The sequence below is a fragment of the Pseudorca crassidens genome, chromosome X (assembly GCF_039906515.1).
Source record: "Pseudorca crassidens isolate mPseCra1 chromosome X, mPseCra1.hap1, whole genome shotgun sequence".
In the NCBI taxonomy this organism is placed as follows: domain Eukaryota; kingdom Metazoa; phylum Chordata; class Mammalia; order Artiodactyla; family Delphinidae; genus Pseudorca; species Pseudorca crassidens.
The window spans coordinates 125,742,501-125,814,589 of record NC_090317.1 but is presented as its reverse complement, the minus strand read 5'-3'; the positions used below and the strand labels follow the sequence as shown (position 1 = coordinate 125,814,589).

At 42.3% G+C, this 72,089-nt stretch overlaps 1 protein-coding gene across 4 annotated transcripts; it reads left to right on the top strand.

Moving 5' to 3' along the window:
- Positions 1 to 53,051: 53,051 nt before the first annotated feature.
- MSL3 (MSL complex subunit 3) lies at positions 53,052 to 70,682 on the top strand. Of its 4 annotated transcripts, XM_067724373.1 has the most exons (14): positions 53,053 to 53,220; positions 54,447 to 54,529; positions 54,932 to 55,027; positions 55,362 to 55,462; positions 56,260 to 56,345; positions 56,890 to 57,012; positions 57,820 to 57,980; positions 58,754 to 58,912; positions 60,435 to 60,697; positions 61,365 to 61,474; positions 65,289 to 65,388; positions 65,748 to 65,832; positions 68,414 to 68,514; positions 68,700 to 70,682. In XM_067724373.1, exons 1-13 carry the CDS (start codon positions 53,119 to 53,121, stop codon positions 68,511 to 68,513), a joined length of 1,569 nt encoding a protein of 522 aa, XP_067580474.1. In that variant the 5' UTR covers positions 53,053 to 53,118; the 3' UTR covers position 68,514; positions 68,700 to 70,682. The 4 variants fall into 4 exon arrangements, with proteins under 4 accessions (XP_067580475.1, XP_067580474.1, XP_067580473.1 ...); XM_067724372.1 differs by having other exon boundaries at positions 68,414 to 70,682; XM_067724374.1 differs by lacking the exon at positions 54,932 to 55,027 and having other exon boundaries at positions 53,052 to 53,220; positions 68,414 to 70,682.
- Positions 70,683 to 72,089: the final 1,407 nt, after the last annotated feature.

The following is a 72,089-nucleotide window of genomic DNA, read 5'->3' as shown; positions in this document are numbered from 1 at the left end:
CCTCTAGATTTTTTGGTGTGTGAGAACAAATCTTGATAAGACATTCTTAGCTGTTGTATTACATGCAGCTGAATGCAGTCCTAACACCATACTTGTCAACTTTCCTGCTAAGAGTTTGCCCCTCAAAGTGTGGTCCATAAACCAGCAGCCTCAGTGTCACCTAGGATTTGTAAGAAATTCAGCATCTCAGGCCCACCTCAGACTCTCTGAATCAGAATCTGCATTTTAACAAGATCCCCAAGTGATTTGTATGCATACTAAAGTTTGAAAATCACAGTTCTAAGACATTATGGAAACAGGGAGAGAAAAAGATACCCTGTATACACATATAGAATAATAGTAATTTTTCCAAACAAGGAATTATAGGGGGAATGGGGGGAATGGGAGGATTAGTTTCAAACATTTGTCTGTATATCATCTTCTAAGTGCAAGGCATTCATTCATTTATTCATTCATCCACTCATTTATATTCACACATACACACACGTACACACATATATTATACGTACTGCAGTTTATATTCATTATATTATTTAAACTTCAGATACGGTAATCATTTAGTCAGTGATCCAAATGGAAGAGGAAATGAGGCTTAAAAAAGTGAAATGGGGCTTCCCTGGTGGCACAGTGGTTGAGAATCCGCCTGCCAACGCAGGGGACATGGGTTCGAGCCCTAGTCCGGGAAGATCCCACCTGCCGCGGAGCAACTAAGCCCGTGTGCCACAACTACTGAAGCCCGCACGCCTAGAGCCCGCGCACTGCAACGAAGAGTAGCTCCGGCTCACCGCAACTAGAGAAAGCCTGCGCACAGCAACAAAGACCCAACTCACCCATAAATTAATTAATTAATTAATTATTTTTTAAAAAGTGAAATGATCTCCAGAGCCATCCAGACAGAGCTGTCTTATGAACCTAAGTCTTCCAGACTTCAAAGTCTACCTCCTTCTGCTATAGTACACTGACTTACTGGCTACAAGTTGAAAGGAGGTGGAAAATGAATAAAATTTTGAAGGAAAGGAAGATGTGCTTTAATGGTTAGGGACCAATAGAATGAACTGCTGGAATCTGCATCTTCAAGCAGAATTTAGGAGATTAGGGAGATCAAAGACTCCTGGAGGAAAAGAAAACAAGATGGGGAAATATGGGGAGAAGGGAGTTTACATTGTGAATGGCAGTTTACAGGCAAGGGTAAAACAGCAACCAACATTATGAAATTGACTTGCTTTAGAAATCCGCAGCCAGAATTCTAAACTCACGCAGTTGTTTTCTGGCACAATGTCCAGGAGATCGTTTCTTATCTGAAACACTCATTTATGTTCATATTCATAGGCAGTTTTGCTGACTATGCTGTTGGCTTAGCATTGCACATCTGGTCGCAGGGCAGGGGGCTCATCTGGGCAAATCTGAACTGCCTAAAATGGTGTTGATTCACATAACCTGTGCAAACACAGACTGAAATCAACAAGCATTAGGAATATTTATTTTTCCTTAAGAATGATAATGTTCAGTGGAAATGACCATAAGGGAACATGGACAGTAACTGACACTGTATGGATCAAGGGAAGGCCCCTTTTCCAAAGAGCGCTGGCCCCTTCAGCAACATCAACGTTAACCAAAACCCAAAAAGAAACTTCCTGTTGACCGAATTTGGGAAGGTGACAATTTGCCTTGAACTCACTATTCTTCTTGGATCAAAATCTCTATCATGGGCTTCCCTGGTGGCGCAGTGGTTGGGAGTCCGCCTGCTGGTGCGGGGACACGGGTTCGTGCCCCGGTCCGAGAAGATCCCACATGCCGCGGAGCGGCTGGGCCCGTGAGCCATGGCCGCTGAGCCTGCGCATCCGGAGCCTGTGCTCCGCAACGGGAGAGGCCACAACAGTGAGAGGCCCACGTACCGCAAAAAAAAAAAATCTCTATCATTAGAGATCTTCTTAATTAACTTAGAAAACAAAGTTGAAGAATAGTCCCCAGAAAAGCTCCACTCAGTAAATGTTTTATAAAACTCAGAAGAGGAGAGGAGGCCAGCAAACTCCTCTTTCCCACTGGTGTTTGCATGTTTATCAAGCCAAGATAAACGGAACTTCCTAAGACATTATTTTGATAGTGCTATTTCCCTGCTTTAAAAAATATATATAATCCAAATGTGTCCCCAGCCCTCAGTCATCATCTTTCTCATCATCCTGCTTCATTATTTTCACCAAGATTTTCGTAGCTAAAATGATCTTGTTAATTTCCTTTCTGGTTTATCTTCTATCTTCCCCTTCTACGACGAAGGCTCCGGGGCAGTAAGCGTGAGGAGCATCTTAGTCATTGCTTCATGATCAGCTCCTTGGGACTATGCCCGGCACTCCATAAACACTTGGTAAATGAATAAACGGTGTCCAGCATAGAGAAAATAAACTGCAAACTCGTCCCTATTTTCAAACTCAAGACCTTTCATGGGCTGACTCCAATTTCAGTTCCCCAGGCTTGCTATTTCCCTCCTTTCACGTTTGACCCCAGCCACACTTGCTCTGTCATTGGCCCCCAAACAGAAGGACTTCCTCCTCACCAAGGTTTCTTACTGAGTATCCCCATGCCTGCTGACCTGCTCACCCAAATTCTGTCCATGGCCTATTGCTGTCTTTCCTTCTTTGTGAAGCCACCCAAAACTACTCCCACCCATACACACCTTCACACCTTGCTCTTCTCTGAACCCCGCACGGTATCTGTTCACTCAGTGTACTGAGCAATCATATATATTCTGCCTGCATTCTCCTTCTCCTCTTATATTGGTACACTTTGTATTATCCATTTAATATGTTAATATGTTATATAAATGTTCATGTGTTTCTATTTTGTTTTATTACATATATACTAAGCAACCATACTTTCTTCACTTTGCTTCTCAAACAGAAAGTTGCACAGGGCTTTTCACAAAACAGACTTTTAGAAAACATATAAATTGAATAATAGATTGAGTTAACTAATGAACATTTAGAAGGTACAGTTGTAAGGGTCTGAGGAAGAAGTTCCTTGTGATATGGGGAATGTTACAAAAGCCATAAAAGAGGAACTTTTGACTGGTGTTACTCTATAGACCAGGGAAAGAAAATAAATTTCCTTTCAAAGGCCACACTGAGAAACAATTCTCAAAAACAACTTGTCATGCCATTTTGCTAAAAGTAGAAAAATCAATTGCATTTAAAAATCAAGCTAGAAAAAATTAAATTAAATTAAAAAAATAAAAATAAAAAAAATAAAAATCAACCTAGATTTTAAATGAGATTATTCTGGTGACTATCAGAAATATTTTAAAAGTCATACATGCCATGCTTGGCCCCCAAGACTTGCCAATGTGTACTACATGGAAAACAACTAACAGACACTCAATTAAATTGTACAAGATCCATTTATGATCATCTCACCCGCTAGCTCATTGGAAATGTATTTTATTATAGATAATAGTTACTCAAAAACCCATATTAGCATGATCAAATCATTCATGCTACTTAACAAATATCTGAATGGATTGCTCCTTCCAGCACATCATCTAATTTATTGATTGCTCCCCACATTTCATTATTTTCTATACAATAGGATATAATTTCTAAATGTATAAATGATATAAAGTCAGTTCTTTTTATCAAGATGAATAGGAAAAGAATCTCATATGCTGACTTACAATCTCTTGGCTTTTTTTCAAAGGTTGACATCTATATCTCAGCTTTGCTACAATGTATGAATGCATGCAAAACTGTTCACTTGGTTTTGAAAATTGTGGATTTTTTAAATCTAGGATTCCTTCGAATAAGACTTCAAAATTAAATATACTATCAGAAAAGGCTTTTGATTGTTTCCTATTAAATGTGAAAGTAAAAAACTATCTCCTTTTGCATGATTTGAACTTTAAGCTGATGTTGAATATTTCTACTTTGCTGCAATCTATGAAAACATGTTGCCTGTGTTTTCAACTTTTGACAGAAACCAAGTATAACTCTGAATAAAACTTCAAAAAATAAATTTTCTATCACAAAATGCTTTTAGTTGTTTTACTATTAAATGTATGGAAAGAAGGTAATTTATCCCACCAGAGCTATTCCATATAATTAATAAATTTTCCATACAATTCTGTACAATTAATGAAGCCAATACTGACAGTCATAAATAGTTTACTCAAAAGCATGTCTCTATTCACTGATGGTGTTAAAATAGTTTCTGTCCAAGGAGATTTGGTCTCTCCCTCTTTGTTTTCCTCCCCCCCCCGTTTTGTAGTGCATAATACATGCTCAATGTGGAAAATTTATAAAATAACCAAAATAAAGAAGAAACATCTCAAAAAAGACAATATTTTAGTGTATTTCATTCATTATAACATTTTTTTCTCCCCACTATTTTTGTCCATGCATTCATTTATCAAAAAAGCATAGCTCTTAATTGGGATCATACTTTTATAGCTGAAATTTTTCTTGAACATTATATCACACACATTTTCTCAAAGGGATAAATATTCCTCAAAAGGATAAAGTATTCTGAACTTGTTCATGCTGGAGTAATATTATGCTTAATTGTTTTTATGGGATTTTTTCCTAAAAGCATTAGCACCATGGAACTAAGCTTCTTTGATGATTTATTCAGTGTTTCTATGATTTTTAAGTTAAGCTCTAAATTTATTGTAAAAAAAAGTCTTGAATTTTCTATTTCGTAGATTCTCACCTCTATTTTCTACATGAAAAGCAAAGCTTACAGTTTCCCTGGTGGTGCAGTGGTTAAGAATCCGCCTGCCATTGCAAGGGACACGGGTTCGAGCCCTGGTCCGGGAAGATCCCACATGCCGCGGAGCAGCTAAGCCCGTGCGCCACAACTACTGAGCCTGCGCTCTAGAGCCCGCCAGCCACAACTACTGAGCCCACGTGCCACAACTACTGAAGCCCGTGTGCCTAGAGCCCGTGCTCCACAACAAGAGAAGCCACCACAACGAGAAGCCTGCGCACCGCCACGAAGAATAGCCCCTGCTCGCCACAGCTAGGGAGAGCCTGTGCGCAGCAATGAAGACACAATGCAGCCAAAAATAAAATAAATAAATTTTTAAAAAAAGATTTGAGCACTTCACTATACATAAATGATATCTCCATGAAAAAAATTTTTTAAAAAAAGCAAAGCTTAGATCTGGGAATTTGTAAATCACTCCTGCTTATGTAAAGTGGTTATCACAGTACTTGGCACATGGTCAGATTTCACGGAAAGTTAGTCAGTGTTATTCTCAGAATTCTCGAGATTATTCTATTTGAAACTTCAGCTTTGAAAATGAAGCAAATGCCATAAAAGGAGGACCTAAATATGAATTATTTTTACATGCGTTACTCTAGGTCAGGGTTTCTCAACCTCAGCATGACTGAAATTTGGAACTGGGTAACTCTCTGCTGGCGGATTGGCCTGTACATTGCAGCATGTTTAGCAACATGCCTGGTTTCTACCTACTAAATGTCAGTGGCCCTCCTCCCACAGCTGTCACAACCACATCTGTCCCTGGACACTGTCAACCTCCCCTGGGGAAGGCGGTGCGAAATCACCCCAGGTAGAGAAATTCTGCTCCAGGTAATCTGTCTGAACCAAAAAATATATACGTATATATTCCTTTATAAAGACCTTCTGTCATCACCAAGCCTTTGGGCATGAGTATTTTATTCTAAAATCTCCATACAGGGGCAAGATTGCCTTCTCTCTTGAGAAGTCTCTTAAGCTTCCTCATGTTCTTGAGATACTAAAACGCAGATGGTGCCAGAACTAGTCACCAGAGATGTCTGAGCCAATAGGATTGAACAAAGGGGCATGTAACAGAGATATCTGAAAGGCTGAACGGCTGTGCATTTGGAAGTTAAAACATCCTTCCATTCGCATCCAAAAACCAGGACAGAGCCACGTGATGCTGGAATGATGAATGAGAAGAAAACACCCATGAAGAACACATGCCTCCTCCATCTCCGTCATCGTCTCCTTATTTATTCAGTATAATGACTGTGAGTTACTTCACTATTAACAGCAGTATAACAGTAATCAAAAATTAGTTTTAAATTTAAATTACTTAAATAACGAACATATCTGGAATACATACAGACTTTTTACTTTGGGGGAAACTAATTATATCCGCAGTGACTATTTCTAAAGGTTATGTTCTGAGGTACTAGGTGTTAGAACTTCATCATATCTTTTGGGGGGACACGTCTCAACCCACAGCAATTACTAAGTCTTTTCTTTCTTCAAACTGCTTTGAGTTAAAGACGTTTATTCATTATGGCAGGATACTAGCTATCCACCAACAATTGTGCTCCCTTTACATCATGAGGTGTGACCACTGCAAGGCAGCTGCCCCATCTGGCACTATGTTTTCTGGCTGCCCTTGCTTCACATGTGACTATGCCATGAGTTCTCACCAATGATATGTGGATCGAACTGAGTTTGTCAGTTCAAAGTAGGTTTTCCTTTCACTACATTCTCATGGAAGTTGACATTCTGGTAAATGTACCTTTAAATTCCAAAATGATTTTAAGCTAATAATGGAAGGAAAGCAGTATATGTGTTATCCCAACTTTGGACAAGTTATAGGGATAGATACTATATACTATAGAAATAAAGACGCAGGAATTATTAACCAAGAAGTGAGCAGTGAAGTAACGCAAACCTCTCTATTCCCTATGCTCTTGAAAGAAATGATGTGAAAAGAAAGATCAAGGAGACAAGAAAAATATTGGATTTTTTTCCTTTTAAAATAGAATTTTATTCTTTATTTTAATGGCCATTTGTTGAGTACCTATATCAGTTCCTCACAGTGGTTCTAACATAGAAAATCTAGGATCCTGCAAACAAAAATCATTTTGAAATGTCTCAGACCAGGTGGTTAAAGGGTTTGCCCTTGTTTTGGAAGCTGCTTTGAATATTAGATTTGGAAAAGAAAGAAGGCACTTTGGTGGACCAATATATGTGCAGTATACAGATTTGTGCGTTTACCCTTCACTTTATAACAAGAGGTTACATAGATTTTGGAATGGATGTATTGTTTTAAATCAATAAAGTGAGAGAACAGAGAGAGAAAAGACCCATTAGAGTATCACAAGTGAAAAAAAAACCTACCAGGAAGTTTTGTTCCTGCATCCCTCATCTTAAAGAGTTAAAGGAACTTCAAGATTCAGGCTGCTAGCTCAGCCTCGCCCACCCCTACCTAGGCCAGTCTTAACTTAGTCTGCCATCACATGGGCCTAGGACGGCTCTTGCTGACTCTTCACGCAGAGGTCCTCAGTCTCTCTAGCATCTCCCCAAGTTACGCTCCATCCACAGTTCCCCTCTGAGAGTCCTGCCTGAGGACCATTCCATTTGGATGGGGCCTTGACAATCCTTTCAGTCCCTCTCCCTGGGCACTGAAACTTGAGAGGAATCTTTCCCTACTCCTGCCCCCAAAGTTGGCCCCAAGCTCCTTGTTCCCCATTGGATCTTATAACCTGGATAATCATCCATCCTTCTAGTCAGGCATAAAAACAAGAAATCTCCCAAAATCACCCTTTAAATCTGTGGTCCTCAGACAACCCACATCAGAATCAAATATAGCACTGGTAAAAAACGCAGGGTCTTCAAATTGCTGAGGCAGACTTTCTAACAGTGTGGCTTGGGGGTAAAAATACCTTTTAGCAAGTATTCTAGATGATTCTTCGTACATTATAGTTTGTGACCACTGCCTTAGATCAAACATAGATTACTTACTCCTGGGGTGCTCCCACCTCCCCAAAAGCTAAGACTTGGACCTAAGCCTGTTTCCCCACAGAGGCTATACTGAGTTTGGCATGATTTAGCTCATATCTAGATTCAGGCTGTTCACAAAGTGTTATTTATAAGTAGTACATAAGGTATCTTATAAGTAAATGCAGATGAACCTTTGAAGCATCATTGGAGTCGCCATCTGGTGGTCACAGTAAGGAATGGCACGTTTTCCTGAGGAAATGATAGTTGTAAAAGTGGGAGGGTTTTAAGTATTTCCTTGGTATCTTAAGGTATTGGCAATCACAGTCTTTCTTTTTTATCTTGTGTGCTCTGAGTTTTTCTTTACATAAGCAGAGAATTTTGATACATCTGTGGAGTGTACTTTCACTTTCAAACAGGGATGATCTAGCCCGGCAAACGTTTTCTATAAAGGGCCAGATAATAAATATTTTAGGTTTTGTGGGCCATGTGGTCTCTGTTGCAATTACTCAACTCTGCCATTGTAGGTTGAGCGCAGCCACAGACAATATGTACACAAATGGGCATAGTGTGTTCCAATAAATCTTTGTTTGTGGAAACCGAAATTTGAATTTCATGTCATTTTCACGTCATAAAATATTATGCATTTTTCAACCATTTTAAAATGCCACAACCATTCTTAGCTCATGCAACTTGCAAAAACAGACAGCAGGGAGAATTTGGCCCATGGGTCATAGTTTGCCAGCTCCCAGTCTAGCCTACAAACCACTTTCATAGTCTTTGTTCAGGATGATGATGAAGGATACCTACTGCCCATACTTGCCCTGGGTGTTTCTTGTTCATGTCTCCACATACTAAAGAAATGCAGGGCTGTGAGACTAACGTTCCATCTGGACCAGAAATTTTGCACCCTGTAGAGCCCTGACAAAGACAGCCACGAAAGGCAAATAACAGGCTGATTAAAGGACCCCTATAGAAGATCATTTCTTCTAAAAATGAGCTCACAGATAAAACTTACGAAGCATGTGAGGAAATCAAATTCCATGAGAAATAGCAAGGATAGATAATAGATAAATCTGATCTGATGATTAAAATAAAAGATTCAGTAAATAAGTTGAACAGTAGGCTGGGCACAGCTGAACAGACAACTGTGAATTACAAGCGAGAGCTAACGAGCAGATCAGAGAGCAGAAGGATAAAGATGTGCAAATTTCTCAATGGGAGCCAAGAAACCAGACAGATGAAACGGTGAGCTCCAAAGTACCATTAATAGGAGTTACAGCTGGAAAGATGGAGAGAAGGTGAGAGAGGCGATAATGGAAGGGATAATGGCCGAGATTTTTCCAGGAAATATTCTTGCAGCCATGTGTGAATTTAACTTCAGTCTATTTGGGGGTTTGAAAACATGGGCTTTGGAACCAGAAAGATTTTGGTTTGACAGTGATTCCATATTTGAAACCTGAGGTCGTGGGCAAATAGCTTAAGCCTTTTTCTCATCTGTCAATCTACCTTCCACGGGAAGATAAGGTAGGAGGGACTTATCAGAGGGCCTGGCTCTTGTTAGCCATCACTATGACTGTAACTGGGAAGCACATGAAAGATCTCAGCTAGGGTGGAGAATTGGTTTAGGAACTAAGGGGGCACCTTGGACTTTTCCACTTCAGTTCTTGAAGTGCTGTTCTTCTCCTCTACAATGTTCCTGCATAAATCATTTTTATTTGTCTTCATTTTTCTCTCTCTCTCTCTCCTTTCGGTGGGGGTGTTTTGTTTGCTTTTTATTTTCCCTGCCATCTCACACTGAGTTCCCATCATGGCCAGGTTCCCGCGTGAGAACTGTCTCTGTATCATAATTGAGGTATTCATTTGGATCCTCCAATGCCAGTTGCATATCTGGCATTTCATATGTACAGAGTTCTTTCCTTTGTTACCCTCTGGTCTTGAAGTTAGAACCTCCTGGGACCTTTAAGAAATAAGAAGTCCATGTCACTTAGCCATCCCTAGGACAGCAATTAAAAATAAAAATAGATTTCTTTGAACACCAAGTGGTTTCTCACTCTTAAGTGACTTTCCTATTTTATCTTCTTTTTATGGTGCTTGGGGTAATACTACTCTATCTTGTTCTCACAGATTTCAGCAGGAAAGGATGCCTGGTTCACATGGAGGAACTGGCTGCCCTCACTGTGTCATGGTCCCTAGATTAGCACCTCTACTTTGATCCTTCATGTTCACTGCCACCCCACCCCAAGGTCCTCTATAAATCAAGATTATTGTTTTGCAAAAAAAAATCAACTAAGATTTTGTAGACTGATAATTAGGGAAAAAATCTGTGCCATAACAGTCCAATTCTAGCTGATAATGGTGACATCAGTTTGGCTGAAACTGACACCAGGAAAAACCTTTGTTCATTACTGAGAATCAAACCAGCAATTAATGGCTTTGGTAGGCTTGGGCCACAATCCTCCTTGACTTCACTTCTTTGGCACTTCACTGCATATGGAACTGAAGCTGGAGAAATCCTGAAAAGCATACCTTCTTGGTTCCTTGCTTTGCAAACCAGCCAGTAGAGGCCCAGAGAGAGAAACTGAGCGTCGCCTCCCACCTCTTCCCCTCTGCACTTTGGCTGCTTTTCCTCTGCTCTTGTCTTCTTCTCTGAAGACAGCATATTTAGATCTTTCATTAGTTACGAGTATAAATTGTCAGTATTTAACAAAACAGTGATTTAGTCTCACCTCCCCACTTTGACAGCTGTGGACTCTGGGGTCCGCTGAAATGAGGTGGATCCTTACAGCTAGTGCATTAGCTTCCTATGGCTGCTGTTACAAATTACTGCAAACTCAGTGGCTTGAAACAACACAAATTTATTATCTTACAGTTGTAGAGGTGACAAATCCAAAGTGGGCCAGTAGGACTGCTTCCTTCTGGAGGGTCTAGGAGAGAATTTGTTTCTTTGCTTCTTCCAGATCCTAGGGGTCACCTGAGGTCCTTGGGTCAGGGCCCTGCCTTACTCTGATCCACTTTACTCCTCACAGCTCCTTCTCTGCTTCTGACCCTCCTGCCTCCATCTTAGAAAGTTCCTGTGATACCACTGGGCCCACCCAGATAATCCAAGATAATCTCTCCATCTCAATAGCCTTCACTCAGTCATACCCGCCAAGTGTGCTTTGTCATGCAGGGTACCATATTCACGGGTTCCAGGGATGAGGATGCGCACATCTTTCGGGGAGGAGTGGGGTGCATTTTTCTGCCTAGTACGGAAGTATTGGCTGTACTTGTCACCAATGACGTGCCTTGGTGTATAAGAAAAACATTTTTATTGCCGTCTAGCTTTTTCAAGTATGTCTTCTTGCCACCATCACTAATGGAGTTGCCTTCAGAGTAGGCTCTTTCTTAGGCATCTTTTGCCCCCTTCCAAGGTCAGGACTTCATACATGATAGTTGCCTGGTAATACTGATGCATGCAATGTGATTTTGTCTACGAGTACACGGCATTAGAGGATGATCCAGGTGGAGGTCCCTGATATTTTCTTCCATAGAACATATGCATCAACCTCAAAAATATGTATAATGGATAGTGCCAACAGAACACTTACAAAATGATTATTGCACATAAAGAACAAGGCACAAAATAAATATTGAATCTTCCTTATTAAGCTGCTTGAAATCTGTGACTCTCCCTTCTTCATTCTTGCATGTCTCCTCAATACTCTTCTACATTTCTTCTGACTGGCTGACTCTAGGTCATGAATAAACCCCTCACATGTGGAAAGTTAACTGTCATCTTCACATACTGAAGAACTTAAGTGGTGCTTTATGGGGGTGATGATGTATGACTGAAATACAATATGACAATCGACATGTGCCAACTGAGTAGCTTCCATTTGTGAAGTTTCCACATTATCAATGTTACTCATGACCCCCTTTAGTGTTCTGAAATAAATGGGAGAAAACGGAGTCTTAGAGGTGATTGAAAATGGCCCCAAAGCTTGCGCATATGCAAAACGGATTTCTGAACAACCACCAGTATTTGGAGAGCCAGTGAGGAACTGTCTTTATACTCAGGACACCCCAATATCTCACTTCTACCACTTTGATGAAACTACATGCAGCATTTGCCAGACAGACTAGCACCTAGATAGATTCCTGGCTGCTTAGCGCTGGGGCTGGCAGAAACTCACGCTGGCCATCCATCTCCTTCGAGAACCATTTGGGTATATTAGATATATACAAGGTGTCCTCCCTTTTGTGTGCGGAGATGCGTTTACCCCCGTCACCAACACATCAGTTGAGGATAAGTGGTGGCACCGATTCACGATCGTCTTTTTGCTCCTTCCCATTTGTTAACAAAGATACGGATTTTTCAGTGATAAGCTGGGATCCACAGGTAAGGAATAAAGGGAAGTATACCTGGCCCTACTTGATATCAAATACAGACCTTTAAATTCACCAATACCTTAATAAAATGTAAAATAGAATATGAACAAAGGGATGAAAATAATGTTCAAATTCATCTGTTAGGGTATATAGTGTGTGTGTGTGTGTGTGTGTGTGTGTGTGTGTGTGTGTGTGTTCGCATGCATACACACATCTCACAAACCAACTCAAAAACGAAATTGACTAATTTACAGGGTTCTATCTACTAATCTTTGTAGATAATACAACCAAGAAAGATGACAATGATGCTGATACCATCGGTATGAATATCTGTGCATGTTAATGGGCTTAGTTAATAGAGTTCTCCTCAAGTTGCTTCAAGGGTCCTTAGCTCTGGCATGACATTACTCAACATAATTCTCCCGTTTCCTGATGAATCCTTTTATTTTAGGGTACCAGATCGAGTTCCTGGGCTGTATATTATAATCTCCTAAGTAGAGTTAGCCAGAGGTCAATAAGCACCATTTTGAGAGCCAAGGACCTGACACAGGTATGTTTTGCTTTCCACTGAATTAAATAAGAGGGAATTTTGAATAATTCAGGGCCCTTCCTTCTTACAAATAAGTCTGAGTTTTGAGGAAAATGCAAATTAAGGCAGCTTTTTCTGCTATCTATTTTCGGCCAGATTTCTTTTCTCTCACTTCTCTTCAACTCCCGAGCTGTGTTCCATTCTATTCTGGTTCATCTTCCATGTTAACTAATAGAGTTAGCTGAATAAGTTACTTAAGGAGGAACCTTGAATAGAATGTTTGTGTCATAATAGGAGGCAAAACTTCTGAAGAAGGTGGCCATTATGATGAAATGACAAGAGTTAGGGTGGACAACAGGGCATGGAGTCCCTCCAGGACCCCTGAAACCACACCATGTACACCACCTGGTAGCTGCCTCTTCCACTGGTCCTAGAATATGGTTATCGAAAGCTGGACTGTTTTTATTTTTAATGTACCTCTAGGAACATCCAGTTAGAAGAACTACTTTCTTCTCTGACTTATATTTTTAAAAATAAAGGAAAATAGGCAGTTTTATACATTTTTAAAACTTTCAGAATTCTTTCTTTGTTCCAACTACCTTCTTCATTCCCTCATTGGACCTACATTTTTCTCTGAGAGAATGATGTCTGTAAGACTGACTGGTTGCCATATGCAGACTCAAATATCTGGATGCCAGAATGGAACAGACTTTTGTTATGGATCCTGTTCTGTAGCAAACTCCAGACCAATTCATTTGAAGTAAATTGAGCAGAAGACCCAAGAGGAACACCAGTTGAGGGGCGCATGAAAGTTCAGAGCAGAGGTTAAATGTCGTTTGCTGTTGTCGCCTATTGTCTCTTTCTCCTTATGTTTCTGTTGTTCTTCTGTCTCTCCTCCTTCTCCTGTTCTAGGTTTAGATCACCTTTATTATAGTGATAATGAAATACTTTATTCTACAAATGATTTTTTCAGACAAATGCTTTGTACAGAACATTCTTCTCTCATGAATTTTTCCCTCTTGTGCACTTCAGAGTACGATTTAGAACAGGGTTTCTCACCTTGGCACTGTTGACATTTGGGCTGCAAAACTGTGTTAGGAAGCTATGCTGTGAACTGTAGATTGTTTCGCGGCATCCCTGGCCTTGTCCCATTAGATTCCAGCTGCACCTCCTCCCCAGATGTGATGAAGAAGAATGTCCAGATATCTCCAAATGGCCCCTGGGGGTTGGGAGGGAGCAAAATTGCCCCCAGTTGAGAACCACTGATATTAAGGAATAAGTTTTTATTTCTCCAGGGTTAAAATAAAGTAATTAAAAATATAAAATTTCTACTAAAGGTCTTGTGCTGTAGCTGGCTATTTTATTCTTAAATCAGAAGGGGTTTCATATCATTTCAAATGTCCTTAACAGTCTTTCTAGTTTCATATGTAGGCCTTATAATGTTAAGAGATTGTCATATAAAGTTCACGTCACCATCAAGCTTGATGCTCTTGTACAGTGAGGCCATAGTCTTCATCACTGTTTCTCCAGTAGCTCACACTGGCACACCAATCTATGTCACAGTCACAATGGCAACATCTGGGCTTCTTCCCCTGCTCTTTGATTGTAACCCCATCTTCTATTTTCCATTCTGTCTTATTCTAAACTTTTTGTTTTGTTCTCTAGCCAGTTTTTCCTTTTCCCATGGTTCTATCAAGAATCCCTGCTGTCTTGGGTTTAAGCAGCCCATTAGATGGAACGTTATCAAAGGCTTTCTGAAAATTGAGATTATCCATGTTGCATGCATTACCATTCTCCGATGTGTCTGTAAGCTGCTCCAAAGTATACAAAAGAGCCAGTGAAGTTAGATAGATAACATCTTTCTACATAAAATCCCCTCGCTCTGTCTTCTTGAGGCCAAAACACCCATCTGAAAGGGAGAAAAATACTCGTCGAATATGTTTTGAATGCAGTCCAAATATTCGAATGCTTGGCATCATATTGACAGCCATCTGGCAGGCTGATAAAATTTTTCTTCTAGATACTTTGGTGGTGTGTAGCCAGAACTTCTGAGTCTTCTTGGAATACTAGCGATTGTAGCTGGTTCAGAGTTAACTAACATTTATTGAGCCCTTACTATAAATATCACACATAAATAACTATTTGATCCTCATGAGCATTGCGTAAAGTATGTGTTTCTGTTCCTTTATTACAAATAAGAAAAATTGGCCTTAAAGACTGAGGTCACAAAATAAGTGGCAGACTCAAACTTGAATTTGGGTGTCCTGATTCCTACTCTAGTCTCTCTCCTCTACAGCATAGAGGAAGAGCACAGAGTCCTGTGCCCAACAGACGAGTTTCGATTCTCATTAAGTAACTTTCCATTATCATTGCTCAAAATGCAATCCTTGGATCTGCAATGTCAGCAACATCTATGAGCTTGCTAGAAATGCAGAATCAGGGGGTCTAGTGCAGACCTACAGAATCAGAATCTGCATTTGAACAAGATCTCTAGCTGATTCCTTTGTACATTAAATTTTGAGAAGCGATGCTCTTCGGCTCTGTGAATATGCTAAGGCAATCACCTGGTTGGATACTATGCTGTGTCCCTTTGCAATACCAGGATGACCAGCTACTCAGCCTCTTCCTGTTGCCCCTGCCTACGTTCCTTGGCTATGGTACCCTTACATCCTCCTGGACATGGCAAGCGGCTTCAAGTCCTTTGTCAACACCAATGAATATGCAGTGGTTTCCTAGAACTTTGTGTTGAGAAGGATCCTGAGGCTCTATCAGGCTTAAACTTGTAAGAGTCTGATGTTGGCCATAGGTGTGGGAAGTGAAAGAGGAGAACACACATGACTTAGATTTGCCATTCTTATTCTAGACATTCCTTTCCCTGTTCTCACTATCGATACTTATGCATTTATTACCTCATTCTTGCAATACAATTCTAAGTAACTGCATAGAAAATCTGATGAGACAATTCCAGCTAAAAGTTGATCAGTGATAATGAATTATTTATAATTCTCAAGTAACTGTGCATTTTCATAGGGCCCTTTAATTATCTGAAACAAAAGCATAATTAATAGCAGGGTTAGGACTCATTAGGCCTTTTATCATTTTTCAGCTCAATAAACTTAGGATCACAATATGCTGGTGGGCACCTCAGCTTCCCCATCTTCTTGTAAATTGGCAGCATTGATGAGGAAGGACACATTGTAAGAGAATATAAAGGACCAGTTCATGTCCATCTACACCACCAAGGAGAAAGACGTAGGACCTGCTTAAGGGGAACAGAATGAAAGGCTGTGTGGGACAACTGACCCAGCTATAGAAACTGGACCCACCACGAGCAGTTCAGGAACTCAGACTCAGCCACGAAGCACACTGGCAAGTCACATGAGACTGAATACCATAATTACAGATCACATTTGCACAAAGGGCTACCATGTCCAAAATACTTTCCCATTTTCTCTACTGAGATCCCCTCAGTTCTTTTGTTAAACCTTACTTTGTAATCGATTTTTTTTTATTTTTCATAAGTGTGTTATTAGGGTTAGAGTCGGTATAACTGAATGTGATTCTTTTAAGGTGTGTTTTTATGAAATAAACAAAAGGATTCGTTGAGAACCTAATTCAATTCTAAGAAGTGAATGAATAAATGGTATGGGAATAGTTAATAGACACACAGGGGCCACAACGACTATAAAAGCCCAAGTAGTATTTCTACATCCCTTCTGTATTGGTCAGGGTTTTCCTGAGAAACAGAACCAATAGGGGAAATGGAGATGGAGATATAGATGTAAAATTTATAATAAATCTCATTCTAGATATGTATCTGTCTCTACTGAGAGAGAGAAACAGCAATCCAGGATGAGATCTATTATAAGGCTCACATGATTATGGAGACTGAGAAGTCCCATGATTTGCCGTTTGCAAGCTGGAGACCCAGAAATCTAATGGTGTAAATTCCAATCTGAGTCCGAAAACCTGGGAAGCGAGAGTACCTATGGTGTAAGTCCCAGTCCATGGGCAGGAGAAGACTGATGTCTCAGCTCAAGCAGTTGGGCAGAGAGAGAGAATTCAACCTTCCTGCACCTTTTTGTTCTCTTCAGACCCTCAACTGGTTGGATGATGCCCACTCACATCAGAGAGGGCAATCTGCTTTACTCAGTCCACCAATTCAAATACTAATCTCTTCCAGAAACACTCTGACATACACACTCAGAAATAATGTTTAACCAGATATCTAGGTATCCTGTGTCCCGGTCAAGTTGACGTATGAAATTGCCCATCACAAGTCCATGCCTTGTCAACTTGACACTGATATGCATCTCCTTAAACCACATTTGATCTCCAAATACAATAACAAAGTCATAATTCCACCTAACATGATACATCTGTGCTGTGTACAACCAAAAACATACTAACTCCTTCCCCAGAAGAGGAGGTAAGCCCTTAAGTGACGTTTACTCTTTCCCTTGATATCCCATAGCTTAAATACTATGATGCAGAGTCACTATATCATATGTTACATGATAATAGAATAAGAGAGAAAACAGATCTACTGTGTGTGTGTACATGAGGGCATGCACAATTACAAGGAACTGTTCTAGGACCAGAGCCCTGACTCTGCTCCAGATTCTTCTTCTTTCATCATCTTAATGTCTAATGTTTCTCTTCCCCTTGATAACTCATATCTAGGCTGATATGCAGGTCCATGTAAAGGCATTTGCTTCCTTTTATCTGGGTTGATTTGAGGGCTCAGTTTTGTTGTTGTTGTTGTTGAGTTGTTTTGGTCTTTAGTTCCTCAAAATTCAGCTTCTCAAGTACAGACATTTTCTTTACAAATTTATTTTTAATTATGTGATGACTACATGAACACATTTTCACTTGTAAGATGATCAACCATACAGCTCCAATCAAAGTCACCTTTGGTATTCCTGCTACCTATGCCCACTCTGAGGCTTCTCCACAGAGGTGATGACTGTCCTCAGTCATTTTGGACTCTTTGACATCCCTTTAGCAATGTCTGTTACTATTTGCAACTCACCAAACGCTAAAATACATCTAGCTTGACTACTGTTGTCTGTCAGTCAATGCCTTCTCAAAAATGCTTTCCTCGACTACAGTTAGAGAATGATAGAACTCTCTGGCTTAAAGGACCAAGGGACTGGGGGTAAGGGGAGATATCTTCAGAAGCAAGTGTTGCCTGAAGGTTCTCCTTTCCTATAGCCTTTGGAGGAGTCTGTCATTTTCAGCTCCACAGATTCCCCTGGGCAGCAAGAGGGCGGAGTTAGAAGCTGACCCTGGTTGCGGAGTCCTGACTTGCTGGAGTCTGGTTGTCTCACCATATCGTGACAGCCACACCATTTTAGTGTGGCTTTGGAAGGGAGATATTCAGATGGCATGGGGCTAAGCTATACCAGGTGCCCAGTCTCAAGAGCTAGGGGGTATCTTAATCTGTTCAGGCTGTTATAACAAAATACCACAGACCAGGCATCTTATTAACAACAGAAATTTATTTCTCACAGTTCTGGGGGACTGCACGCCCAAGATCAGGGTGCCAGCATGGTCAGGTTCTGGAGAGAGCCCTCTTCTGGATTGCAGACTGCCAACTTCTCCGTGTCCTCACATGGTGGAAGGTATGATGGAGCTCTCTGGAGCCTCTTTTATAATGGCACTAACCCCACTCATGTGGGCTCTGCCATCATCACCTAGTCACCTCCCAAAGTCCTCACCTCCTAATAACATCACTTTGGGCATTAGGCTTGTAAAACATGAATTTTGAGGGGGCACAAACATTCAGACCATAGCACATGCTAGATTCAAAGCTGTCTTGGCCAACGTTTCTCCCCCTTTTTTCCTTCACCCCCAAGTTAAACTCAGTTCCAGTTCCCTAATGCCCAATGCTGCCTTACCTTTGGGCATGCCTCGCTGCCATTTTCCCTTTTGCCTGAGAATCTTTGCTTACATTTTTTTCCCTATTTGAGAAACACGACATAACAAGAAATTTCACACATTCACAGAAGGGTGTTTTATGCCAAAAGATACTGAGAATCTAAAAGACAAAGAAGGTAAGAGTGCTAGATGGAAACAAAGAGTCAAGGTTGTACTGGCAGGCTTGTTCCTTCCATCTCCTTCGGTAATGCCCCAGTCGTTTTCAATTTTAAGGTAATAGGAGAGGGCTGGTCCACAAGTACATTGTGTTTTTCTTTCTTTTTACTCTAAAAAACTTTATATAAATGTATCCTATTAAGTTGGGCTTGGATACTGTATCATCTGGGCCCATGATAGCGGCAGTTATGAGACTAGCAAATCTGTTAAATTCCTGGAGCTACTTTACTGCTGCCTTCCCAATGGTATAGCATATATTAGTTTCCTATTGCTACTATAACAAATTACCAAAAACTTAGTGGCTTAAAATAAGACAAACAGTTCTGGAGGTCAAAGTCCTACATGAGTCTTAAGGGGCTAAAATCAAAGCTCCTTTCGCAAGGCTGATTCCTTCTGTGTGCTCCAGGGGAGAATCCACTTCCTTGCCTTTTCCAGCTTCTAGAGGCCGTCTGTATTCCTTGGCTCCTGGCCCCTTCCTCCATCTTCAAAGTGCATCATTCCAACCTCTACTTCTGTCATTCCATCTCGTTCTTCTTTGACCTTCTTGTCTCTCTTATAAGGACCCCAGTGATTACACTGGGCCCTATCCACTTTGGTATGCCCATGTCTGTAGGTAAAGAGAAGGATCTGACTGGACACTTGGGAGTAAAGAAGATACAGAAAGTAACTGAAACCATATCGGGTGATGGGACACTGCATAGAGCAATGGTTCTTAATCTTTTTTTAGAATCTAATGGACCCTACAGATCTTTGTTTCAGAAAAATGAAAAATCATACACAACTCCACATGCAATTTCAGGGCTTTAAGTGCTCTCTACACATGCGTGAATGCCAGGTTAAGAACTCCTAATGTGTGGTCATCTACACTAAATATCCAGTTAGATCCTTACTTCATACTTCTCACCAAAATATATTCTGATAGGTCAAAGACTTGATTCTCACAAAAGAAAACATGGGGGGAGGAATAAACTGGGAGATTGGGATTGACATATACACACTACCATATATAAAATAGATAACTAATAAGAACCTGCTGTATAGCACAGGAAACTCTACTCACTATTCTGTAGTGACCTATATGGGAAAAGAATATAAAAAAGAGTGGATCTATGTATATGTATAACTGATTCACTTTGCTGTACAGCAGAAACTAACACAACATTGTAAATCAACTATAATCCAATAAAAATTAATTTGAGGGCTTCCCTGGTGGCGCAGTGGTTGAGAGTCCGCCTGCCAATGCAGGGGACACGAGTTCGTGCCCCGGTCCGGGAAGATCCCACATGCCGCGGAGCGGCTGGGCCCGTGAGCCATGGCCGCTGAGCCTGCGCATCCAGAGCCTGTGCTCCGCAGCGGGAGAGGCCGCAACAGTGAGAGGCCCGCGTATCGCAAAAAAAAAAAAAAAAAAAAAAAAAAAAAACTTAATTTGAAAAAAGAAAACATGAGTTTTTAAAATAACCTCAAGGTGATAAAAGCTTTTCTAAAAATAAGACAATAATCTCCAACCCATGAAACAAAAGATTAACAAAATCAGCCAGATAAAACTACGTGTGTGTGTGTGTGTGTATTCTGTGTGGAAATTAATCCATAAACAAAAAGGCAAATGACAAAATGGGCGAAACATCTGCAAAGATAAAGGATTAATTTTCTTCATGTTAAAAACATTAAGTTGTTAAGACCAGTAATTCAATAGATGTATAACGTCAGTTCAAAGAAATTGATATAAAATCATTTTATTTAATTTGAGAAGATACTCGGTTTCATTCGTAATAAAAGAAATGCTATTTTCAAATATTAATTTGAAAAATATTAAGAAGACTGAGCACAGTCTTAGTGAAGGTACTAGGAGAATACCATACATATATTGCCACTGGGAATTCAATATGTACAACCCCTATTCTGGTGCTTATCGAACTGAAATGTGTACACAAATCACTCGGGAATCTTGTGAAAATGCAGACTCTGGTTCAATGCATTGGAGGTGAGGCCTGAGATGTTGCATTTCTAACCAGCTCCCAGGTGACGCCAACACTTCTGAACCACAGGCCACACTCTGTGTGACTGGCAATGCTTAATAAAACATTTCAATGCACGTATCTCTTAAACCAATAATACAATTCCTAGGAATTTATCCTACTTATATTCTTGCATATGTGGGACATGGTGTGTGCACAAAATACTCTTTGTAAGACTGGTTGTAATAATGAAAGACAGTAAGCAACATAAATGTCTGTCACAGTAAGTGTGCTAGCACAGAACTTTCTCATGCCCTTCTTTGTTCCTATATTGTATTCATGGGGGGTTAGAGGACTGAAAACTGTATTTACCAGACTCTCATACAGCTAGGATTTGTGACATGATTTAGATGTCATCAGTAAGCTGTATGTATATGATATTTAAAATAAAAAGAGATATCTTCCTGATGCTCTGAAGTCTGCAAATTGAGGTGGACATGAGCATTTGCAGTAGCTATACACCCCACACCCAGGGTCTGCTCAGGAGCTCCATGACTAAGAGGCTCAGTTATGGTGGCAGCAGTGACAGTAGCAGCTTCCTGACTTATTAATCATAGCGATTATGGTGTGACCTTTAAACCATTAGCCCACTAGTTACCCCCTGAATTCAGCTTCTGACTTGCTTCCAATGAGTTTTCAAGCACCTAATTTTCTGTAGCAAATCCCTTTCTACTTGAAACATCTAGAGTGTTTTGTAGTTGTTGTAGTTTTCTGCATGTAACTCTGGCTAAAATAGTATTTCACACCAAGATGGAGAACTGGGATAAGATATCCAACCTGTTTGGTTTTCATGGCCGTGATAACTTCATCACCAAACTGGCTTATATCATCCCACCATATACATAATCCCAACCAGCTGAAATACTATTCAAAGGCAAAAGGAACATGGAATGCTAAATGAAGAAAGACATTTGTAAACACCAAATATAACCTCATGATTAGTTGTCAAATTGAGGAATGTAACAGCTACAGATATTTTTTTCCTTGTTGTTTTATGTATACACCTTTATAAATTAACCAAATTCCTTTTTCTCTCTCCTCCTTTCTACTATTATTTTTTAAATAAATTTATTTATTTTATTTATTTATTTTTGGCTGCCTTGGGTCTTCGTTGCTGCACACAGGCTTTCTCTAGTTGTGGTGAGCAGGGGCTACTCTTTGTTGCAGTGTGCGGGCTTCTCATTGCAGTGGCTTCTCGTGTGGAGCATGGGCTGTAGGCACATGGGCTTCAGTAGTTGTGGCACATGGGCTCAGTAGTTGTGGCGCATGGCCTTAGTTGCTCCACGGCATGTGGGGTCTTCCAGGACCAGGGCTCAAACCCGTGTCCCCTGCAATGGCAGGCGGATTCTTAACCACTGTGCCACCAGGGAAGCCCTCTACCACTATTTTATACCAAGATGTATAAATCGTGGTTGTTTTTATCACTTAGCCCTTGGGTTATATGATATAAAAGTTCAATTATGGGCTTACCTGGTGTCACAGTGGTTAAGAATCCGCCTGCCAAGGCAGGGGACACGGGTTCAAGACCTGGTCCAGGAAGATCCCACCTGCCGTGGAGCAACTAGGCCCGTGTGCCACAACTACTGAGCCTGCACTCTACAGCCCATGAGCCACAACTACTGAAGCCCACATGCCTAAAGCCTGTGCTCTGCAACAAGAGAAGCCACTGCAATGAGAAGCCTGTGCACTGCAACGAAGACCCAAGGCAGCCAAAAATAAATTAATAAAAATAAGTAAATTTATTTTTAAAAAAGTTCAATTGTGACTAATTTTAAAAGACCTTGTACGAAAATCTAGAAACAATAAATGCGGAGAGGGTGTGGAGAAAAGGGAACCCTCTTACACTGTTGGTAGGAATGTAAATTGATACAGCCACTGTGGAGAACAGTATGGAGGTTCCTTAAAAAACTACAAATAGAACTACCATATGACCCAGCAATCCCACTACTGGGCATATACCCTGAGAAAACCATAATTCAAAAAGAGTCATGTACCATAATGTTCATTGCAGCTCTATTTACAATAGCCTGGAGATGGAAACAACCTGAGTGTCCATCATCGGATGAATGGATAAAGAAGATGTGGCACATATATACAATGGAATATTACTCAGCCATAAAAAGAAACGAAATTGAGCTATTTGTAATGAGGTGGATAGACCTAGAATCTGTCATACAGAGTGAAGTAAGTCAGAAAGAGAGAGACAAATACCGTATGCTAACACATATATATGGAATTTAAGAAAAAAAAATGTCATGAAGAACCTAGGGGTGAAACATGAATAAAGACACAGACCTACTAGAGAATGGACTTGAGGATATGGGGAGGGGGAAGGGTAAGCTGTGACAAAGCGAGAGAGAGGCATGGACATATATACACTACCAAACGTAAGGTAGATAGCTAGTGGGAAGCAGCTGCATAGCACAGGGAGATCAGCTCGGTGCTTTGTGACCGCCTGGAGGGGTGGGATAGGGAGGGTGGAAGGGAGGGAGATGCAAGCGGGAAGAGATATGGGAATATGTGTATATATATAACTGATTCATTTTGTTGTGAAGCTGAAACTAACATACCATTGTAAAGCAATTATACTCCAATAAAGATGTTAAAAAAAAAAAAGACCTTGAATGAGCTGCAAGAAGTTAGACAGACAGGCATGAGTCCGTGTGGCTGCTGGCCTCCGTCTCCTAGGATCTACTCTCCAGCTTCACATGTATGAATCAGCAGTGACACTTGGGGCTATGGCAACCAAAACTTCTGCAACTCCAGATCATGTCTATGGTTGTGTAACTCTCAAATTAGGAGTACAGTGAAACTGCATGACTTTCACTCCTCCATCCCTTTCAATTATTTTAATTGTCACCTAAATCCCTTTATTAAACCTCTTTATGCCAGAAATAGGGTCTCTCAAGATTCGAACCATTTTGGAGCCCCATACATACTGCTAATACATATATACTAATAAACTGCTGTGATTAAAATACCTATATACTGCTTGCTAAATGAAATTAAGTCACTTAGGCAGGCAGTCACATTCAGTGAAATTTAGAACATACCTAACATAGCTTCCTAGGAACTAGCTTGCTTATCCAGTAGGATCCTAAATGTCCATTGACAGATGAATGGATAAAGAAGATGTGACACATATATACAATGGAATATTACTCAGCCATAAAAAGGAACGAAATTGAGTTATTTGTAGCGAGGTGGATGGACCTAGAGTCTGTCATACAGAGTGAAGTAAGTCAGAAAGAGAAAGACAAATACCATATGCTAACACATATATATGGAATCTTGAAAAATGGTACTGATGGACCTAGTGGCAGAGCAGGAATAAAGACGCAGACGTGGAAAACAGACTTAAGGACACAGGGCGGGAAGGGGAGGCTGGGACGTTTTGAGAGAGTAGCACTGACATATACACACTACCAAATGTTTTTTTAGATAGCTAGTAGGAAGCTGCTGCGAAGCACAGGGAGATCGGCTCGGTGCTTTGTGACCGGCTAGAGGGGTGGGATAGGGAGGGTCGGAGGGAGGTCCGAGAGAGGGGATATATGTATACTTATAGCTGATTCACTTTGTTGTACAGCAGAAACTAACACAACATTTTAAAGCAATTATACTCCAATAAAGATGTATAACAAAAAAGTTGCCTGGAAAATGTTATTAAACTAATAAAAGTGAATTCGTATTTAGGTCTAGTTGAAATGACACAGTTTAAACGAGTGAAGAATGCATGACTTGCACGGAGCCGCCTGCCGGTTTGAACCGCAGCCCCACGCGCGGAGGGCCATGGGGCTGGCGCCAAGGGCCGGCGATTCGCTGCGGGAGGCGGCGCGGGACCGTGGCATGGAGGTGCTGGCCTAGCTGGGGCCCGTGGCCCTACGTCGTCTGGTTGCGACGCGGGTCCTGCGCACGCTGCGGGGCTGCAGCCGCCGGGCGGTGAGCGCCCGAGGGGCCGGGAGGCAAGCCGGGGACGCCAGGCGGGTGTGGGCATCGTGTCCACAGCTTGCGTCCCCTAAGCCACGCTTGGGCCATGATCACTCGGTGAAGCTGCGCTGCGACACCGCAGCCGACTTCTTCCCGCGCTCTGAGGACCTGTGCACGCTGCAGGACTCAGTGCCTCTGCCCGCCTTGCGCGCTTCCCTGCGGCAGGGCCTGCTGGACTTAACGCCGACCGCCTCTGCGGGGCGGACTGGGTGCCGCTCCTGAGCACCCTCTGCCCCTGATCTGTATCCAGAGCTTCTTCCAGCCACGGCTGGGCGAGACAGGACTCTTCCACACGTGAGAAAATGGGAGTTGTCTATATGTTAAATCTGTATAGACTTCACAAGTGACCTTTTGTCTTTCATCGAAAGCACTGGACCTGCAGCAGTGTGGCCTCACCAGTGAAGAGGCAAAGGCTTTACTAAAGGCCCTTGAAGCCAACAGAACTCTGTTCGTTCTGGATATAAGAAAAAATCCACTTGTTGTACCAGTGGATAACTTCTCCATCGGTGAAGGAACCATGCAAAGCTGCTAGGTAGAAGAAGAGAACTATCATTTTGGAAAGTGGTCGAAAAGGAAAAGCTACTATTAGAATTGATGTCCAGTGGAGGCCCAGAATAGAAGATGAATATTCCATTCCGCATTGGCAACACCAAAGGAGATGATGCTTTAGAAAAAAGATTTCTCGACAAAGCTCTTGAACTCAATATGATCTCCCTGAAAGGGCACAGGTAGTGAGTACGTGCCACATCCAAAAGCTTGTCAGAGAATTGGTTTAGTTTTCAGACGCTGAAGGAGACACATCTAGGAGCCTGCCCATCCTGGAGTAGCAGTTATTGTAACTAGTTGGAAAGACCGTTTGTTACAGGCGTGCTCCTGCTGCTGCTTACAGGCCCCTTAGCGCGATTCCATGGCCGGGAGCATGGGGGGGCCACACCTTCTAGGAGCTTTGGTCAAAATTTCCTTTGAAAATCTGCTCTGACAGCACAGAGGGTGCCATCCCAGGTCTGGTGCAGCTGGCACAGCCTGTTCAGTGTAAGAACAGACACTGTTGCTCCCCCAGACATCCGAGAGAGTAGTTAATTCTGTCAGCTCCATGGAAGATGTATGTTCTCACACATGAGAATAGCTGCCCGCTCCCTGCCCTCTGCATGGCAGGCTCATCGAAGAGTTGAGCTAACCTAGGTTACCTGTGAGCGTGACGGTCCTTCACTGCATTGGAAAGGAATTTTCTAATGACTGAGACGTGTGACGCTCCTGGCCACCTGCGGGGGCTTTCAGGTGGGAGGTTGGACACGATGGCGTCAGGTGCCGTGACTCTCGCAGGAGCTGGTGACGGGAAGGAGGGTCGTCCTGATGCTCAACCAGATGCTCCTGTTCTTAACGGCTGCATGGGTGGTTCTTCTGGGTCCGTGGGAGGCATTTGGGTCTCTCTGCATAATGCTGTCACCATCGAAGATGTCAGAAGCTGGCAGTCTTCATGAAGCCTTTTTTGGAGATGCACCAGCTATGAGCACATCCTAACCAATATACAGTCTGCCCTTGAACAGTGTACATAATTGAAAGTCACTTGGGCATGGCCAGAAAATCTAAACAAACACAGTATTTTTCTCGAATGAACATACTTATGATAGATTTTCTTCTCTTTCCAGAGAACAGCAAAGCATCCACAGCTGTCCCAAGCTGCTGAAACTTAACCTTAGTTCTGACTTGAACTGGAAGCTTTTAAAAAGTCTTCTCTCGCTTTTCTAGCAAATTCCAGCTACTGTTGTCTTTGCTGCTATGTTTTCTGCATAGATCTCATATTCAAAGCTGCCTATGGGTTTAATTATATGCCAATTGCAGGTGATTATTTTTAGAGACACACAGACACACAGCATGGAGGGTGGGTGGGGCCCTCTAGGTGCTGAATTTTGATCCTTTGCAAGATGACAGCAGTGGGGTCTTCTGGATTCTTTCTTTATATGGTTATTCTCATAAAGCGATAAAAGTGACTTACTATATGTTTATACAGCAAGGTCTGTTTTTAATACCAAATAGTTTATATCTTTATGCATTTATATCTCTGTGCCTTTATATTTCTAATAATACGGTTCTTCTTGGTATATGTTAAGACTTTGAGAATTTATTAGGATCCCTGACCTTGTGCATTAGAGTGTTACGTTCTCAACAGTTGTGTGACTCCCCTTCACCCTTCCCTCTCCCTTTTTAAGCTGCTTCACAAGATTTGGAAGCTCCCTGATTCACTTTTACTTTCCTTTCAGTGGGTAGAAGAACGGTTGTTTGGTTGGTTGGTTGGTTGGTTTTGTTTTTCAGTTATGCTGTTAAACTAAAAATCTGCGTTAAATTCCCTTACTGTTTCTTCACGTGACTGTTCTCTTTCTGGTGTTTGACCAGTGATGCTGTGAGTTCGGGAAGATCTTTGCTGAAGAGTGTTTTCCCCTATTGTTCATCCATTGTCAGTGTTTTATGTTGACCGTGTGAAGGACAATAAAGTCCTAAAACATCTAAAAAAAAAAATGCATGACTTGTCCCAAGTGTTATTTTACAACATCAGTTTATTATAATCCTAAAAACTGTTTTTTAAACATTGCTGGATGAAAATTTTTAAAGATTTCCAAAAAAGGGAAATTTGATAGCACAAATCTATTTGGTCAGAGACACTGTCTTTACAGGGAATCTAGGAGCTTTCTGTTTATAAAATCCAGTATTATTTGTATTTTTTTCCTTTGGGATATAAACAATGAAAAACTGGTAGAAAAGATTCAATACAGTAAACTATAAAATTATCATGTTTAATCTATCAATCTCAGTGAGAAGACCCAAAGATGTTCATAAGATAAGTGACTTAGATACGCCACAATTCAATATAAGCATTTAGGAAACACGGCAACCTGATGTGATGTACTTGACCACATTTTTTCATTGTCAACTGTGGTCAAAAAGGCCACACTGGGCATCAAGCAACCCCTGAAGTGCTCTCTGATGTCTAGACTTCAAGCAAAGTAGGCTCTGGTCACATCTTCCAAATCTTTGCACGTGCTTTTCCATTTAGCTCCACAACCAATGTTTCCTCTCCAATTCCTTCTCTTTCAGCACACAGTCTCCTTTAGAAGGCCCTTCTGTGACCTTCAGACATGAAATTGCTCCTCTGGCCCTCTGTATTTCCTTTACTGTTACATGTGTTTCCATTGAGTTTGTAAACTCATCTCTCTGTTCCACTAGTCTGTAGTTTCATGAGGCCAGGAATGTGTTTCTGTACTCTCATCTCCTTAGTCTCTCCTCTAGTATCTGGTGCCTACTCAATTCTTCTTAGATGAGTTAGTGATCAGCAACAACCGCACTGCATAATCTCCCCTTTCCTACTCTCGTTGTCTCTCCGTGGCTGCGTTTCTCCTAGGATGCACATCTCTTTCAAAATGCAGAATTTACACTACAAATTCACTGTGTAAAAGTACTGGGGGTAGAAAAGGTGAAGGTCTCTTTAGGACTCTCAAGCTCTGAACTGTGTGCCCTCTCCTGAACTTTTATGTGTTCATTTCACTATTAAATCAGGAAAGTGTACAGGTGCCTTGCTTCACACATCTTTTGTGAGTCTGCCGGCCCATACAGTCTTGCAGAAGAGGAAAGTCTTGAAAATAGGTTCATGTCTATTTTGTGGGGGGGAGGCGGGATTACATTTGACAAAAGCTCATAAAGCAACTAAGGAACAGAGTAAAGTAGTCGTTGAGGATGATGATGATGATGATGACGATGACAACAATTACAGCAAACAATTATATGTAAGAGGCACTAAGTACTTTACAATATATTATTTAATCTTGTCCAGCAGTCCTAGGAGTCAGATATGAATATCTTACTCAATCTACAGATGAGGAAACTGAGATATGTATGCGTGCACGCACATTACGTGGACTATGGAACCAAATGACCTGGGGTAGATACAGGCTCCACTCTATGTGCCTCTCAGAACAGAACCCGGCATACTGGGCCTTTCCGGGGCGCTGACCATGCTGTGTTTCTGAATCTCAGTTTTGGTTACCTAAGCGTTCATTTCACAACAATTTGTTAAGCTGTATGTTTAGGTTTAATGAAGTTTTTGTATAAATGTAATATTTTACAATTTTAAAAGGCCGAAAGAGAAAAAGGAAGGGTAGAAAGATGGGAGAGAGAGGGAGAAAAAAGAACGACGAGGAGGGAGCAGGAAAGGAAGAGCCTGACCAAGTAAGCATTGTGTAAGTGTCAGCTATTATTGTCTGAAAACAATTCCCCATGCTTTTGGCTGTATTTTTGAAGGTATGAACAAGATATTGACCAATGATATATCAAGTCAAGTGTCATCAGCACAGATGTATAACCAGCTCTTTTTTTTCAGAGGGGCTTACTTTTGTGGAAAACCGCCAAGTGTTTCACCTCTTATTACAGTTAAAACTTCATTATGAAATATCTCAGATACACAGAAAGTTAGAGAAAATAATATAACAAATACCTGCACACTTACCACACAGTTTTATCAATTCTTTATATTGTATCCTATTTCAGTTATTTTTAAGTTAAAAAAATAATTAGTTATACATCTATGCAACTGAAAACCCCCCTCCCTTATATGTGCTCCTTCCCTCATCCTGTTTCCCTCCTCTCTTGGAGAAAAGCACCATCATTATGAGTTTATTGTTTCTCTTCCCATGCATTTGTATACAAATATCATATACAATATTGTTTTGCATGTTTTTTAAACTATATTTCACTAGTTATTACGGTTTTGATGCAATGGCCCTGTTCTTTATTTTATTTGTTGTGTAGTAGTCTATCGTATGAACATATGCTATGTATTTTATCCACTCTCCATTTGTCATGTATTTAAATAAGTTTCGCAATAACAAGCAATTCTATTAAGAACATTCTTATACTGGTCTCTGCTATATAAAGTTAAGAATTTTTCTAGATATCTTCCTAAAAATGGAATTGGTGAATCAAAGATAGTGTATCTTCAACTTTACCATCTATGGTCAAATTGTTCTCCAAAGTGGTTTTTCCCATTTGTACTCCTACCAGCAGCATTTAAGAATTCTCATCTCTCAGTATCTTTACCAGAACTTTGTATTATCTAGACTTTACATTTTTGCCAACTTGAGAATGTGAAATTTAAAATTGTTGTTTGAAGATACACTTCCCTAAACACTAATGAGGTTATACATATTTTCAAATGCCAAGACATGGAAACAACCCAAGTGCCCATCAACAGGTGATTGGTTTAAGAAGATGTGGTGTGTATATACACAATGGAATGTTACTCAGCCATAAAAAAGAATGAAATATTGCTATGTGCAGCAACATGGATGAACCTAGAGATTATCATACTAAGTGAAGTAAGTCAGAGAAAGAAAGACAAATATTATATGATATCACTTATATGTGGAATCTAAAGAATAATACAAATGAACCTATATACAAAACAGAAACACACTCACAGTCATAGAAAATAAACTTATGGTTACTGAAGGGGAAAGGAAGGGAGGGAAAAATTAGGAGCATGGGATTAACAGATACAAACTACTATACGTGAAATAGATAAGCAACAAGAATTTACTGTATTCAGTATCTTGTAATAACCTACAACGCAAAATGATCTGAAAAAATCTATATATATACATACACATAACTGAATCACTTTGCTGTAGACCTGAAACTAACACAATATTGTAAATCAACTCTACTTCAATTTTTAAAAGTAGAAAAAAAATCATACCCTTGAGAGATTCATCTATGTTGTTTGTTCTCTGTGATATACTGTATTCTATTGTATTAATATATTACAATTTATGTATCCAGTCTACAGTTGAATATTTGTATAGCTGATAGTCTAGGTGCTACTACAAAGAGTGCTACTATGAACATTCTCATACATGTCTTTTGGTAAACTTATGTATACATTTCTGCAGAGCATATAACCAAGAATACAATAGCTGGCCATAGGCTATTACATGTTAAACTTTACTAAAGCCTTCCAAACAATTTGCAAAAGTAGTTGTTTCAATTTATTCTCCCACCAGTTGCTCCACAGCTTTGCCAAAACTTGGTATTATCTGTCTTTTCCATTTAAGGCACTCCAGGACGTATAATGAGATCTTGGTAATTTGCATCTCCCTGAATTTACATCTTTGCTGAAGTCAATCACTTTACACATATCCTCTCCCACACTGTGACTTGGTTTTTCACTATTTTTATGCTGCCCTTTGATGAACAGGAGTTCTTAATTTCAACGTAGTACACTTTTTTTTTTCTTTTTAATTAGTGCTTTTTGTGTTAAAAAGTATTTTGCTAACTCCAAGGTCATGAAGAGATTTTCCTAAGATTTCTTCCAAATAGTTTATTGTTTTTACCTTTCAGATATATATCTACAATCCACCTCAGATTGGTTTTGCATATGGTTGAGTTAGGGGGTCAAGATACCTATTTCATATGGACATGCAGTTGACTCAACATCATTTATTAGAAGGACTATCCTCGCCCCACTACACTGTAGCAGCCCATTTCACATAATTCAAGTGACATGTGTGGGTCTCTTACTGGACTCTCTATTCAGTTCTATTTGTCTACTTGTCTATTCTTACATTAATACCACAGCATCTTAAATACTGTAGCTTTATAATAAGGCATGATACCCGATATCTTCTAATTAAAAGATGCAAAATAAGATTTATTCTAGGGGCTTCCCTAGTGGCGCAGTGGTTGGGAGTCCGCCTGCCGATGCAGGGGACACGGGTTCGTGCGCCAGTCCGGGAGGATCCCACATGCCGTGGAGCGGCTGGGCCCGTGAGCCGTGGCCGCTGAGCCTGCGCGTCTGGAGCCTGTGCTCCGCAAAGGGAGAGGCCACAACAGTGAGAGGCCCGAGTACCGCAAAAAAGATTTATTCTAAGTATTTGACTTTTTAAATAAATTTATTTATTTATTTAGGTTGCGTTGGGTCTTTGTTGCTGCGAGCGAGCTTTCTCTAGTTGCAGCGAGCAGGGGCTACTCTTCGTTGCGGTGCACGGGCTTCTCATTGCGGTGGCTTCTCCTGTTGCGGAGCACGGACTCTAAGTGTGCGGGCTTCAGTAGTTGTGGCTCACGGGTTTAGTTGCTCTGCTGCATGTGGGATCTTCCCGGACCAGGGCTCGAACCCGTGTCCCCTGCATTGGCAGGCGGATTCTTAACCACTGTGCCACCAGGGAAGGCCCAATTTGACATTTTTGGTGCTATTGTAAATGGTATTTTAAATTTCATTTTCACTTGCTTACTGCTGGCATATAGAAATAGAACTGACTTTATATGCAGCAACCTTACTAAATGTATTTATTAATTCTTATAGCTTGACTACAGATAGAGCTTTAGATTTTTTTTATATATAGACAATGGTGTCATTCGAAAATAATGATAGTTTTATTTCTTCCTTTTCAAACTTTGGCTTTATTTTCACTTCTTTACTTGCCTTATTGCTCTAGCTAGGACCTCAGTATTTAATAGGACTGAGGAATAGTGAACATCCTTGTCTCATTCCCCATCTCAGGGGAAAAGCTTTCCATAATACACTGCTAAGTGCAATGTTCTACAATTGTGTGGGGTTTTTTTTTTTCTGTAATGATTGTTTTTATCCTTATATCTTTAATATTCATTACCTGGGTAGTTTGCTTCATTTAAGACTCGATCTCCTTTTTTTATAAAAGGTAACCTTGGATTTTTTTTTTCTAAAGAACAGTCACTACTTGATAAATTTCTGGCATGTGATTTCCATTTTGAGTATCAATGTAACTTTTACTAAAATCCGTCTATCTCTGTTTTCTTGCTTGGGCCTTGCCTTTTTATTGCATTCTGAGAAATAAAAGGAAAATAAAAAAACATAGATTTGGGTTTGTATCAAAGCTATTCAGGTCACTTATCCATATTTTTTAAAAAATTGTTAAAGTATAATTGATTGACAACATTGTATTAGTCTCAGGTATACAGCACAGTAATTCAATATTTTTACAGATTAAACTATATTTGAAGTTATTATAAAATATCAGTTATATTCCCTGTGCTGTACTATATATCCTTCTATCTCACTTATCTTATACATAGTGGCTTATACCTCTTAATCCCCTACCCTTATCTTGTCCCTCTCCCCACTAGTAACCACTAGTTTGTTCTCTATATCTATGAGTCTATTTCTGTTTTGTTATATCATTTGTTTGTTGTATTTTTTAGATTCCACATATAAGTGATAACTTATACTTGTCTTTCTCTAACTTACTTCACTAAGCATAATACCCTTTAAGTCCATCCATGTTGTTGCAAATGGCAAATTTTCATCCTTTTTATGGCTGAGTAGTATTCCATTACACATTTTCAATTTAAACTAAAATGAGATCAAGATGATTTTGAAGGCTAAAGATTCTTTTTTTCTTTCATTTAACAAGCAATTCTGGAGCAACTGTGCTGTACCAAGAACGATGCTAGGCTCTGAGAACTGTGAAGGCTGAATATTCACTAATTAATTAATTGACTGATTAGTTCACTTAACAAGCGTTTTTGGAGAAATTATGGTGTACCTGGAACTGTGCAAGGCCCTGGAGATACAGAGGAGTTCTCAAGGAGGTCCCACTGCACAGGAAGAGATGACAGTGGCTCAGACAAGGGGGCAGCAGCTCAGACGGAATAAAAGATAAATGCACTGGACAGCTATTTAGGTGCTAGGACTTGGTGCACGATTACTGAGAGGGCTGAGAGAAAGGGGGGTGTCAAGAAGGACTCCAAATTTGAAGTTACTTAGGAAGTAGAATTGGTTGAATGATTGGGTGAGAAACACAAATTAATAGGTGGTATTAAGATATATGATTTGAGTAAGAGGGTGGATGATGACTTAGACACTGGGATTCACTGAGACACAGCAGAAGCTTAGGAAGAAAGGTGATGAGTTCCACTTGAACTTGTTGCATTTGAGATACTTTGGGTACTCCACAGATACGGGGCAAGCAGGCAGTTTAGACACAGGAGTCTGACACTTCGGAGTAGAATGTCTGGAGTTAGGATTTTGCAGATCACAGTCGGCCACATCAGTGGGGCTGAGGTGGCCTTCTGGGGATATACCACCATTAAGAACTAGGGTTGCAGGTCTGACCATCTATTGCATTAACTAGAGTCCAACCTCTTTTCAGTCACATGTTTATATAGCCACAAAATAATTCATATCTTGTCTGTGCAACTTCCCCAGGTGTGGTTACAGCCCTTCCTGGGTGGGTGCACAGTGACTGAGAATCAGATTCACTAGTTACTGTTTTTCTGCAATGGAAACCAAGTACTGAGTAAAGAAAAGCAGAAGAATTATTTTCACATTTTGGCCCCTTTTGCATCTTTCTGTTCCTATGTGAGAACCTGTCTTTCACCATCCGTTCTAGCCTCCTACTGCAACATACCAACAATTATGTAACATTATGCAAGTCACGATTGTGTGTTACCACACTCAGAAAACCATTTGCAAACCAAGGATGGAATTAGAATACTCATTACAGCTAATATTTATTTTTCATTATTAAAATCTTACTTGGATGCCAATAAAATGAAAAATTAAATTTGGTGCAAGGCTTGTAGAATAAACCCTTTATATTATTTCAAACCCTGTTAAAAATGTGTCTTAAATAACTTGGCTCACTTTCCCCCCTTTGCCACATACAAAATAGTGGTCACATCAGCAAGTACTCAGTATGTTGACAGTTATATTCATTAGGACCCTTGGTTGCAAGTAACAGAAACCTATCTGAAAACAACTCAAAGAAAAAAGAATTTCTTGCCTTAGATTCAGTGAGCTACCCAGCTACCATAGAAAAAAACTGCAAAATCTGAGAATTCAGGAAACATGACCATAAGGACATTATTATTATTGCATGTATTTAAAATAATATAGATCTTGATTAAAAAACTAAAAATAGAACTACCATACAACCCAGCAATCCCACTACTGGGCATATACCCTGAGAAAACCATAATTCAAAAAGAGTCATGTACCAAAATGTTCATTGCAGCTCTATTTACAATAGCCAGGACATGGAAGCAACCTAAGTGTCCATCATCGGATGAATGGATAAAGAAGATATGGCACGTATAAACAATGGAATATTACTCAGCCATAAAAAGAAACGAAATTGAGCTATTTGTAGTGAGGTGGATGGACCTAGAGTCTGTCATACAGAGTTAAGTAAGTCAGAAAGATAAAAACAAATACCGTATGCTAACACATATATATGGAATCTAAGAAAAAAAAAAAGGTCATGAAGAACCTAGGGGTAAGACGGGAATACAGACACAGACCTACTAGAGAATGGACTTGAGGATATGGGGAGGGGGAAGGGTGAGCTCTGACATGGTGCGAGAGTGGCATGGACATATATACACTACCAAACGTGAAGTGGATAGCTAGTGGGAAGCAACGGCATGGCACAGAGAGATCAGCTCTGTGGTATGTGACCACCTGGGGGGCTGGGATGGGGAGGGTGGGAGGGAGGGAGACGCAGGAGGGAGAAGATTTGGGGGCATGCGTATGTGTGTAGCTGATTCACTTTGTTGTAGAGCGGAAACTAACGAACCATTGTAAAGCAATTATACTCCAATAAAGATGTTAAAAAGAAATAATAATAATATAGATCTTGGACTACCCTGGTGGCGCAGTGGTTAAGAATTCGCCTGCCAATGCATGGGACATGGGTTCGAGCCCTGGTCCGGGAAGATCTCACATGCCACAGAGCAACTAGGCCCATGCGCCACAACTACTGAACCTGTGCTCTAGAGCCCGCAAGCCACAACTACTGAGCCCACGCACCACAACTACTGAAGCCCGTGCGCCTAGAGCCCGTGCTCCACAAGAAGAGAAGCCACCATAATGAGAAGCCCGCACACCACAGTGAACAATGGCCCCCGCGAGGGGGAAGGTAAGCTGGGATGAAGCGAGAGAGTGGCATGGACATATATACACTACCAAACGTAAAATAGATAGCTAGTGGGAAGCAGCTGCATAGCACAGGAAGATCAGCTCGGTGCTTTGTGACCTGCTAGAGGGGTGGGATAGGGAGGGTGGGAGGGAGGGAGACGGAAGAGGGAAGAGATATAGGGATATATGTATATGTATAGCTGATTCACTTTGTTGTAAAGCAGAAACTAACACACCATTGTAAAGCAATTATACTCCAGTAAAGACGATAAAGAAAAAATAAAAAAGCATTGCATGGGCTTCCCTGGTGACGCAGTGGTTGGGGGGTCCGCCTGCCGATGCAGGGTACGCGGGTTCATGCCACGGTCCGGGAGGATCCCGCATGCCGCAGAGCAGCTGCGCCCGTGGGCCTTGGCCACTGAGCCTGCGCGTCCGGAGCCTGTGCTCCGCAATGGGAGAGGCCACAACAGTGAGAGGCCCGCATACCGCAAAAAAAAAAAAAAGCATTGCAACTTTTGTAAAGTCTCAGAGGCTGGATCCCAGCTCCGGCTTTTACGTTATAAGCTTTCAGACTCATAACTACACCTTTGTATCAGACTATTCCACAAAACCACAAAACACATTGTTACAATGTAGGTCTGCATATCACCCAAGACAAAAGTAACAAAAAAGTATCTACTTGCAAGGTCAAACTTAGGCCATAGGCTGTTACAACTCATCAATGGGCTGTTCCAGAGATTCATTTAAAGTTTCTTTCTAACATTAAAGAGCGATTCCAGTGAAACTGTATCATATATGGTCATTAGGTTTACCCTTCATTCACAAAGCCTATTTAACCCTGAATACATGCGAAGCACTTCTTCAAAGTCACCAGCGCTTACGTCTTTATGTCCAGGTTAAAAAAGAAAACGCATTCTCAGTGGGAGGGCCATTTCACCAATAACACCCAAATGAGCAGTAAAGATCATGCTAGGTGCCAGTAACTTAACTCTCTACCACTGCACAAGAGGTGTGATCAGGGCAGTTTGGGCTGCACCAGGATTTATTATACCGCATAACAGGCAGCCTGGAGTTAGGCAGCGCAGTTGGTTAATTTCAGTGAGCCAGGGACGCAACAATGTATCAAAGACCCAGGCAAGCGTTCCCGCCCTAGCATTTTACACTTAGACCACCGAGGATGGCTGGCTGCAGCACTTAACCGACATTCCCACGCAGACAGTAAAGACCAGTAAGAAAGAGAAGCGCTTTTATCACATCCACCCCTCTCTGGGCGGAGAGAGGGGGATCTTTCCTTCCAGATGTGCTTGCCCCCGCTCTTTCCCCTCACCATGAAAACTTCTCTCAGTGGCCGGGACTATATCACATGTCCATGCCCGAAACCAATCACAGCAAGAGGAATGGTTCTCAGGCCTAGCTGCACATTGGAATCACCTGGGAGCTGTGGAAACAATGTTAACGCTAGGCAAGAGTAGGTTTTAAAAGTTCCCCAGCTATTCCATATGTATACTCAGAAGCCAGGCCTACGGTCTCTGGTGGGAGGTCTACTCTGAGGACTTGGGAAGGCAAACACCTGTACAAAACTGGGGTTCTGCTAGCAGCCACGGACCTGGAACAGCCAAAGGCCACGTGTGAACTATTAATAAATTTGCTGCATGGACATACCTTGCTATAGCCAAGAGAAGGGATCTCTGCAGGTAAGTCGCCCACTAGACGACCTATTACGAGAAATAAAAAAAGATTTCTGTTATAAGAGATTTGATAGCTATCTTAATCCGCTAATCCCCTGCAAAAAAAAAAAAAGTGGAGGAGGAAAATACCTTATAAACTTCAGCTCGAGTGTTGAATTAATTAAACAAGGAGGTCCTTAGATGGAGGTGGCTCTAATGCCTTGGAGGCCTATATAAGCAAACCAAAATCAAAATCTAATCCTGTAAATGCCTCAAGGTTACCAGATTGAAACCTAAGGACGACCAATCCCAAACAGCCAACTAAGCTTGAAGCTACATCCCATCGATAATTTCCTTACCTTGGTTATGCCTTTTCTCTATAAAAGTTCCCCCCCTACCCAGTTCCGGTCAGCAGGCCACTCCTAACCACTTCCGGTTTGGTGCTGCCCGATTCTGATTTTTCTTCAGACTCTTAAGAATTTTTAATATGCCTCAGTTTATCTTTTAATAGTTCTGATGTCAGAACAGGGAACCAAAGGAGCCCCCAGGAGCACTGAGCAAACAAGCAGAGGTACCTGTGAAGCCCCTTGACCGGCTGCCTGCTCGCTGCCTCTGGAGGTGGGCGAGTTCGTCTCGGAGGCTGGATCCCAGCTCCGGCTTTTACGTTATGAGCTTTCAGACTTCGAGCCTTTCTTTCTCCGGAGTGGGGCGAGAAACTGGCCAGAATCAGACTTGTTCCGACTCAGCAACCGAACCGATTCCAGGGACGAACTGTGTCCAACTTACAAAGGGGACGAGGACCAGGACGACTTAGAAAATGGACCAGGTCCGATGACAAACTCGGTCCGTCCGACTTTGAAACTGGAGCCGGTGCACAACAAAGTGGTTCCGCCTTAGAAACCGAAATGGGTCTGGGGACGGACTGGGTCCAACTTAGAAACCAGACCCGGTCCAGGACAGATTGGGTTTGACCTAGAAACCGGACTGGGTCCAGTATGAGGCCTCAGGTGAATAAAATTTTGTTTTAAGGTTAACCTTACCAAAGATAATCCTGAGTTACAGTGGCCACAGTGGAGAACTTTTAACCACCTGAGATAACCTTATCCCCTTACGAGGTGCCCTAGAGGAAAGGGGTCTCAGCCAGGCACTCACTCTGAAGGGTAGAGGGAAAGTTATTCTTCCTCCTCTACAGTTTCTAGTGACCAGGATGAGACCTACTGGGACACCCCACTCACTCCGAATCCTGCAGACGGCATCCTGGGAAAACTGGCAGAAGCCTGGCAAAGGGTAAGAATTCTTACCAAGGTCAGCTCTCCAAAATCTGTGGAGCCTGGTCGAGAGAGGAAGGGAAAATTTCACGTTGTCCCTTCCTTTCCCAATTTACATTGGCTGTAAAACACATTGGTTATGGAGCCTTTCCCTCCCAGGGAGAGCTGTGAGATATCAATGTTTTACCTGGTCTTCTCTAGGATGCCCAGAGGCATCTCATGCAATACAAACTCCAGGGAAGTCATTCTTATCGGGGAAAAAAGAAGTGGCAGCAGCAGCTATTTGGACATTGAGTGAATGAAAAATCTTAACACTTTTTCCCACTAGTATTAGTAAAATCTTTAACCATCTGAGCAGGTAAACTTAACTTATTCTATCTGCCAGAAACACAATTGGAACCCAACCATTCTTTTATAAACTAGTGAATTTTGCATCATTGTATGTATCTCATGCCTAAAAAGTTGAAACAAAAGCTATAAGACCTCTGCATCTGTCTGTATGTTTATGTATGTAGGTGATAAATATGTGATATTCTTCTACCTTTGGATGGTATAGCCAAAATTCATTTGTAAAGAGCTCTATTTAATAGGCTGAAAAAACAAACATTTATATAAATCAAGTGTATGCTAAGAAATGTACAGACCAACCCAAGTGTTTTTCAAGTTCACGTGATCTAGCATAATCTTTGGTGAATGAAAGCTAGTTTAATCCTGTTGGTTTAATTGAAACAGGCATGTCTCTAGAGTGATCAGTATTAAGTAGAATATTTTTATTCTACCAAGGTTAACTAAAGTCAAATACGCTTTTGCAATCTCTGTTACATAATTTGTCAGCAAGAATGGTAACTTAAGATGATGGCTGGCTGTTCAATGTCTCATGAAATTTTCAGGAGTAATCTAAACAATTGTTAAGAACAAGTAAATTAAGGAGATGTAAGATAAAAATTTGTAAGTGTACTTTTCAGCAATAATCATGCCTTATGGTATATTTGCTTAAGAATAGTTTCCAAACTTTTTGGTAACTTAAAACCTTAAAGTTGGATGAGATAAGTTAAATGAAGGCTAGTCATTGAACATCTAGATCATTTCCAAGTAAGATAAAATACTGCAACGTTAATTACTGAACATAGATTTATCCACTTTTGGCTTTCTTTGGCAGAGGAACTGAAGATATTCGGTTCTATCAGTAAGCATATTTTGTGCCACATTGAAAAATTACTAAGAGGAAGAATATACTTCTAGAAAGTGTGAAAAGTATTTATAAATTTGCCAATCCACAGAATGCTAATGTAACAGTCCACACTGATCACTTCTTAGTTTTCACTAGGAATAAAGGATTCTAAAAGGTCAAGAATTCTAATAAATATATGTAATTAAAGCCAGTTAGAAATAAGAACGGTGAGAGGAAAGAACTGTGTATCTGTAAACTGAACTGGATCCTGAGTTCTTCTAGTTTCCTCAGATGTCTGGTTGCAACTCTCCAAACTAATGTTTCCAATTTTCTCCCACTCTTCTGATTTCGAATCACGAAGAATATGACTGCCCTTGAACCTCCTTGGAAGGGACGATACCAGGTCCTTCTCACTACCCAGATCACAGACAAATTTCAGGGAATTGAACCTGGGTACACATCCCCCAATTAAAAAGGGCTTCTCCAGAATCTTGGAACTGCACGCCAGCTGGAGATGTAAAATTAAAAGTAACTAGGGGGGCCGGCCGAGCTGACCACGCACAGACCCGGCGCGGCGGCACTGCGGCCCCAGGGCAGCCGGCGCCGGGGACATGCGCTGATTCGATCCCTCCGGAGAAGAGTTAAAAAGTGAAAAGAGGGGATCCAGGGACAACTTCCCCGGGAGAACGCACGGCAGGCCTCAGGTTGGTACAACGTCATGCCGGCCTCTGCCGCCGCAGGCCCACCCCGCACGCCGTGCCCCTCCCTCTCCCCCGGCCTCAGTGCGCCAGAACCGCCGAATCAGCGGCTCCTTTAACCCCGTCCTGTCTGAGCAAAAAACAGACGCCCTCCAGCGACCTACACGCAGAGGCGGGGCCAAATCCAAAGCTGAGCCCCTGGGAGCTGTGAGAACAAAGAAGAGAAAGGGAAATCTCTCCCAGCAGCCTCAGAAACAGCGGATTAAAGCTCCACAATCAACTTGATGCACCTGCATCTGTGGAATACATGAATAGACAACCAATCATCCCAAATTGAGGAGGTGGGCTTCGAGGGCAAGATCTATGATTTTTCCCCCTTTTCCTCTTTTTGTGAATGTGTATGTGTATGCTTCTGTGTGAGATCTTTTCTGTATAGTTTTGCTTCCACCATTTGTCCTAGGGTTCTATCCGTCCATGGTTTTATTTAAATTTTTTTTCTTAATAAATTTAATAACTTTATTATACTTTACCTTCTTTCTTTCTTTCTTTCTTTCTTTCTTTCTTTCTTTCTTTCTTTCTTTCTTTCTTTCTTTCTTTCCTTCCCTCCTTTGGACAACGAATCATCTCAAATTGAGGAGGTGGTCTCTGAGAGCAAGATTTATGATTTTATCCCCTTTACCTCTTTTTGTGAGGGTGTATGTGTATGCTTCTGTGTAAGATTTTGTCTGTATAGCTTTGCTTCCAACATTTGTCCTAAAGTTCTATCCGTCCCTTTTTTTTCTAAATAAGTATTTTTTAATTCAATAACTTTATTATACTTTATTTTATTTTACTGTATCTTCTGTCTTTTTCCCTTCTTTCCCTCCTTCCTTCCTTCCTCCCTCCCTCCCTCTCTCCTTTCTTTCCTTCTTGCCTTCTTTCCTTCTTTGCTTCTTTCTTTCTTTCTTCCCTCCTTCCTTCCTTCCCTCCTTTCTTTCTTTCTTTCTTTCTTTCTTTCTTTCTTTCTTCATACTACTACTAATTCTCTCTACTTTTTCTCCCTTTTATTCTGAGCCGTGTGGATGAAAGGCTCTTGGTGCTCCAGCCAGGAGTCAGGGCTCTGCCTCTGAGGTAGGAGAGCCAACTTCAGGACACTGGTCAACAAGAGACCTCCCAGATCCACATAATATCAAATGGCGAAAATCTCCCAGAGACCTCCATCTTAACACCAGCACCCAGCTTCACTCAACGACCAGCAAGCCACAGTGCTGGACAACCTATGCCAAACAACTAGCAAAACAGGAACACAGCCCCACCCATTAGCAGAGAGGCTGCCTAAAATCATAATAAGGCCACAGACACCCCAAAACACACCACCAGACGTGAACCTGCCCACTAGAGAGACAAGATCCAGCCTCATCCACCACAACACAGGCACTAGTCCCCTCCACCAGGAAGCCTACACAACCCACTGAACCAACCTTAGCCACTGGAGACAGACATCAAAAACAGCGGGAATGACAAACCTGCAGTCTGCAAAAAGGAGACCCCAAACACAGTAAGATAAGCAAAATGAGAAGACAGAAAAACACACAGCAGATAAAGGAGCAAGATAAAAATGCACCAGACCTAACAAATGAAGAGGAAATAGCCAGTCTACCTGAAAAATAATTCAGAATAATGATAGTAAGGATGATCTGAAATCTTGGAAATAGAATGGAAAAAATGCAAGAAACAGTTAACAAGGACCTAGAAGAACTAAAGATGAAACAAGCAACGATGAACAACACAATAAATGATATTAAAAGTACTCTAGATGGGATCAATAGCAGAATAACTGAGGCAGAAGAACGGATAAGTGACCTGGAAGATAAAATAGTGGAAATAACTACTGCAGAGCAGAATAAAGAAAAAAGAATGAAAAGAACTGAGGACAGTCTCAGAGACCTCTGGGACAACATTGAACACACCAACATTCGAATTATAGGGGTTCCAGAAGAAGAAGAGAAAAAGAAAGGGACTGAGAAAATATTTGAAGAGATTATAGTTGAAAACTTCCCTAATATGGGAAAGGAAATAGTTAATCAAGTCCAGGAAGCACAGAGAGTCCCATACAGGATAAATCCAAGGAGAAATACGCCAAGACACATATTAATCAAACTGTCAAAAATTAAATACAAAGAAAGCATATTAAAAGCAGCAAGGGAAAAACAACAAATAACACATAAGGGAATCCCCATAAGGTTAACAGCTGATCTCTCAGCAGAAACCCTACAAGCCAGAAGGGAGTGGCAGGACATACTGAAAGTGATGAAGGAGAAAAACCTGCAACCAAGACTACTCTACCCAGCAAGGATCTCATTCAGATTTGATGGAGAAATTAAAACCTTTACAGACAAGCAAAAGCTGAGAGAGTTCAGCACCACCAAACCAGCTTTACAACAAATGCTAAACGATCTTCTCTAGGCAAGAAACACAAGAGAAGGAAAAGACCTATAATAACGAACCCAAAACAATTTAGAAAATGGGAATAGGAACATACATATCGATAATTACCTTAAATGTAAATGGACTAAATGCTCCCACCAAAAGACACAGATTAGCTGAATGGATACAAAAACAAGACCCTTATATATGCTGTCTACAAGAGACCCACTTCAGACCTAGAGACACATACAGACTGAAAGTAAGGGGATGGAAAAAGATATTCCATGCAAATGGAAACTAAAAGAAAGCTGGAGTAGCAATTCTCATATCAGACAAAATAGACTTTAAAATAAGGACTATTAGAAGAGACAAAGAAGGACACTACATAATGATCAAGGGATCGATCCAAGAAGAAGATATAACAATTGTAAATATTTATGCACCCAACATAGGAGCACCTCAATACATAAGGCAAATACTAACAGCCATAAAAGGGGAAATCGACAGTAATACATTCATAGTAGGGGACTTTAACACCCCACTTTCACCAATAGACAGATCATCCAAATGAAAATAAATAAGGAAACACAAGCTTTAAATGATACATTAAACAAGATGGACTTAATTGATATTTATAGGACACTCCATCCAAAAACAACAGAATACACATTTTTCTCAAGTGCTCATGGAACATTCTCCAGGATAGATCATATCTTGGGTCACAAATCAAGTCTTGGTAAATTTAAGAAAATTGAAATTGTATCAAGTATCTTTTCTGACCACAACGCCATGAGACTAGATATCAATTACAGGAAAAGATCTGTAAAAAATACAAACACATGGAGGCTAAACAATACACTACTTAATAATGAAGTGATCACTGAAGAAATCAAAGAGGAAATAAAAAAATACCTAGAAACAAATGACAATGGGACACAACGACCCAAAACCTGTGGGATGCAGCAAAAGCAGTTCTAAGGGGGAAGTTTATAGCAACACAAGCCCACCTTAAGAAGCAGGAAACATCTCGAATAAACAACCTAACCTTGCACCTCAAGCAATTAGAGAAAGAAGAGCAAAAATACCCCAAAGCTAGCAGAAGGAAAGAAATCATAAAAATCAGATCAGAAATAAATGAAAAAGAAATGAAGGAAACAATAGCAAAGATCAATAAAACTAAAAGCTGGTTCTTTGAGAAGATAAACAAAATAGATAAACCACTAGCCAGACTCATCAAGAAAAAAAGGGAGAAGACTCAAATCAATAGAATTAGAAATGAAAAAGGAGAAGTAACAACTGACACTGCAGAAATACAAAAGATCATGAGAGATTACTACAAGCAACTCTATGCCAATAAAATGGACAATCTGGAAGAAATGGACAAATTCTTAGAAAGGCACAACCTGCCAAGACTGAATCAGGAAGAAATAGAAAATATGAACAGACCAATCACAAGCACTGAAATTGAAACTGTGATTAAAAATCTTCCAACAAACAAAAGCCCAGGACCAGATGGCTTCACAGGCGAATTCGATCAAACATTTAGAGAAGAGCTAACACCTATCCTTCTCAAACTCTTCCAAAATATAGCAGAGGGAGGAACACTCCCAAACTCCTTCTACGAGGCCACCATCACCTTGATACCAAAACCAGACAAGGATGTCACAAAGAAAGAAAACGACAGGCCAATATCACTGATGAACATAGATGCAAAAATCCTCAACAGAATACTAGCAAACAGAATCCAAAAGCACATTAAAAGGATCATACACCATGATCAAGTGGGGTTTATTCCAGGAATGCAAGGATTCTTCAATATACGCAAATCAATCAACGTGATAAACCATATTAACAAATTGAAGGAGAAAAACCATATGATCATCTCAATAGATGCAGAGAAAGCTTTTGACAAAATTCAACACCCATTTATGATAAAAACCCTGCAGAAAGTAGGCATAGAGGGAACTTTCCTCAACATAATAAAGGCCATATATGACAAGCCCACAGCCAACATCATCCTCAATGGTGAAAAACTGAAAGCATTTCCGCTAAGATCAGGAACAAGACAAGGTTGCCCACTCTCACCACTGTTATTCAACATAGTTTTGGAAGTTTTAACCACAGCAATCAGAGAAGAAAAGGAAATAAAAGGAATCCAAATCGGAAAAGAAGTAAAGCTGTCACTGTTTGCAGATGACATGATACTATACATAGAGAATCCTAAAGATGCTACCAGAAAACTACTAGAGCTAATCAATGAATTTGGTAAAGTGGCAGGATACAAAATTAATGCACAGAACTCTCTGGCATTCCTATATACTAATGATGAAAAATCTGAAAGTGAAATCAAGAAAACACTCCCATTTACCATTGCAACAAAAAGAATAAAATATCTAGGAATAAACCTACCTAAGGAGACAAAAGACCTGTATGCAGAAACGTATAAGACACTGATGAAAGAAATTAAAGATGATACAAATAGATGGAGAGATACACCATGTTCTTGGATTGGAAGAATCAACATTGTGAAAATGACTCTACTACCCAAAGCAATCTATAGATTCAATGCAATCCCTATCAAACTACCACTGGCATTTTTCACAGAACTAGAACAAAAAATTTCACAATTTGTTTGGAAACACAAAAGACCCCGAATAGCCAAAGCAATCTTGAGAACGAAAAAAGGAACTGGAGGAATCAGGCTCCCTGACTTCAGACTATACTACAAAGCTACAGTAATCAAGACGGTATGGTACTGGCACAAAAACAGAAAGATAGATCAATGGAACAGGATAGAAAGCCCAGAGATAAACCCACGCACATATGGACACCTTATCTTTGATAAAGGTGGCAGGAATGTACAGTGGAGAAAGGACAGCCTCTTCAATAAGTGGTGCTGGGAAAACTGGACAGGTACATGTAAAAGTATGAGATTAGATCACTCCCTAACACCATACACAAAAATAAGCTCAAAATGGATTAAAGACCTAAATGTAAGGCCAGAAACTATCAAACTCTTAGAGGAAAACATAGGCAGAACACTCTATGACATAAATCACAGCAAGATCCTTTCTGACCCACCTCCTAGAGTAATGGAAATAAAAACAAAAATAAACAAATGGGACCTAATGAAACTTCAAAGCTTTTGCACAGCAAAGGAAACCATAAACAAGACCAAAAGACAACCCTCAGAATGGGAGAAAATATTTGCAAATGAAGCAACCGACAAAGGATTAATCTCCAAAATTTACAAGCAGCTCATGCAGCTCAATAACAAAAAAACAAACAACCCAATCCAAAAATTGGGTTTAGGCAGAAGACCTAAATAGACATTTCTCCAAAGAAGATATACAGACTGCCAACAAACACATGAAAGAATGCTCAACATCATTAATCATTAGAGAAATGCAAATCAAAACTACAATGAGATATCATCTCACACCAGTCAGAATGGCCATCATCAAAAAATCTAGAAACAATAAATGCTGGAGAGGGTGTGGAGAAAAGGGAACACCCTTGCACTGCTGGTGGGAACGTGAATTGGTTCAGCCACTATGGAGAACAGTATGGAGGTTCCTTAAAAAACTACAAATAGAACTACCATATGACCCAGCAATCCCACTACTGGGCATATACCCTGAGAAAACCAAAATTCAAAAAGAGTCATGTACCAAAATGTTCACTGCAGCTCTATTTACAATAGCCCGGAGATGGAAACAACCTAAGTGCCCATCATCGGATGAATGGATAAAGAAGATGTGGCACATATATACAATGGAATATTACTCAGCCGTAAAAAGAAACGAAATTGAGCTATTTGTAATGAGGTGGATAGACCTAGAGTCTGTCATACAGAGTGAAGTAAGTCAGAAAGAGAAAGACAAATACCGTATGCTAACACATATGTATGGAATTTAAGAAAAAAAAATGTCATGAAGAACCTAGGGGTAAGGCAGGAATAAAGACACAGACCTCCTAGAGAACGGACTTGAGGTTATGGGGAGGGGGAAGGGTGAGCTGTGACAGGGCGAGAGAGAGTCATGGACATATACACACTAACAAACGTAGTAAGGTAGATAGCTAGTTGGAAGCAGCCGCATGGCACAGGGATATCGGCTCGGTGCTTTGTGACAGCCTGGAGGGGTGGGATAGGGAGGGTGGGAGGGAGGGAGACGCAAGAGGGAAGAGATACGGGAACTTATGTATATGTATAACTGATTCACTTTGTTATAAAGCAGAAACTAACACACCACTGTAAAGCAATTATACCCCAATAAAGATGTTTAAAAAAAAAGTGAAAAAAAAATTTAAAAAAAGTAACTAGGGGGCTTCCCTGGTGGCGCAGTGGTCGAGAGTCCGCCTGCCGATACAGGGGACCCGGGTTCGTGCCCCCGGTCCGGGAAGATCCCACGTGCCGCGGAGCGGCTGGGCCCGTGAACCACGGCCGCTGAGCCTGCGCGTCCGGAGCCTGTGCTCCGCAATGGGAGAGGCCACAACAGTGAGAGGCCCGCGTACCGCAAAAAAAAAAAAAAAAAAAAAAAAAAAAAAGCATTGCAACTTTTGTAAAAGAGTAACTACAACTTTGTATCAGAATATTCCCTAACCACAAAACACATTGTTACAATGTAGGTCTGCATATCACCCAAGACTAAAGTAACAAAAAAGTATCTACTTGCAAGGTCAAACTTAGGCCATAGGCTGTTACAACTCATCAATGGGCTGTTCCAGAGATTCATTTAAAGTTTCTTTCTAACATTAAAGAGCGATTCCAGTGAAACTGTATCATATATGGTCATTAGGTTTACCCTTCATTCACAAAGCCTATTTAACCCTGAATACATGCGAAGCACTTCTTCAAAGTCACCAGCGCTTACGTCTTTATGTCCAGGTTAAAAAAGAAAACGCATTCTCAGTGGGAGGGCCATTTCACCAATAACACCCAAATGAGCAGTAAAGATCATGCTAGGTGCCAGTAACTTAACTCTCTACCACTGCACAAGAGGTGTGATCAGGGCAGTTTGGGCTGCACCAGGATTTATTATACCGCATAACAGGCAGCCTGGAGTTAGGCAGCGCAGTTGGTTAATTTCAGTGAGCCAGGGACGCAACAATGTATCAAAGACCCAGGCAAGCGTTCCCGCCCTAGCATTTTACACTTAGACCACCGAGGATGGCTGGCTGCAGCACTTAACCGACATTCCCACGCAGACAATAAAGACCAGTAAGAAAGAGGAGCGCTTTTATCACATCCACCCCTCTCTGGGCGGAGAGCGGGGGATCTTTCCTTCCAGATGTGCTCGCCCCCGCTCTTTCCCCTCACCATGAAAACTTCTCTCAGTGGCCGGGACTATATCACATGTCCATGCCCGAAAGGTTAACAAAAGTCAAATACGCTCATGTAATCTCTGTTATATCATTTGTCACCAAGAATGGTAACTTAAGATGATGGCTGGCTGTTCAATGTCTCATGATATTTTCAGGAGTAATCTAAACAATTGTTAAGAACAAGTAAATTAAGGAGATGTAAGATAAGAATTTGTAAGTGTACTTTTCAGCAATAATCATGCCTTATGGTATATTTGCTTAAGAATAGTTTCCAAACTCTTTTTGGTAACTTAAAACCTTAAAGTTGGATGAGATAAGTTAAATGAAGGCTAGTCATTGAACATCTAGATCATTTCCAAGTAAGATAAAATACTGCAACGTTAATTACTGAACATAGATTTATCCACTTTTGGCTTTCTTTGGCAGAGGAACTGAAGATATTCGGTTCTATCAGTAAGCATATTTTGTGCCACATTGAAAAATTACTAAGAGGAAGAATATACTTCTAGAAAGTGTGAAAAGTATTTATAAATTTGCCAATCCACAGAATGCTAATGTAACAGTCCACACTGATCACTTCTTAGTTTTCACTAGGAATAAAGGATTCTAAAAGGTCAAGAATTCTAATAAATATATGTAATTAAAGCCAGTTAGAAATAAGAAAGGTGAGAGGAAAGAACTGTGTGTCTGTAAACTGAACTGGATCCTGAGTTCTTCTAGTTTCCTCAGATGTCTGCCTGCAACTCTCCAAACTAATGTTTCCAATCTTCTCCCACTCTTCTGATTTCGAATCACGAAGAATATGACTGCCCTTGAACCTCCTTGGAAGGGATGATACCAGGTCCTTCTCACTACCCAGATCACAGACAAATTTCAGGGAATTGAACCTGGGTACACATCCCCCAATTAAAAAGGGCTTCTCCAGAATCTTGGAACTGCACGCCAGCTGGAGATGTAAAATTAAAAGTAACTAGTGGGCTTCCCTGGTGGCGCAGTGGTCGAGAGTCCGCCTGCCGATGCAGGGGACCCGGGTTCGTGCCCCCGGTCCGGGAAGATCCCACATGCCGCGGAGCGGCTGGGCCCGTGAGCCATGGCCGCTGAGCCTGCGCGTCTGGAGCCTGTGCTCCGCAATGGGAGAGGTCACAACATTGAGAGGCCCGCGTACCGCAAAAATAATTAAATAAATAAAAAGTAACTAGGGAGGTTCCTCCCCAGAAGCAGTTGGCATCTTGAAGTAAACAACTCTGCCAAGATCACAGATCAAGATCTTTATCCCCAATATGAAATCTTTATTCCTTTTGCCTTCTTGCTACTTGTGTTTTCTCTCTGTTGACGCATGGAAAGACAATGCTCCTTAACTCCGACCACTATCGCTGCATCTGCTGCTAAGGCCATAACTATACAACACAAGTCCTGAGACTTTCTTGCTAAGGTGGTTTAGATAAAAGAAGTGCTTCAGATTACTTGTTGGCTGATCAAGGAGGAGTCTGTACCACAGCAAATACTTCTGCTGTATCCGGTTCAACACCTCTGGTATTGTAGCAAATACAGGAAGTTAACAAACAAGCCACTTGGCTAAAACGGGTTGATGCCCCTTCATGTGCATTCTTTGACTGATTTGATACCAACTGGTTTGATCCATGGGGCCCTGGTTAAGGAGGATACTTCAGTCTCTCTGTATTATCTTCCTAATAGTCCTCACTGTAGAGCCCCTGGTGTGCTATGTTCTCTCAATGGTCTTAAATGCATGGTCACAGCCATCAGCAGTACATCAGATGGTCCCACTGCACTTAGAGAAACAGAAACAAGATGAATAACGAGATAAACAGCAAAAACAATTCTTCCACGGATCTGACATCAAAACCTATGTGAGTTTCACAATGAGACAAGAACAATTTTACTCTTTTGGTGACCGAGAGTGGCGCTAATACCAAAGTTTTGTTCAATCTCTCCCATATGAGAGGATGACCAAAAGGGGAGAACTGGGGCTTCCCTGGTGGCGCAGTGGTTGAGAGTCCGCCTGCCGATGCAGGGGACCCGGGTTCGTGCCCCGGTCCGGGAAGATCCCACATGCCGCGGAGCAGCTGGGCCCGTGAGCCATGGCCGCTGAGCCTGCGCGTCCGGAGCCTGTGCTCCGCAACGGGAGAGGCCACAGCAGTGAGAGGCCCGCGTATCGGGGAAAAAAAAAAGGGAGGGGGGGAATAACAGTCTAATTAATTAAACAAAGAGGCCATTAGACCGAGGTGGCTCTAATGCCTTGGCAGTCTAGGTAAGCAAACCAAAATCTAAGCCTGTTAGTTCCTCAAGGTTATGAAATCAAAATGCTAAGGACAACCAATCACAAACAGCCAACTGGTCTTTATGCTGTAGCCAATCAACACTTGCCTTACATCTGCCTTTTCTCTGTGAAAGCCTCTCCCTGAGCTACTCACAGTGTGGCACTCCTAACCACATCTGGTTGGGTACTGCCAGATTCCAACAGATTTCTGCTCAAATAAACTCTTAAAATGTTTAATATCTTCAGTTTAACAAGAGCACTTCCACTCGGGAGCTTTTTCTGACACTCTCCCTCCTCGTAGGGAGATGTAAGCACTTGTGTCTGTTCTCTTCCGGGCCAGCTTTATCAGAGCACTCATGAGGCTTGCACTTGCTTGCATGCTCTGCCCCTCCTGAAATGTGTCCTCTTTGAGGCCAGGGGTAATATCTGTATCCTACTTTATGTGTCTAGCATCCAGCACACAGGAGGCTCACACAAAGGCATTTACACAAAGGCATATACAGTGAATAGACTGATTTATTCCTAAAACAACACTGAGGTAGAAGCCACTATTATCTTCACTTTAAATGTAAGAAAACTGCATCACAGAGAGGCTAATCACTTGTCCAAGGTTACACATGAACTAGGAAGTGACAAGTGTGGGACTGGATCCCAGAGCCCACCATGTTCTTTACCTTTACCCGCAAGAGGAAAAGATGCTCTACCCGCATTAGACATGGAGACCTCTCTGGTGGGTCCTAATCTGGATGAGGGCTGCAACGGGTGTTCCCATTGGTGGGATTCGTAGCTTTTATGATACTGAAGGCTTTTGCATTCTTGGACTTTTTGGGGAGACGGGGAAAAAGACATTGCTCAAGGACATAAGGGGTAGAAATGGAGAGAAACAAAAGAAAGCAGCCAAAGTTTTGCTGTGAAAGCCTAGAATCTGGAGAGGAAATCTCCATTCACCAGCAAGAAAAATAAAAACATTAATACTTGAGTTATGGCTTAACCATGACATGCAATTGCTTGTGCCCCAGAGCTCCCCCTGCCATTTACGGGGAACACCATCGTCAAAATCTCGTCCCTGATAAACCACAACCTGAAGAGTAATCATGACTCCAGTTCTGGCTTCTCCACTGTATTATCCCAGACACAGGTCTTCCGTGGCTTCCCCCAACCTGTCCCTCCTCTGATAGCCCTTATTCTGGCCAATGGACCTAGCACTCACCCAACTGGTTATGCCAGAAAATCTGGAAGTCTTCCAAGATTCCTCCTTCACTTTCCACCTTCACATTCAATTGATCTCTGAGTTTTGTGGATTCTATTTCATAAATCCATAATCTATCCAATCAGTCTTCACTGTATGCTAAGAGTGTGCAATGATGAACTGGATGAGATTCCCTCCAGCCCTGCCTTCCCAAGCTTCAAGGAGTTGAACATCTTAAAGAGGACATTTTGCAAATGAACAGCCCTCCTACTGCAGAGTAGTAAATGCAAGAAATGGATAAATAGAGGGCTGGTGGGGTGGGGGAAATCCCGGAGGGGTGTATCGTCATCTAGGGAAGCCTGAGGGGTTTTCTCTTGGCTGTGTCCAAAGTGAAGTCTGTATGTGTACCAGGAACCCAGTGAAGGCGGAGGCAAGTGCAAATTTCTGGAGTCAAGAACAGAGCCCAGAGTGTGGCGGACTGGCAATTCACTACCACCCCAGAGCCTCAAAGCTGGTCTCCAGTTGGGTCTTAATTCAGCAACTACACTGCCTAAAGACTTTCCATTCCTCAAAAGAAAACAAACCCAGCACCATCTTTCCTGTCTGTAGAGGTTTGCCCTTCAAGAAGCGTCTCCCAGCATTTGTCATTCGTCCTGAGCATCCCCTCAGGTACCTGCTAGTACAACACCTCTCACCTGTAGGGAGTTTTCGGTGTACAGTATTGGAGAAGACAGACCTTGAGGGAGCATCTCTGCGAGTTCTGGGGGTTGGAAAACCATGGAACGACCTGGTAAGGACCCATCAGCCTCGCCGCCCACGGCTCACCCGCTGTCACTGGGAGCCTCCAGGCCTGCCACCTGCTTGTCCTGGCCCCGATATGTCCCAGTGCTTTATTCACTCTTCCACCACCCTTCGCCCCCCGCCCAAGGCCACTGCCCATCTAGACCCGACCCCAGCCCGACGTCCTCCCCGCGTGGCCACCGTGCTCTGCTAAGGTGGAGGATGCGGCGCGGCCAGGGAGCTCCCGGAAGGCAGCCGCCGGCCGGCTTCCCCACAGCCAGTGCCCACCCCAGACGGGCTCTCTCCTAGCGTCTCCCGTCCCCGGACCGGAGAGCGGGTGTCCTGCGCGAAGACCCTGTGGGCCCTGCTTCGGCCGCCTTTCCCAGGAGGGCGCGAGGGGCCGGCCGCTCTGCGGGCGGACCTCGGCCGCGGGCTCCCCACTCGCAGCCCAGCGGGGACTCGCAGGGGCGCGCTCGATCGGGAGCGCGCGCGCCCAGCTGCTCCGAGGTCCGGCAGTGGCGCGAGGCGGGCAGAGGCGGAGCCGAGGGCGGGCCGGTCGCAGCCTCCGCCAGTCCCCGCTCCTTCCCCACCACCCCAGCAGAAGCGCGCCACCTCCCCGCCCCCACTCCCCTCCCCCACCGCGCGCGCTCCTCCCGCCCCGGAGCCTCGCCCTCCGCCACGATGAGCAAATGAGCGCGAGCGAGGGCATGAAATTTAAATTCCACTCAGGGGAGAAAGTGCTGTGCTTCGAGCCTGACCCCACCAAGGCGCGAGTGCTGTACGATGCCAAGGTGCCGCCGCGGAGGGACAGGGAGGAGGCGCGGGACGGGGACCCCGGGACGGGAGGCGAATGCGGATGCGGGTGTGGACGGCGCCGCGGAGCGGGGGAAGTGGCGGGGCCCGGGTGCTCCCTGCTCGCGGCTCCTCGGCCTGCGCGGCGCCACACGGGCGACAGGGGGCGCTCTCAGAACACCGCGCTGGGGAGCCTGGGCCCGGGCGCTTCCGCTTCCGCTTCCGTCCGGTGCCTGGGGTGTACTGGCGCCCTCGGAATATGGTGTGCGAAGTCTTAGGCCGGGGAGCTGGCAGCGGGGTCCGCCTGTCCAGGAGATCGCTGGCACACAGCTTCTGCCTTGCGTTTAGCCCCTCATTCTGTGCGATCTAGTGCCGCGTGGGCTCCCAGTCGTGTCTAGGCTCGCCCCCTCCCGTAGGCCGCGACCCCCACCCCGAGGGCAAGGTTGCCCGGCTGTCATAGTCCTTCGGGGCCTTGCAGCATTTAGGTTTTCAATCTCCGTGTCGCGCCCCGTGCCTGTCCGCCTAAGTCTCCGGGGCCCGGGGGACGTTGAGCCACATCTGCAGCAACTAAGGTCTGAACGGCCAGAGGGAGTTGGCCTCGCACTCCGGGAGTTGGGGACTAGCCCCGGGCCCCAGGTGTGTCTGGGAGGTGCTGCCCTTTGGGGGATTGCCCAAGCCTTCCGGGCTCTACATTTTACTTTCGGACTTTACCCCCGCTGCCCCCGTCTCAGTGTTCTGTTTGCTGTGCTTCCTCCCTCCCCGCCTTGAGTCTCCCCAAGGGTGACACGCCCCATCATTTGCCCCAGGCGTTTTCCAGGGGACACCGTTGGGAGGGATGGCGTTAAGCTGCGAGCCGAACTGGACCTGGACGCAGCGGAGCCCAGGAGACTACAACTCCCAAAGGTCTCTCGGCTGCAGCTCGCTTGTCTAGCCTGTACCCTTTTTAGTTAGTGACAGTTCGGCCGGCCAGTGGTTTCGGAAGCTGCACCCGTTCTCACACTCAGAGACCAATCGGGGTGGTTGGAGGGATGCTTCCTATTTTGAGGCATCCACTCAGAAAAAAAAATGGAATTGAAAGGAAAAATGTTTCAGTCCAGCTCTCTGTCTAAAAAAGGAGAGAATGCTTTCTTTTCTTTTACGAAAAGGTCTATGATTTAGTTTTTCTGATTCAGCTTCTAATATTCTCTATGCTCTATCGTTTGTGGACGATATTTCCTGGTTTCAGATTGTCGATGTTATTGTTGGGAAAGACGAAAAAGGCAGAAAGATCCCAGAATATCTGATCCATTTTAATGGTTGGAACAGAAGGTGAGTGTACTTGTTAAACCGGCCTGAAAATTGATCACCTCTGCACAGGAACATTGCAAACTTCTTTGTTAAGTTCTAGAGACACTCCTAGGAAAGTTTCATTTCCTGTTTTTGCTTTTTTAAAAAAATCAAACCTTGCCTACTCTGAAGAATGATTATTTCTAAGTCGATTATATTTGGATTCTCTATGGGTAATTTTGGAAACCCCAGTTGCTTCTGTGTCTGAATGAGTTCCGTTTTCAGTTTATTTACGTCTTTTTTGTGATTTTAAAATATTTAAATAGTTTTCTAAAATGTACGTAATTCTGAGACACATCTGTTCCTGTGAGGTGCTTTTAACATTTGTTTCATATCAAACTAAAATAATGAATTTTACATTCTTTTCCTTTTTTGTTTGATTAGCTGGGATAGATGGGCAGCTGAAGATCATGTCCTTCGTGACACCGATGAAAATCGGAGATTACAGCGTAAATTGGCAAGGAAAGCTGTAGCTCGCCTGTAAGAATACAAAGAGCCTGTAAATGTTACTCAGTGTGTTTTCTTTTAGTGTTTAGAATTTTTATGGAATAAAAGTTCTAAAATCTGGTAAACATGGTTTCTTAAGTAATTTTACATTTTTAAAGTGTGTTAGCGAATAGTGTTTCTATTGTATTCGAAATAACTGCTGTGCTTTCAGAGAGGTTATTGTGTAGTATTCTGAAGTGGAGGTTACCAGTTCTGTTTTAAAGTTTAATTATATCTTAGGTAGTTAAGAATTACTGTTATTGTGTTTTGGTTTTTTTCTCAAGACCAATATCAGTCATCGTCAGCATTTCAGTTGTGTTTGTTTCAGGAGAAGCACAGGAAGAAAGAGGAAGCGCTGCAGGTTGCCTGGTGTGGACTCTGTCTTAAAAAGCCTCCCTGCTGAAGAAAAAGATGAAAATGTTGAAAACTGTGAGTGGCTTGACTCATTTTCTCTGGTTAAAAGGAGTTTTACCTAGTTCTTTTATACCGCAGGATTGAGGGGGAAGATTCATTCGAATTACAGACAGGGAAACATTTTAAGCTCATTACATAAAACATTTGCCCCTTTTGTTGGTAACAATTAAAGTAGCAGTCAATAAGTTTCTAATTAGACTTCATCAGTCTTGCACATGACCACTGCCTTCTCAGCCAGTGTCTTTATATGGACCCCTCAGAGGTGCATTCTCATGTTTTCTTCTTGGTACATTGCTCCACTTATGAATGCGCCAGGGAACCATAGGGTCCTAGGTGACTGAACACTTGCAGATCATTTACCTGTGTGGTTTTTGCATTCCCTTGAAATTGGTGTTATATTTTTTCAAAATAAATTTCTATTCTGAAAGGTACAGTAATTGTGTTCAGCGTTTAAAATTTATGCAGGATAGGGCTTCCCTGGTGGCAGAGTGGTTGAGAGTCCGCCTGCCGATGCAGGGGACACGGGTTCATGCCCCGGTCCAGGAAGATCCTACATGCTGCGGAGCAGCTGCGCCCGTGAGCCATGGCTGCTGAGTCTGCGCGTCCGGAGCCTCGGCTCCGCAACGGGAGAGGCCACAACAGTGAGAGGCCCGCGTACCACAAAAAACAAACAAACAAACAAAAAAATTTATGCAGGATAGTAGTTTATTATTACCAGCAGTAGGACATGCATGCCACCTTAAAGAATTGTAAACATAAGGGTTAGGGAAGTGTATAATGCAGGTTTGCCTGGTGTTTTTTGTTTTACCTAGCAATAAGCAGTTCCTCTGATGACAGTAGTGAAGAAAAGGATGAAGAAATAAGTGAAGAAAGTGATATTGAAGAAAAGACTGAAGTGGTATAAAGTTTTTATTGTAAAAACTCTTTGTCTTTGGCATATATTTTAGTGGTAAATTTCTAGTTGTGAAATGTTTTTTTAACCAAATATTATAAAATTGTACTTCATATATAAGGGGAAATAGCCCTTAACCCTTACTTATAGTTACTGTAAGAACCTCTCCATGGCTCTTCATACCCATAAAGGGTTTTCACAAATCATAGTTACCTCTTTCTTTCCAGTGAAAGTGTGAACTTTTTATAATGCCGATTAAGTATCAGAGTTTGGCATATTCTGTTTGCCTGTCTACAAAGTTAACATGAATCCCACTGGTAAAGTTAAGTCGGGAAGAAGCAAAATAATCATTTGCAGTGTGGTTAGTGGCCTAAAACAAGTTAACTTTTGGCTTTTAATATACTTTTCATTAGAACACTTGGCATCATTACTGGTGTAAATGTCGAAGATTAACTGGGTTTGTTTCATTGTAGGCTGTCCTTATGTTAGTCCTTCTTTGGATATAGACTCTCTGTTTTAGGTAGCTAAAAATGGAATTGTGATATTGCAGAAGGAAGAACCGGAGCTGCATGCAAAAAAGGAAATGGAAGAAAGAACAATAACTATAGAAATCCCTGAAGTTCTGAAGAAGAAGCTTGAGGACGATTGTTACTATATCAACAGGAGGAAACGGGTATGCAGGGATAACATATAAAACATGGATCTGTAATAGAGCTTTCATTTAGCTGTATTTTGCAATCTTAAAAAGTTGAGAACCTTGGAGGAATGAAATTCATATTTTAAGTTTTGTACTGAGTCGGGTTTTAAACTTCTCTGACAGTACTGTTCTGCTGATGAAAGTGTGCAGTCTTTTCCAGCCCTGGCTGCCCATTAGAATCTTCTAGGGAGCTTCGCAAAGTCCTGATGCCTGGGCTTCAACCAAGAGGTCAAGGTGAAATTGATTCTTGGTGTTGGGGGTGGCAGCTGTGGATATCTTAGAGGCTCCGCAGGTGGTTCTAATGGATCACTAAGCTGAGAATCACTGCTTGCATTTATTTTAAAAATTATTACTATAATCTACATGGGGATATGATCAGTAGAAGAAAAACGTCAAAGAGCTTCAAAGCACATTTGCTTAAAAAATTATCTTCAAACACAATTGGCTTTATTTTTGAGCTTCAAAAATGATGTAGAGGGCTTCCCTGGTGGCGCAGTGGTTGAGAGTCCGCCTGCCGATATCGGCACGGGACACGGGTTCCTGCGCCGGTTCGGGAAGATCCCACATGCCGCGGAGCGGCTGGGCCCATGAGCCATGATGGCCGCTGAGCCTGCGCGTCCGGAGCCTGTGCTCCGCAACGGCAGAGGCCACAGCAGTGAGAGGCCCGCGTACCGCAAAAAAAAAAAAAAAAGAAAAAAAGATGTAGACAAGACCACTGTTTCTTGGAATGTATGGTTTATACAATGGGATGTATACATCAGATGTTTATATTTTTGTTAACAGTTAGTGAAACTTCCATGCCAGACCAACATCATAACTATTTTGGAATCATACGTGAAGCATTTTGCTATCAATGCAGCCTTTTCAGCCAATGAGAGGCCTCGCCACCATCACGCTATGCCACATGCCAACATGAATGTGCATTATATCCCAGCAGAAAAGAAGTAAGTAGGGGAGGGATGGTTGGCGTTTCATGGTTCGCTTCGGGTATTAGAGAAGTGACTTCCATTTAGAACAAGTAACATGTCTCTGTTTCAGTTATTATGAATTCATTTACTATAGCACTTGATGATTCACGTAATAACCAGTTTAATTTCAAAATATTGTCCCTTTTTCGGAATGTTCAGTAACTCCTTAGGTATGTGGTGTGGATCCATTGAGTATATGCAGTGCCTCAACACCTGGAGTTTTTTTCAATGATGTAATTTAGGGAGATAACTCTTTTTCTTCCTTGAGAAGAACCAGAATGGGGGATGAGAATTTTATCGAGGCTTGTTTACAAACAGGTCTTTATCCTAGTCTGAGTAATTGTCCTTATAGCTTGCCTTGGGCACATGAGCCAGCAGGAGTAGAATCAGACACGTAGATTGTTCAAGTTTAAACAGGTGTGTTAGTTCGTCAGGACCGCCCCCTTCAGCTCCTGGTGATTGGGGTCTGTCCACCTTCTGCAGCACAGACTGCTTGGGCTCCTTGTGTGGCACTGGGCATATTCATTTGTGTTCAGTGTGGTAAGGTAAAATTACTTATTGCACTTTATATTATAGATCTGTGTTCCCATTTAATTCTTTATTATTAGCATCTACAGGCTAACTTTATTTTTTACACACATAGGTATAGTATATAGCATTTAAAACTCTTCCTTCTTAAAATGTGCAATTTCATTGTGACATTTTGGAAAGTTCTTTTATTGCATCTCTAATCTCTTTAATCCTCGCAGCGTTGACCTTTGTAAGGAGATGGTGGATGGATTAAGAATAACCTTTGATTACACTCTCCCATTGGTTTTGCTTTATCCATATGAACAAGTTCAGTATAAAAAGGTGACTTCGTCCAAATTTTTTCTTCCGATTAAGGAAAGTACCACAAACACTAATAGGTAAGTTAACTTGCAGTTCAACCATCAGATATCATCAATGAAATAGCTAAATCTGTTTTTGAAGATTTCCATTGGATGCTATGGGGCCAACACGTTTGGAGGAGGGAGTAAATTGCAAAGCGCCCATACTGGTGGTTTTCTTTTTTCCTGGGTAAGCTAAGTCGTCATTCACTTGCAAATGGCTCTAAAAGGTTTTACCAAGTGAAGATTTCAGTGTAGAGAAGTTGGCTCTTGTGTAGCCATCCTGTGCTTTCCAAAGACAGTTGGGTGAAGAGAGCACGGCCTGAGAAAGGTAGATGTGGGTTTGAATTTGGCTCCCTCGCGTATAGGTTGTGTGGCTTGGGGAGGTGTCTTCTGAGCCTCTTGCTTTTGCCTCTGTACGATGGAAAGAACATTTGCTTCTGTAGGTAGTTATTAAATGAGGACGTTCATAAAGGGCTGGCCACCTTTGCCCTTCAGGTAAGGTTAGTTTCCTTCCCGGTCTGCTGTGTCACCACTTTCTTCCCTCAGTGGCCAAGCATTTCCAAATATATTTTCTTTGGCGGGGTTGAAAGTCCCCCAGCCTGAGTCTATGCCTACATCTGTATAAGCTACTTCCCTCTCCCCCGAGGCCTGTCTTCCTCAGAGTGGTCTGTTCTCATGATTTCCACTCATCCATCTCTTGCCTGTTTACCATCTGCCTTTGTCTCCCACCTCCCTCTGCTCCCAAGGGGCACTGACAGCCTCCCACTTGGTGTGCCATGTGTCGGCCACATTTCCTCCCACCCCATCCCTTTCCTTCTGGGTCCTGTCTCCTGGTTGTCTGCCTCATGACCGTCTCTTCTCAGCCTGCCTTCCTTCCCCATTGGTTCCACCCCATTTGAGAGGCCTGTGTGACTCACTGGGGACCTGTGTTGATGTCCCCATGCCCTCCTCCAAACCTCGAGGTTCCTAGTGTCTGGGGTGGACCGTGTGTTGCCACAAAATTTGGCCGATGTTTATGGCGTTTCTAATCTTACCAGTAGTTACACTGTGATGAGATAATGTGGTATTATTCTCTCCACCAGGGTTTCTCAACCTTGGCTCTACTGATGTTTTGAACTGTATCATCTTTTGTGGTGGGACCGTCCTGTGCATTGTAGGAAGTTGGGCAGCATCCCTGGGCTCCACCCATTAGATCCCAATGGCACTTTCCCAGTTGTGACAATCAAAACTGTCTCCAGAAGGTGTCAGTGTCCCCTGGCAGAGTGGAATCACTCCCAGTTGAGAACCACTGATCTAAAACTAGTATAAAAGGGCATCACAATCTTTAATGCCAGTGTGCCTTGAGAAATTATTTAAAGGGTTAAAATGATTTAATAGGTTTAGTTACTTTTGAAGAAAATATTCGTTTTGGCACATCTGGAAGTGAAAGTTTCTAAGCCTCCTGGAGTGGAGTGGAGGGTGTGTTTACTGTGTGAAAGAAGACGTTGAAGAACCCCTCCAGGTTTTACAGAGATTCTGTGGGCCAGGCACGTGTGACGTTCTCCCCTGTCTTCCGCAGGAACCCAGAGGAGCTCTCTCCAAGCCCACCTTTGTTGAATCCATCCACACCACAGTCCGCAGAGAGTCAGCCAACCACAGGCGAGCCAGCCACCCCCAAAAGGCGCAAAGCCGAGCCGGAAGCCTTGCAGTCTCTGAGGCGGTCCACACGCCACTCCGCTAATTGCGACCGGCTGTCGGAGAGCAGCGCCTCGCCTCAGCCCAAGCGCCGGCAGCAGGACGCGTCTGCCAGCATGCCCAAGTTGTTCCTGCACCTGGAAAAGAGTAGGTCCACTCCCCGTGCAGGAAGGCTCCGCCGGGGAGAGCCGATGTTGCACTTCGTGCTCCTGAAACGACTGCAGCCGGCAGGAGGTGCTGGGGGAGAACAGGACGAGCACAGGGTCACATCCAGATTCGCCTGCTCAGCTCTGGGAATTTGACTCCGGAGTTCGGCCCGCCTGAGGCTCATGAGGCATTGTCCCTAACCTACCCTCAGCTATAGCTAGGAGAAGGGAGCCCCACGCCTTCAGCTCCGCAGCGTGGATCCTTGGCGCTGACCGGTTAGAACTGGCCCGCAAGTCTGGTAGCAGCCCCTCCCCTCAGCCCTAATCTGCCGGTACTGGGCAACCGATAGTTACTTCCGGTCCCTATGGATTTGCCTCTGCTGGGCGTGTGTTCATATCAGTAGAATCGTACTATATGTGGCCTTCTGTTTGCGGCTTCTTTCACTTAACATAATGTTTTCAAGGTTCATCACATAGCATATCTCAGTACTTGATTCCTTTGCTTTGCTTTTTTCCGCCAAATAATGTTCCAGGTATTGTCTTTAATAGGGAAGTCTTATTGTTAAAGATTAATAACGTCTCTGCTGCTTGTAAAGGTCTTCCAGCAATCTTTAATTCAGTAACTGTGTGATTTACAAGTGAATAATTGACATCTTTTCCTTTTGAAGAGACACCCGTTCATAGCAGATCATCCTCACCCGTTCCTCTGACCCCTAGCAAGGAAGGGAGTGCGGTGTTTGCTGGCTTTGAAGGCAGAAGAACTAATGAAATAAATGAGGTAAAGAGTTAGTGCCTGCTGTTCATCCCCAGTGAGTCCTTCCTTCTGTGGTTTCTTAAATCCTGCAGGAGGAAGTTGGGTTTTCTTAGAAGAAGCATTATGTTACTCTTGCTGCGGATAGTAACAGAATTGTTCATATGATTGTAACGTATTTGTGGTTTCTAAAATGAGACAATGGTTAGGACTCCAGCCCTACACTTAACATTCATCTTTTATTTCAAATAAGTACAAGTATTGAAGTGTGAGGATTTTCATTTTATGGAACAGTTATCAGCACATCTTTTCTGCAAAAGGACAGAAAATAAATATTTTAAACCTTGTGGGCCACACAGTTGCTGTTGAGCCTACCCACCCCCGAAGCATCCACAGGCACTCTGAATGAATGAGTGTGCTGCGGTCCAATGAAACTTTATTCATGGATGCTGAAATTGGAATATCAGATAATTTTTGTATGTTATGAAATATTCCACTTTGGGCATTTTCTCAATCATTTAAAAATAAGAAACCCATCCTCGGGACTTCCCTGGTGGCACAGTGGTTAAGAATCCGCCTGCCAATGCAGGGGACACGGGTTCGAGCCCTGGGCCGGGAAGATCCCACATGCCGCGGAGCCACTAAGCCCGTGCGCCACAACTACTGAGCCTGCGCTCTAGAGCTCGTGAGCCACAACTACTGAGCCTGCGTGCTGCAACTACTGAAGCCTGCGTGCCTAGAGCCCACGCTCTGCAACAAGAGAAGCCACAATGAGAAGCCCGCGCACCGCAACAGAAGAGCAGCCCCCGCTCGCCGCAACTAGAGAAAGCCCGTGCGCAGCAACGAAGACCCAACGTGGAGAAAAATAAATAAAATAAATGAAATAAATAAATATTTTTTAAAAACCATCCTCAACAGTAGTATTATCATCATCCCTTTGAGGGCATGCTATATGCCCGCATTGTGCCAGGCGCTTGACCTAAATTACCTCGAGTTCTTGAGAATAGCCTCACCACCAGAGTTCCATTTTATGGATGGGAAAACTTGAATTTAAAACTATTTTTAAGGCCAGTTAACTGAGGTAGGTAGTGAGTGTTTCAGGAGTTCGGGAGATGTCTTAGCCCACTGGGGTATTCTGTGAATCTCACCTAGGAAGTGGGATTTTTCTTGTTTCTGTGCATAGGGAAGGATGGCTTTACTAGAAAGAATATTTGATGACAGGGGTCGGCAAACTTTTCTTATACAGGGTCAGATTGTAAATATCTTCAGGGTTGTGCACCAGCGTGAAAACAGTATGGAAAGTTCACAAATGAATGAGTGTGCAGTGTCCCTCCAAAATTCATTCACGCACGCTAGTAATTGAATTTCATATGACTTTCATATGTCGTGAAGTATTATTCATTTGATTTTTTAAAAACCATTAAAAACGTAACCGTGGGGCTTCCCTGGTGGCGCAGTGGTTGAGAGTTCGCCTGCCAATGCAGGGACGCGGCTGGGCCCGCAGGCCATAGCCGCTGGGCCTGCGCGTCCGGAGCCTGTGCTCCGCAGCGGGAGAGGCCACAGCAGTGAGAGGCCCGCGTACTGCAAAAAAAAAAAAAAAAAAAAACGAAACCGTTCTTAGCACATGGGGGTTGGATTTGGCCCAAGGGCTGTAAGTTGGCCGACCCCTGCTAGAAAACTCAATTTGTGTTACAGTGATGTTGAGGGAAGATTTAGGAAATTCCTAGTGCAAGCAGTCCCTGATTTTCCATTTTTCAGACAAGAGGGCCCTGCAAGTGTTATTATTTATGGGGAATCATGTTTCTTCTAGAAGACATCTGAATATTGAGGCACGGCCATTCCCTATCTGGTCACTGGTGCAAGGCCGCCATCTAGTGGTTATAGGTAGAGCTGTAAGCTCTAGTGAAAAAGGATTTCTAGTCAATGCGTTGGAATTGGGCAGACTCTCAATGATTCGTGAGACCTTAGTACATTCCCCCTCCATAAGTGCCTATACTGGAGTATGTTTTCCCCAGGGCTCTGCATCCTGACCACCTGAGACTCACTCTCCCAATGACGTTCACTGCCCCACCACATGCGGAGGGTCTGGACTCACATTCCTGCTTGAGATCACAGGTGGTTCCCGTGCACACCCCAGTTAAGAATCCTCCACTAAAAACCTGTTATTTTCCCCCACAATGCATCTTTGATAAATAGGAGATGATTCACTGCACTGAGATGCAAAATTGAGTGAGGTAGACTGGCTTGCTAACTAACCAGATGAGCTGCTTTTGCACACGTGCACTTCATGCCTCCAGTGATCTCAGACTCCCCGATGTTCACTTTGAGTATCATTGTCGAAAACAGTTCCCGAGCTTCAGCTGTGTGCACCACGGGGTTAGGTGCTGGGGATAGTGTAAAGGTGCTGAAACTTACTCCTACCCTGAGCCTTGTACAGCACAGAAGGGTGGGGTCAGTGAGGCAAGGGCTGAAGCCCAGACATTCTGCATGGAGTCATATGGAACCGTGGTGGTACTTGTTAACTTCTACGATTTCATTTGATTAAATTGACTACATCATCAGCCTTTCTCGGGTCGTTTTGGCATCCTTCTGCTTGGTCTTGTAGAGGGTTTCCTTTGACGCTACTATTTCCAGATTAAACTTGACAGATCTCAAAAAGCAAAACAGCAACTCAGGAGAAGTGTTCTATAATTTGCTGAAGTATTTCTGTGGAAGCTCATCAGAGAGTTTTGAAATTCAACTCTTACTTTAACAAAAGCCCCAAATCCACCCACAGTTCTGAAATTCAAAGCGAAGGAAAAGAAATCAGTTACCAGGGTTGAAGTCTATTTTCACTTGATTCAATGGATGAAATTAGGTTCCAAAGTGAATCTAACATAGCAGAAAATTAGACAACCTTGAAACAATGGTAACGTCATTACTCAAAACATCTTTGGATCACTTTTTATTGCTTCACTGTCTAAAAAGCAGAATTTTCAGTAAAGGAAAAGGGGCAAAATGCCCAAAACAGTTACAGCTAATTTACAGGTAGTAGCTATTGAAAATTAGAAAATAAAATATTTCCCTAATCTAATTTTAAGTCTTCCTTCCTCATTTTATTTAATTTTATAAGTTTGTGTTATTTGATATAGTGGCATTTTTTTAAAATTTATTTATTTATTTTTGGCAGTGTTGGGTCTTCGTTGCTGCACGCGGGCTTTCTCTAGTTGCAGCGAGCGGGGGCTACTCTTCGTTGCGGTGCATGGGCTTCTCATTGTGGTGGCTTCTCTTGTTGCAGAGCATGGACTCTAGGTGCGCGGGCCTCAGCAGTTGTGGCACGTGGGCTCAGTAGTTGTGGCTCGTGGGCTCTAGAGCGCAGGCTCAGTAGTTGTGGCACAGGGGCTTAGTTGCTCCGTGGCATGTGGGATCTTCCTGGACCAGGGCTCGAACCCGTGTCCCCTGCATAGGCAGGTGGATTCTTCACCACTGCGCCACCAGGGAAGCCCGAGTGGCATATTTTTTTCATCGTCATACAATTTGTCATAATTTTTAGGTGGTTAGAAGTGTCTCCATGTTGCCAAGGAAGGTGGGATGGCTTCAGAACCTCCACATTGGTTTCTTGTCATTGTTTTGTTCCACATTTGGTTTCCTCCCATTTTCTGATCCAGCTGTGAGGCAGCTCCAGAGGTGCCAGAGGGATGGGAAGCTTGGGTGTGGAAATGTGACACTTGATGGGTGATGTCTTTCTGCTGGCCTGAGAATGTCAATGTGTATGTGTTTCTGCCGGGATTCCAAATGTTCAGATCTGTTGGTAGTGGAGTGTTAAGATATAACAACAAAGCATTCAATCTGCTTTTCCCAGGTCCTCTCCTGGAAACTTGTACCCGACAGTTACCCGCCAGGTGACCAGCCACCTCCACCCTCTTACATTTATGGGGCGCAACACTTGCTGCGATTGTTCGGTAAGAAATCCTGGTCCCTGCTTTCTTCTTGCCCTTTTTATTTTCTTTTTTGATTTTAACACTTATAAGCTTATGTACCTCTTGTGGTAATTTTGGCATCTAAGAAAAATCATTAAATGTTGATCTCAAAAAAAAAACACTGAAAGAATCTTAAATTTCATAAAAATTGTGTTTGTAATGTTTGTACTACTACTCTGTTTTTGTGTTCAGTAAGAGTTTTGGTGTTGCTCGGCAACGTAGATGTTAATTTCAATTCAAATAAAGACACATGGGGCGCCAGAGGATCCCTGAGTGTGTCCTACTCATCGCCAGATTCTGCCGATTGATTGTAAATGGTTTTGCTTTTATTTTTAATGCAGTGAAACTTCCAGAAATCCTTGGAAAGATGTCCTTTTCTGAGAAGAATCTGAAGGCTTTACTGAAGCACTTTGATCTCTTTCTGAGGTATTGTTATTAGTTTGTCAAAACTTACTCTGCCACCTTATATATGACTTTTCTGAACTTGTCTTCAGCAGATGTGGATGCTAGCTCTGTGGTATTTTAAATGGTAGCAGTATTACCCAAGTATGGTTGGTTCTAACAGTAATTGTAACATGGGGGTTTGGGGCTATTTTTTTCATAGTTTATCTGGTTTCTAAGTGAAGGGTATTCAATGTACGGAGGTAAAATTTTTTGGTGTCACTAGAAGAATCCAGTTGGATAACCATGTGAATAGAAAATTAATTTTCTAAAGAAGTGATTGAGGTTGATAATAATTTAATTCTATGTATTTTATTCAGGAGTACCCTAAGTATGTGACTTTTCTTTGTTGCATGTATATAAACTAACTTAAATTTACAGGTCTGATTTTGGTGTCTGTTTTGGAGTTAAGATAAATGTGCTGATAGTTTGTGAGTTCGGAGAAAGGTATTGTTTCCTTCACCTGACAGAGCCAGTCATTTTATTAGCGTCAGATCATTTGTCCCGAGGCTCTCTCCCCTCCCCCGCATCTGGGGCTGTGGACCCCAGGCTCCATTATGCCTGTGGCCTAACTCTCCCACCCAGATGTCTATTGACCAGTTCCTCTTGGCGTTCAAGGCTGGTTGTCACTCTGCCTCACCCAGCTTGTCACATCTCCCTGACCTGTTTCTTGATTCTCTTTAAGGGGGTACCTTTTCCTTGTATTTAGTCCCCAACCTGCAAGAGCTAATCAAGTAGGATTTACCAGAGTGGAGACCACTCCAGCCAGAGAAATGGGTCTTGGAGTTTTTAAAAGATATTTGTGTGGGTATTTTGAATAAAGTATCCAATAAGTGGAATTAGACTTTATAACATTTTATTAGAAACAAGTTTCAAAAACGCTCTCTTCCCCTCCAGCCTCCCCCTCAAAAAAAGCCACAGCTCTGTTTGGCTTCAACATTTCGTTAAGCTGAAATCAAATAATGCCAAAATGAGACAGCTGCAAGTTAGCATAGGAGAGGCTGCTGATTTTGAGTTATGCGCAATACGAAATAGAAATTAGGGTTTTAGAAGGTAACTCAGAAAGATTTACAAATAAATATAGTACGGTTGGCCCTTGAACAACATGGGTTTGAACTGCACAGATCGACTTATATGCAGATTTTTAAAATGGTAAATACTGTGTAGTACTACATGGCCCATGCGGTTGGTTGAGTCTAGGAATTTGGAAGAACAGTGGCTATGGAGGGCCCAGCTGTAAGTTATACAGGGATTTTCAACTGTGTAGGGGGTCGGCGCCCCTGACCCACACCTTGTTCAAGGGCCAGCTGTAATGGGTTTTGAAAATGTATCCAAAGACGTTAACTAGAGAATCAATGGATCAGTAATTGCTGTAGGAAGGGTACACTCAAAGAAGACAGAGTTATCTCTCAAATGAATTTTGATTTGGTTTTTACTAAAGAAGGTATTGCAGAGGTTTATCCTTATCTTTTTAGGAATTTGGACAGGTGGGAAGAGGCAGGGGAAACAAACAAGGGGCTAATTACTTAGCTTACTAGCTAATGTGGCCCGTGTGAGAATGTTTTAGCCATTCATGGTGAAATATTTGATACTTCAGAGTCAAGGTAGTACCTCTGTGTTGCAGATTCTTGAGTGGCTACATTTTAACATCCATCCATAGTCAGGCGTAAGCCAGTGCTGCTTACCTATTTTGGTGGAACTGCAGCACCTTTTGGCATGGCAAATTGGGCCACAAAATGCTCTTCACTAATTAAACCATTCAGTTCTGATTTAACTTAGGCCATGTAAGTACTGTGAATTTCTCAGGTGACATTTATTGAGTTTATAATTGATTTTTTATAGTTTTTTTTTTGTTGTTGTTTTTTGCGGTACGCGGGCCTCTCACTGTTGTGGCCTCTCCCGTTGCGGAGCACAGGCTCCGGACGCGCAGGCCCATCGGCCATGGCTCACGGGCCCAGCCGCTCTGCGGCATGTGGGATCTTCCCGGACCGGGGCACGAACCTGCGTCCCCTGCATCGGCAGGCGGACTCGCAACCACTGCGCCACCAGGGAAGCCCCTAAAGTTTGTTTTTAAAAGAGGAAAATGTGGGACTTCCGTGGTCAAGTGGCTAAGACTCCATGCTCCCAATGCCGGGGGCCCGGGTTCCATCCCTGGTCAGGGAACCGCATGCCACAACTAAAGATCCTGCGAGCCTCAACTAAGACCTGGCGTAGCCAAATATAAATAAGTAAATAAAGAAATGAAGAAAATGTAGAAATAGTCACGAGGCCTTTTTGCACAGAAGTAATTATATAATCAAGACTGCCACCTAGTGGAGTTTATGTTCTATTTCTGTTTGTACACTTGATAGTGAAAGGATTCCAATGAAATAGTCATTAACGTCGAAGCCGGATATGTGCAATGAAAGTAACCAGTATATAGACATCAAGATTATATTCATTATTTTTTTTTCTATCTCATACAGAAAAGAGTGAAATGTTAGAGTGGTTGGAAGTTAAAATTTTGCTTCTTGGTATTTGGCCTTTGTTGTGGTGATCATAGAGGCTATTTGTTTTCTTGTTCCAGGTTTTTAGCGGAATACCATGATGACTTTTTCCCAGAGTCTGCCTATGTTGCTGCCTGTGAGGCGCACTACAGCACGAAGAACCCCAGGGCGATTTATTAAGGTTTTGATGGTTCTGGAAGAACAGCTTCTCTATCTAGCTTTGCACTCTCCGTTCCCGATAAAGAACTAGGGAGTTGGTGGGCCTTCCTTACAGGCAGAGCGAATGCGACACTCGCCTTGGGGGTGTGTGGCAGAGGCGGGCCCATTTGTTTGAGTTGCTTACCTACCGTAGTTATTTCTGTTAAGGATTACTTCCTAGGTGCCTGAACGGCCTCCAACGTGTGACCCTTGCCACAGTACATGTCATCTGTGACGGCGGGCAAAGAGCAGCTGTGTTCACAGTGAAATGTTCACGAAAGTGTGCGTAGGTTGGGCTGTTTCAGTAGATGGAGTTACTTGTTAGCAATAACCACATTTTTTAGTTATTTGTTAGCATTAAACAAAATTGTTCTGCAAACCGTTTTCATTCCTGTGATAAGGCTGAGCAACAAAACATTAGTTTTGCTTGGAAACTAAAAAGTAGTCCCGGAATATTTTAGAGGGGGTTGATATTGATGGCAAAAGAAAATTTGCAGCTATACATTTGCTTGTTGCAGTCCCTTTTCTATAAAACCTTATTTTTGGTGATCTAAGTAAAGCATTGCCTGAATGTTTGAGATTTTATAGCTACACCTGGCTGTGGAATGTTACAGTTCCCTTTCTGTAGGATGTTATTTTGGGTGACCTCAAATAAATCATCTTGTTGGAAAGAACCAAGAGAGAGTTTTCACTCTGGTCTTGTCCTCTTTCTTCATTGTAGAAAAACAGCAAGGTAACTTTGATTCATAACTTTTTTGTGTTTTATTTTGTTTTCCCTTTGTGACTTTTTTATTAAGGACTTTTGTTTTCCTTTCCTTCTTTGATTTTGCCTGACTAGAAGGTGGTTACTGGAAGTTGGGATAGCTCCTCGCTGGTTTGGGGCCAACGTATTTATCCTCTTCCAACATTACCAGCTGATGGTCTCTGAAGTCATCCTTCTAATCCTCACCTAAGTCTCTCACATGCCTGCCCTTTTCCCCAGGATATTTTAGAAAGTTCCAGCTCTGTTTGAGGGATACCAGTACCATACAAGCCTTGAACATAGCATCTGCATTTTCTCGTAGCTCGGTTTAGTTGACCTTAATTTCCAAAGATCACTGGACATGAACGACAAGAGCCACAGGGAGTTTCAAAACTCTCTAAATGGTTCCATCAAAGAGACTTCTGTATACACTGACCCGTGAGAATCAGAACCTCGAAGTCGAGTAATGTCATCTTAGTGCACATAGTTGCTAAGCAAACGTCAGGTTTTGGCTTCTAACCTGGAGTAGCATTTGGGTTCGTGCTAGGTTTCATCTCCATTTGGTTTATGCAATGCTTGTTTAAATCTGGTGCACCTGCAGTATGCTCTGAATTGTTGAAAAAGTTAAATCAGTAATTATTCATAGCCTGGAAAAGAAAAAATTTTTCTTTTATTAAGAATCTACTTGTTCAATGTCCCCAATGAAATGAACACAGACTGTCTCTTGGAACATTTATATAGTTATATACCTTGAGTTTACAATTAATGCATTTTCTAATAATGAACAATTATTTTCTTCCCTTAAAGGCATTTTTCTGTGTGTGTGTGGCTTGCGCATGCGGGATATTAGTTCCCCGACCAGGGATCAAACGTGTGCCCCCTGCAGTGGAAGTGCAGAGTCCTAACCACTGGACTGCCAGGTTCTTAATCACAACTTCCCTTAAGCTGATTATTTGTACCTTAGGTTTGATTTAAATAACTGTTCAAAGTATTATCCCTTTATTGTATATTGCTAATAATTTTTCAAATAATTCATCAGTTAAAAAAATGATTTAAATGTCTAGACTGGACTTCCCTGGTGGCGCAGTGATTAAGAATCCGCCTGCCAGTGCAGGGGACACGGATTCAAGCCCTGTTCCGGGAAGATCCCACATGCCGCGGAGCAACTAGGCCCATGCACCACAACTACTGAGCCCGTGTGCCACAACTACTGAAGCCCACTTGCCTAGAGCCCGTGCTCCACAACAAGAGAAGCCACTACAACGAGAAGCCCGTGCACCGCAACGAAGAGCAGCCCCCGCTCGCCACAACTAGAGAAAGGCCGCGCACAGCAATGAAGACCCAACGCAGCCAAAAATGAATAAATTTTTAAAAATTAAAATAAATTTAAAAACTTTAAAGTAAATGAATTTAAATGTCTAGACCATCCTTATAAAAATTAAACATTATCCTTTTTTTGTCAATTTTTATAGTTACTTTCCTATACTGCCAAATCTTGCAGTTAAGTATCACATCATTGGATTAATGTCTTCCTTTTAAGTTGTTTAAAGATGTATTGAAAGTATTTCTATAACTTGTGTGTCATATCAGTTGTACTAGGACTTTGAAAAAAACATGTGAGAAGGAAAAAAACATTTCCGAACAGAAGTAGATTGTAAAGCATTTCATAGTACAGTGTATACAAAAAAAGAAAAATTTACCATTTTACAAAAGTTGACGTCTGTCATTAGGTTATTTTATCAACTCTGTAGACATTTGAGCAAGTGCAATTACCCTGTTTTGCCATTATTTTCTTAATAACTCAGTGGCCCCTGCCCTTTAACATTTAGCCAAAGGTAAGTTTATCTGAACATTTACTGACAACTGTGGTACCAAAAACTGCTAGGTATTGAAAGATGAGAATGAGTAAGGCATTGGTGGGGGGATATAGTTAAGAGAATCTGTACAGCCATACCACTGTTATTTTTACTAACCAAGTTAAGTTAGGAAGTGTGTTACTTTAACCAGTTCTTAATTTTAAAAAGTATAATGTAACCATAAATGGCAACATTTCCCCAAATTAAGCTCGTCCAAGAAAGAATGGGTAACTCTACTCTTTTAACTGGTGTGTGGATGTCAGTTTAGGTGGGTTTGATTACTAAGTTTTCACTAGTTATAAAGTCTGGCAAGATGGTGTTAAGGGACTTGGTATCCATTGGGAAAAGAAGTTTCAACATTAAAATTAAAAGCAGTAACCGGGGGGGCTTCCCTGGTGGCGCAGTGGTTGAGAGTCCGCCTGCCGATGCAGGGGACGCGGGTTCGTGCCCCGGTCCGGGAAGATCCCACATGCTGTGGAGTGGCTGGGCCCGTGAGCCATGGCCGCTGAGCATGCGCGTCCGGAGCCTGTGCTCCAAAACGGGAGAGGCCACAACAGTGAGAGGCCCGCGTACCGCAAAAAAAAAAAAAAAGCAGTAACGGGGAAATCGTGTTTTTATACCCCAATGAGATAAGACTCCCCAATACACCAGTTAAATCTTTTTTTTTTCTTTTTTAGGAATTGGAGAGACACTTTTTTCTAGCTTCTGCTTGTCTTATGCTTGAGCCAGATTCTTCCAGATGTTCATTTGGGACAAACCCTTAGATAGTGCATTTTTTTGATACATTTATTTATTTTTATTTTTAGCTGTGTTGGGTCTTCGTTTCTGTGCGAGGGCTTTCTCTAGTTGCGGCGAGCGGGGGCCACTCTTCATCGCGGTGCATGGGTCTCTCACTGTCGCGGCCTCTCTTGTTGCGGAGCACAGGTTCCAGATGCGCAGGCTCAGTAGTTGTGGCTCACG

Excerpts from the sequence above, each read along its gene's own strand:
- MSL3 (XM_067724373.1), top strand. The coding sequence starts at position 53,119 with ATGAGCGCGAGCGAGGGCATGAAATTTAAATTCCACTCAGGGGAGAAA. Across the intron at positions 54,530-54,931 it reads TTTAATGGTTGGAACAGAAG|CTGGGATAGATGGGCAGCTG; the intron begins GTGAGTGTACTT and ends TTGTTTGATTAG. Across the intron at positions 61,475-65,288 it reads GAACTAATGAAATAAATGAG|GTCCTCTCCTGGAAACTTGT; the intron begins GTAAAGAGTTAG and ends TGCTTTTCCCAG.